The sequence below is a fragment of the Corylus avellana genome, chromosome 8, assembly GCF_965113065.1.
Source record: "Corylus avellana chromosome 8, dhCorAvel1.hap1.2, whole genome shotgun sequence".
In the NCBI taxonomy this organism is placed as follows: Eukaryota; Viridiplantae; Streptophyta; class Magnoliopsida; order Fagales; family Betulaceae; genus Corylus; species Corylus avellana.
The window spans coordinates 22315991-22376938 of NC_142497.1; the positions used below are offsets into that span (position 1 = coordinate 22315991).

The 60948-nt window shown below is 35.3% G+C and overlaps 6 protein-coding genes and 3 non-coding genes across 13 annotated transcripts in view; 8 read left to right on the forward strand and 1 right to left on the reverse strand.

Moving 5' to 3' along the window:
• The window catches only part of LOC132163159 (PHD finger transcription factor), a 9569-nt gene extending 5574 nt beyond the window's left edge, over positions 1 to 3995 (forward strand). The window contains exons 5-11 of one of the 4 annotated variants that reach the window (XM_088519091.1): positions 1 to 17; positions 424 to 510; positions 582 to 681; positions 1746 to 1953; positions 2031 to 2157; positions 3628 to 3685; positions 3785 to 3995. The exon at positions 1 to 17 is cut by the window's left edge and continues 213 nt beyond it. In XM_088519091.1, the coding sequence (XP_088375217.1) occupies positions 1 to 17; positions 424 to 510; positions 582 to 681; positions 1746 to 1953; positions 2031 to 2157; positions 3628 to 3685; positions 3785 to 3793 (606 nt within the window). In that variant the 3' untranslated portion in view covers positions 3794 to 3995. The remainder of the gene's footprint in view (positions 18 to 423; positions 511 to 581; positions 682 to 1745; positions 1954 to 2030; positions 2158 to 3627; positions 3686 to 3784) is intronic. The other 3 variants (XM_088519090.1, XM_088519092.1, XM_088519093.1) reach the window with 3 other exon arrangements.
• A 6487-nt stretch (positions 3996 to 10482) lies between these two features.
• On the forward strand, positions 10483 to 14178 carry PMR5 (Pmr5/Cas1p GDSL/SGNH-like acyl-esterase family protein (DUF828)). Its single transcript, XM_059574772.2, has 5 exons — positions 10483 to 10932; positions 11015 to 11186; positions 11549 to 11727; positions 11949 to 12107; positions 13604 to 14178. The coding sequence occupies exons 1-5, from the start codon at positions 10586 to 10588 to the stop codon at positions 13935 to 13937; spliced, it is 1191 nt and encodes a 396-aa protein (XP_059430755.2). The 5' UTR covers positions 10483 to 10585; the 3' UTR covers positions 13938 to 14178.
• Positions 14179 to 14599: 421 nt separating this feature from the next.
• On the forward strand, positions 14600 to 14671 carry TRNAH-GUG (transfer RNA histidin (anticodon GUG)). The gene has a single exon. It is a non-coding gene; the product is annotated as a tRNA-His (tRNA).
• Positions 14672 to 15004: 333 nt separating this feature from the next.
• LOC132163714 (asparagine synthetase [glutamine-hydrolyzing] 1) lies at positions 15005 to 19344 on the reverse strand. Its single transcript, XM_059574085.2, has 13 exons — positions 19057 to 19344; positions 18288 to 18426; positions 17990 to 18085; positions 17762 to 17903; positions 17467 to 17657; positions 17219 to 17380; positions 16997 to 17077; positions 16676 to 16897; positions 16435 to 16569; positions 16268 to 16348; positions 16085 to 16171; positions 15889 to 15996; positions 15005 to 15442 (listed from the first exon to the last, which is right to left on the reverse strand). Exons 1-13 carry the CDS (start codon positions 19134 to 19136, stop codon positions 15203 to 15205), a joined length of 1764 nt encoding a protein of 587 aa, XP_059430068.1. The 5' UTR covers positions 19137 to 19344; the 3' UTR covers positions 15005 to 15202.
• A 16030-nt stretch (positions 19345 to 35374) lies between these two features.
• On the forward strand, positions 35375 to 37336 carry LOC148584288 (uncharacterized). 2 transcript variants are annotated; one of them, XM_088519263.1, is made up of 4 exons: positions 35375 to 35436; positions 35969 to 36064; positions 36336 to 36408; positions 37141 to 37336. In XM_088519263.1, the coding sequence occupies exons 1-4, from the start codon at positions 35430 to 35432 to the stop codon at positions 37151 to 37153; spliced, it is 189 nt and encodes a 62-aa protein (XP_088375389.1). In that variant the 5' UTR covers positions 35375 to 35429; the 3' UTR covers positions 37154 to 37336. The 2 variants fall into 2 exon arrangements, with proteins under 2 accessions (XP_088375389.1, XP_088375390.1); XM_088519264.1 differs by lacking the exon at positions 37141 to 37336 and having other exon boundaries at positions 36336 to 36412.
• Positions 37337 to 40386: 3050 nt separating this feature from the next.
• LOC132164846 (small nucleolar RNA SNORD25) lies at positions 40387 to 40478 on the forward strand. Its single transcript, XR_009438446.1, has one exon. It is a non-coding gene; the product is annotated as a small nucleolar RNA SNORD25 (small nucleolar RNA).
• A 35-nt stretch (positions 40479 to 40513) lies between these two features.
• LOC132164841 (small nucleolar RNA snoR136) lies at positions 40514 to 40656 on the forward strand. Its single transcript, XR_009438443.2, has one exon. It is a non-coding gene; the product is annotated as a small nucleolar RNA snoR136 (small nucleolar RNA).
• A 5470-nt stretch (positions 40657 to 46126) lies between these two features.
• On the forward strand, positions 46127 to 48564 carry LOC132163520 (putative protein phosphatase 2C 25). Its single transcript, XM_059573834.2, has 4 exons — positions 46127 to 46824; positions 47405 to 47743; positions 47857 to 48036; positions 48146 to 48564. The coding sequence occupies exons 1-4, from the start codon at positions 46336 to 46338 to the stop codon at positions 48305 to 48307; spliced, it is 1170 nt and encodes a 389-aa protein (XP_059429817.2). The 5' UTR covers positions 46127 to 46335; the 3' UTR covers positions 48308 to 48564.
• Positions 48565 to 56782: 8218 nt separating this feature from the next.
• Positions 56783 to 58287, forward strand: LOC132164276 (mitogen-activated protein kinase kinase kinase 17). The gene has a single exon (XM_059574759.2). It carries the CDS (start codon positions 56847 to 56849, stop codon positions 58275 to 58277), a length of 1431 nt encoding a protein of 476 aa, XP_059430742.2. The 5' UTR covers positions 56783 to 56846; the 3' UTR covers positions 58278 to 58287.
• Positions 58288 to 60948: the final 2661 nt, after the last annotated feature.

Sequence of the window (60948 nt, forward strand, 5' to 3'; positions counted from 1 at the left end):
GTTATTTTTAATAGAGGGTAAGAAATTATTTAACCTCTGTTTTAGTTATGTTCATTGTTCTTGATGTTAGGACTAGTATGTAATTCTCTTATTTCATTGTACATAATTATTTACTTAATCTACGGCCCTTTCTAGTATCATTTCCATTTACCATTACCTTTGTAAAAAATACAAATGAAAATTTGTGACAGAATACATTTCTTATCACTAACTATGGACTCAAATAATGAACAATGGTAAAAAAACCAATATGTAAAACCTGTTATCTTTGCTGCTTCCACATGTGCCTCCGCCATGTCACTACCAATATGCTCCCCCCCCCCCCCCCCAGCCCCCGCTTCTCCCCAAGATATACCAATTTGCAGAGAGAATTTCTTAATTTCAAGTGCAAAAGCATGACTTTTGTGATTTGAAACGTTGCAGGTCAGAGCTTAACCGTTTGAACTTCCGAGGGTTTTATACAGTGGTTTTGGGGAGAAATGATGAAATGATTGCTGTGGCTACTGTAAGGTGAGTTTTATAGAATCCCTTAGTTTTTGCTTTGTTTTATAGGTCTCTGAATTGTTATTTTCCTGTTCTAGGATCTATGGAGGGAAAGTGGCAGAGATACCTCTTGTTGGTACCAGGTTTCAATATCGTCGACGTGGAATGTGTCGCGTCTTGATGAATATGCTTGAAAAGGTGGCTTACAATGTTTTTTATTTACTTTTACTTTTTTTTGCGTGGGGGGGGGGGGGGGGGGTCTCATAATTTATATTACAAGGAAACAGTAAACAGTAAGTGGAGTGATTCTGCTCCATTCTGCTCCATCCATTAAAATAAGGGCCATAAGGCTGACCAACGAAAACCATGGTTAAAAGTAAATTATTGATTCGTTGTTTCGTTGTAGCAATATCAGTAATTGGTAAATCAACTACTTACATGCCTCTCATATATTGCACTCAGTTTGTGAGATATTATAATGCCACTATAATTATGAATGACTTAAATTTGCGAGTTTGATTTTGCATTCTAATCACTAAGGACTTCTTGTGATGTTCAATGCTGATTAAAACAATATTGGTTCTAACATTGGAATATTAAAAAAAATACTCTAATGCACTTTCTTTTTTTTCGTAAATGTTTAAAACTTAATGGTTAAAACCATCTGAGCATTAGTACTATCTTGTTTGTGGTGGTTTTTCTTTGTTGGTTAGTGGTTTCCTTCGTACAGCTATATTCATCATATGGTGTACTACGGATGTTTGGTTTCTTGTTGTGGAGACAGGATTTGACTCATGAATTCAAGGTTATAAGCCTTACTAGCTACTAATCTTCTCTACCCTGTGACAGAAAAATTTGGAACAAATGGACAAACAACACCCTTCTTATCAGTGCAAATATATCCTATTAATACAGAATGTTAAAGGGGTTCCCAAAATGATTGATGATCATAATGAGCTTTGCTTTTCCCAGTTTATGATTTTTATAAACTGAAAGTATCGATGGTTGGATGGTTGCATCATATAGAATATCCAATTGACGTTTCATAATAATTGATTTTCCATTCAAACCACTTGTAGCCTATGAAAAGTTGTTGTGCTGTGTTTGTTGTGTCCACTTAAGGGAGTGGGTTAATGGGTTAAGATTGACCCCAAGTGAAAGGACAAATAATCCTTCCTCGTTCTCTTTTTGGCTGAATGAATCCAGAAAATTGACTTAATTAGTAGTTTCTCACTGTTGTTTTCCACTTTCTTTTTCTTCAGAAGCTCACCGAATTAGGAGTTGAGAGGCTGATTTTGCCCGCAATTTCTAGTGTACTGAACACGTGGACTACTTCATTTGGGTTTACGAAGATGACAGATTCTGAGAGGTTGCATTTTTTGGATTTTACTTTCCTGAATTTCCCGGATACTGTCATGTGCCAGAAACTCCTAATAAAGAACCCTTCAGAAGAATCAAGTCCAACAAGAGGTATATTTCTTACCCTTCATGCATGTTATACAAAAGGAAGTAATTCATTGAATTACTGAAAATATTCTGTTTTGCAGGAACCCAGCGTGATCTTGCCTATGAAAATGAAGATTGTACTAATTTGGATGTGTTCAGTGCTGTCTCTGAAGTATATCAAACAGAACAAATTGATGAGAGCAGAATTGCAGAACAGGGACTATTAATGTATGTCTAACCTCTTACTTCCTATGCTTATGAAATGAAAAAATAATAGAACAATGTATGAGCTTATGATTATTGTATCTTCAAGAACAATCAAACTCAGTGCCTGTATCTCAAATCTGGAGCCACAACCCCAAGTGGTTGGCCTACGTATACATGGAAATTGGGGATTTTGATCTATGAATTCTAATCGCTTCAAGTTGATGGCTCTATTGTGTAATTAAAGAATTGAATTGCATGTATGAACGTGCAATAATGAATGAGTGTGGCTGAATTGAGTATAATGAGCATATAGGGTCTTAATTTTGGGTGAAATTAAGGGATTTTGTAGATGAATGTTTCCAAGTTGATGTTTTGTATTCGAGATTGAGATTAGTATTCTAATGCATCAAACGAATCTGATGTAAGGGAGATTTAGATTAAATGAGAGAAACGGACTTTTAGAGAATATGTTATAGGGAGAAATTAGGTGTTGTGATCCGCTTAGGTGCATTCTTGAATAGGAACGAGTTAGAATCTTTAAGGAGTACGAAGAAACTTGTGGATATTGGTGCCGTTTGCACACGTGGTAAGTAGAATTTGTTAATTTGGGGTTTTCCAAATTACCTGAAATTGATGTTTTGTAAAAATCATTAGTTGTTGGAAATTATTGTTTATTTTGATATTATGTTTTCTATTGTGACTTTTGTGTATGAGTTAAACAAATGGTGAGCTAAGCTATGTGGTGAAGGCCTTGGACTTTGGTGGCATAACCATCAAGTATAAGGTTCAAATCCCTTTGGGTGCAAACAACTCCTTGGGGCCACACCCTTGGCAAAGCTAAATTTAACCAATATGTATGGTAGGTGTACGTTAGACGAGTCCGAGGTTTATCCTTCAAGGGTAGGTACATGACTAGGGTTTTCCTGTCATAAAAAAGAAAAATAAAAAATAAAAAGATCTGGAGAGGGAGGAAAACTATAATAGTAATAGACTATTATAGTTCCTCCAATCCAGTCCACCCTTTGCTTCATATACAACACACTGGTCTTATTAACTCCAGAGTTGACTATTCAGTACTCCAAAGCAAAAAAAAAAAAAAAGCACCTTTTTCTGGGGCCTTTGAACGTCATTTCCCCGATTGGGTCACAAACAGACTCTCCTTTTCGCCTTGAACCCCAAAGATCATGCCATGTTGCCTAGTGCCTACTTCATTAGTTTGGTGGACATATGAGTTTCTTTTGTATTAGTTTCTAATGGGTGCTAGCTTGATGTGTTGTCGAAAACTATACTCTTTCAAGTCGGAATTTCATTCTCCAAATGTAACTTGTTTAGGTTTGGTTTCTGGTCCTCCAGAAATGAGCAACTTCTCTCCTACCTGATTGATCATGCTTTCCTCGTGCATTAACTGCTTAAACATTTGGCATTACTTCTTGAATCCTGCTCAGTATTTAAATTTGTGGTTGTGTCACTGACTCTGGTGATTTTTGTTAGTACTACAGGCAACAACGGGTATGGTTGCAACAACCCAGTTGATGATACATTTGTCATGGTATTTTCCCATATGAACAAGTCACTTCTTCCATCACTGTCCTTTCCTTTTTCCTTTCTTATCTGGTATTTATTTATTTATTTTTAATTCTTAAACAAGGTATTTTGACTGGCTTCTTGTCCAGAGGAGGGGACCAGCCATATCTTACTGAAACCAATAGAGGGTGCTTGATTGAAGATGGAGGAAGAAAAAGGCAGTAATTCAGATTTCTGTGCTACAGACGGAAGGTATCAAATAGCAGAATCTGATTGATCTAAATCACAGTGAAGTACTTGCATAAAAAAAAAAAAAAATTAAAAAAGATAAAAAAAAAAAAGCGCAGCGAAGTGGAAACTCATTCTAGTGTGCCTCAGTGCCTAGAAGATTGTTGTTTTTGCTTTGTGAGATGCGCGGATTCTTTTTTGTATAGAAAACATGGTAAAATAACTTTTAATGTATACTAAGGAGAATCGGAGATATAGCAATAAAGCTAACCATTAGTTTTTCTTGGTGCACAGTTTTGGAGTAGAAATGTAATGGTTCCTTATTTGTGGAATACAGCTGATAATGTTAATAATAATTATCCCTTTGATCGATCTTCCATTATCTTACAGCTACTGTAATATCTTTTTCCTATTTTTTTTCCTGGTAAATAACTCAACACACTGCAGAATATTCTAGCTCTTGCCGTGCTTTCTCTTGTTTATTCGCGCATGAAATTTCATTCCTTTTCTTTCCACTTGTTGGATATTCTAGCTCTCTTTGCTTTGCATAAGACTAGCACGTGGGATTTGGTGCCTCTTCCTCCTTCGTTGGGTCTACAAAATCAAGACCAAGTCTGATGGCTTTGGTTAAAGATTGCATGCTCGTTTGATTGCAAAGGGGTTCACCCAGAGGTTTGGTTTTGATTACGAGGAGACATTTGCATCCATTGCTAAGATGACATGTGTTTGCACCTTGATTGCAGTAGCTTCTATTAACCCGAGGAACCTCTCACAAATGGATATCAAAAATGCTTTTATAAATGAGGATGTCAATCAAGAAGTTTATATTTCTCTACCCCCTGGTGTTTTCCATAATCTTTGGGAGGTATTTAGACTACATAAGGCTTTGTATGATCTCAAACATGCTCCTCAGGCCTGATTTGAGAAGTTCTCTAATGTTTTTTGTTCACTTGGTTTTGTTATAGTGATCATGATTCTGCATTGTTTGGTCGTTCCACCTTAGCTGGCCACATTCTTCTCCTTTATGTTGATGACATAATCCTGTTTGGAGATGACACAGATGGGATTGCATTATTGAAATTAGAGCTGCACCACTAGTTTGAAATGAAGGATTTGGGACTCTTGCGGTATTTTCTTGGCATCGAGGTAACTTCTTCTCCCAAAGGCTATCTTCTCTCTCAGTCCAAATATGTAGCAGTGGTCATCCAGAGAGCTCATCTCAGTTAACTCTTGAAGTGTTGAGACTTCTGTTGAGCTCAATGTCCACTATACTCCTTCAGATGGAGTTCCATTCGTGGATCCAACTCTATACCGCATCATTGTTGGCTGTTTGGTTTATCTCACCATTACTCAACCTGTAACCTGTTATTGCTATGCTGTTCACATTGTTAGTCAGTTTGGTTTCTCACTATTGTGCATCTTATGTTAGTCAGTTTGGTTGTTGTTCTCCGCATCTTATGCTAGCTTTGGGAAACTCTACATCAGAGTATATCACTTCCTTCTACATTAGCTTTGGTACTTCGTGCTTGCTCTAATCCTGATTGGGCTAGAGATCCTACGAACTACAAGTTCACGACTAGTTTATGTGTTTTTCTAGGCTAATCTCTCATTCTCTGGAAAAGATAGTAGTAATCTATTGTTGCTCGCTCCTCTGCTGAGGTTGAGTATCGTGCCCTGGCCTCTACCACTATTAAGATAGTTTGGTTGCATTGGTTACTTGTTAACATGGGTGTCTCTTTATCTGACCCCATTCATATGTATTGTGACAACAAGAGTGCTACTCAGATTGCTCACAATTAGTCTTTTGTGAACACACTAAGCATATTAAGATAGATTGTCATCTTATGCATCATCACCTTTGACATGGCGACATCTCTCTACCCATCGTCTCCTTGGCAGATTTCTTCACGAAGTTCCATTTTCCATTTTCTTCTTGGCAAACTCTCGCTGCTTCTCATTGTAAAATACATGTATATACTAACAGCATTTTAAGTCTTTGTGTTGCTTTTAAGGCTACAATATTGTTTTGTTAGTTTCTGCATAGAACACAAGTTGGCTGAATGCAAAATAGGGCAACCGCTGGTTGCTCCCATTTCTCTCTGTGTTCTTTGCTTGGTTTTGGCTTTGTGCAAAGTTATGATTTACAAAGTTGAAATCAATGGAATTTACGGTCTGTTTTCACTCTACCATCTGTTGCAACTTTGTGCTTGAAATGCAGAAAAACCTTTAGGCTTCTCTGCAAGTTAAAAGGAGCTTTTGCTCTTTACTTGAGATGAGGGATTAAGGTACGCTTCCTATGTCTTCGAAGTTGATTGGTATGCTTGATGTCAACTGTCTTCAAAGACACCAATGTGTGCTTTATTATTGTGTTATGTTGTCTTCAAAGATATGGAATATATACGTAAAAAAAAGTGGAATTTTTCCAGCTCTCACGAATTTTTGAAGCAAATAGAAGATTTGGGTAGCATGTATTTTTACGATCTATTGTCAAGACCCTCTTTCAACCAATCATGCACGAAAAAAATCAAATTTGTAAGAGGTATATGATTAATAATGGAAGATAGATTTGAGGGTATCAACAAAGGGAAAATTTCTAGAAAGGTTTGACATTTGTCTTTCTTGGGTGAAGGCTAATATGATGGTAATAAAAAGTTTTAGGCTTTTTTTGAAGTCACATGTCTAGGTGCCTTCCTGTCTCTTATGCTACCTTGGATGGGGGATGTTATTTGACTCACAAAGTTCCTCTTCAATTGTTGCCAAAATTACTGTGTTTGAGGATGCTATCTTTGAGGCGATATGCTCAACTAATTACAAGCGGACAAAAATTTTCTTCAAATTGAGTTAGAAGAAATTCTTCCAACTCAGGATATAAAATAGTCATGTGCCTTTTAAACATGTAAGAATCACGTACTTTTTCTTTTATAGCATTAGAAGAGTTGAGGAAAATTCTATTAAAAAAAGTGTGTTTTTCATAAGTTAAATGACACAATAACTTTGTTCATTAAGTGATTATACTGTATTAACACACGAATAAACATGAGTACTTGAACTGTCGTTCACCCAAACACTAGGTTAATTAGGAGAATGTAAAATGCATATCCACTCACCAATTGACACAATTTTAAGAGCATTCTCGTCCGGCTACCTATTGAGTAAAACCCCACTCACCAAAATGCATTTTTGTTTTCCTTTTCCCCATTTCTTCTTTCCTCTTCTTCTCTTTCTGTCTTTCATTCTCTCACGCATGAAAGCCCCAAACCCACAAAATTTTTCATTCTTTCTTATTAAAGACAAATTTTAAAAAATGACCGTATACAAATTTTCAAATATTTAGATGTCGGAGAAAGAATAAAGAAATTCATAAATAAAATAAATAAATAAATAGAAACATTTTTAAATGAAAGAATGAAAGTGGAACCTTAGTTTGGAAAAATATGATATTTTTTCCTCAAAGTAAGAAGTAATTTTAGGGAGCCAGAAAAAATAAGAAAAATGCCATTGATTTGTTTTAAATCATCTCTCAACCATCTCCATACATATTTGTTTTAAATCTACCATTGAATATGTAGGATTCACATGTAAACCTAAAAAAATGGTTAAAAAATAGTGAGGAGAATGAAGTGTAGCGTTTCTCTAAAAAGTCTAAGATGTTATCAACATGGAAAACCATTTTCACATATTTAGAATGCGACAATCTAAGAAGGCTGCCAGCATTTCAAATATGATTGGTTAGAATATTTTGTTTATGAGTATAATAAAGATTAAAGCATACGGCCAACTTGCCAAGCTCCAAATCTTGTGAAATGTTATGTGAATTCCAAAAGATTTCTCATCCGACACACGTAAAGCTATCCGTCACACGTCTCGGCTTGAAAGTTGAAAGTCCTGCTACTGAAAAGCAGCAGCTGAAATCCCACTTCCCCACACCCCCACCATACATAAATGAGGCCATTTATTGGTGCTTTGCTTATTTATTTTCTCCTTTGGGTGCTAAATGAGGCACACTTTTGTCATGCCATGTTACATGTCTACCACTCAGGTCCCACTTTACCACTTCCACAGCCTTAAATGCCACAATGCTTTCGTTTGATAATGTATAATACTTTTCCTTCTTGGAACAGTTTTACCCCAATGAGAAGTATCCAAAAAAAAAAAAAAAAAAAAAAAAAGGTCGGTGTCACGGTGTATAACAAAATATACATGTCACAGTTTTGAGACGAGACCAAAAGTTTTTTTTTTTTTTTTTTTTTTTATTTATTTGGGTATAGGCTATCTTTTATAATAACCTTCCCTCAATCGTTCCGTCGATTCGGTATTTCGATTATGTGTGCTTGTTGAAGTTGTCTTCTATATAATGACCACCATCATTGGTTTTATGTAGGGGAGTGCTTTGTTTGAATTTTAGTCCATAAAGTCACAGACACCCCCTCATTCATTCATAGCTCTGTATTTGACAGCCCATATGGGGTTTTGAATTCTACTTTATGGAGTACTTTACAATCCAACATGATTTACATAGATCCAACTAGGGATTAGAGAAGGAGCACCTCATATTTATGTAATAGGAGGCTAATGATGATTATCATGATGATGCCAATAGATATCAGTTCATGATACTTCCACAAGATCTTTACTAAAATAGTAACTAAGAATTACACTTTTATTTCATTGTTATCTTACTTTATTAACGTGGTAATATTAATAATTGTTTAGTCTTTTCTTCTTTTTTTCCTAACAGGAGGAGCCGGCCCTATCAACAAATTAGATAGTGATTTCTAACATTTTTCTTGCTTAAAAAGAGGGAAAAATGTAAAATCAGTCCCTATAGTTTACCTTATTTGCAATTAACTTTTTGTGATATCAAAATAAACTCAAATGTTCTTAAGGTATACCAAAAAAATAATTTAGTCCCTACAGTCAAATTTCGTTCAATGACTTAACCGATTCTAATAGAGTGAAACGTTAGAGCCATTCAAATTGTGATCCTTATCATATTTAAGTTAATGTCACACTAACGAAATCTATTAAATAAGTTGATGGAATTTGACTGTATGGACTAAATTGTTTTTTTTGACGTACTTCAAGAATCTTTGAGTTCATTTTGATACCACATAGAGCTAATTATAAATCAACTAAACCACAAGAATTAATTTTACATTTTTCCCTTAAAAAAAAGAAAAAAAAGAGCAGAAGAGAATGATGTTCTGTGGTTGTGGGTGAAGGAAAGCAAAGAACATTTGCTTTGAACGATTGCCTACATTGATAAAAAGGAGGAAAACCTGCCTTTCTTACATGCTGCAAGCATTCTTCATTCTTCTTTTTTTAAATGATAAGAGTTGGGAATCAAACTTTGGGGCGCCAAACAAATGGCCACTGCTCCAAGTGGGATGACTTCATCAAATAGTAACACGATGGTCAACATTCATGGCCCCATATCCCAACTGGCTTCCTCTTCATGTATCCATCCCCCACCTTCTTCTTTTTTTTTTTCTCATTTTCTAAACCTGTTTGCTTAACCACTTCAAGAAAATCTCCTCTATCACTCATTCAAAACTGTTGTAAACAAGACCAAAAATTCAACTGGGTTTCCTATTTAAATTGATTTCTAAAATGGTTTGTGATGGGTGACTACAACATAATAGTGTGCACAGTGCACCCTCACATACCAGATTCTCTCCCATGAAATCAACACCCTCAGAAAGACTTACATTAATCTAAGTAATTGTGCATTAAAGGGACCCTATTAGTACTTATTGGTTTCAATTGGTTAATTGGGTAATAAAGTTTAAAGACCCAAAATTGTTTATGATTAAGATTGTGGAAGAGCCTCCTTTAGGAGAGAGAGATTCTTAGGATTGTAAGGCTTCCATAACTTTTGCTAATAAAAAGTTCCTAGAGCCAGATTATCCTCCCATTGTTTATAGAGCAGGCTGATTAATAATGCATGTCGGGAATCATGTTCCGTCCCTGTTAATCTGCTCTGATTTCGAAGCAACTAAAACTTATAAATCGACATAAACAATTACAACCACAATATTTACATAAAACAGGGAGTCAAAGGTCCCGTGATGCATGAATTCATATGACCGGCAATTTTTGTCACAATACTTGAAGTCGACATGAAATTGTTGAGCTAAGATTGATTGATCTTATCCGTTTAATTAAATGAGTTGACTTATATAATTCATATTCATGCTTCAACACAATCTAAATTAGGCTGTTCATAATTTTTGACACATCCTTTAAATTTAATATAAAATTAATGAATTATGGTCTAAAAGTTTCATCTATCTAATTAAATACATCAATAGTTTTAAGAATTAAAAACACTAGAAGACAAATTAACCACTCCCCATTAAGGAAGAACCCTAAGTCTCTTTATACTGTCAAAAGGTCCATATCAAAATCACAAGCCCACCGCCAGCCCCAGGAGTCATAAATCTACTTAACTCACGTGAACCCATCAGCTACCTTCACATGCACACAACAAAACAAAAACCCCATTAGAAAAAAAATAAATAAATAAAACAAAACAAAACAAAAACCCCACAATTTTATTGGACAGCACATAACCAAAACCCCCCACTCTTTTATAATGCATAGTTAATACATAGAGTCCCTCTCCCTCCTTCTCTCTCTCTGTCTCTCTCTTTTTGCTTTTGCTTTTCCTTTCCTTTCCTCCCTATTAGCCTCTGCAATGGTTCTTCTTTCTTGTCAATCTTCTTCTTGTTCTTGTTCCTTTGGGTCATGTTTAACAATTCTATGTCTACTTCTGGTTCAATCCCACATAGCTTCCTCAGCCATCCTAATGAGCTTGAAACACCACCACAACAACCACCAACACACTCGGCCCATGATCCAAGCAAACCAAAGCACCTGTGCATTGTTTGCCGGCAATTGGGTCCGTGATGACACATACCCAGCCTACCAATCTGGTAACTGTCCAACAGTCATAGACTCTGAGTTCAACTGTCAAATGTTTGGTCGGCCGGACTCCGAATACCTTAAATATCGATGGAAGCCCCTCAACTGTGAGCTCCCAAGGTAAAAATTGCTTCTTTTTTCTCATAACAAAGTGATATCCTCGTACATTTTTATGACTTTTATTGTAGCATATTCATGGTAGGTTCAATGGGCTTGAGTTTTTGCTGAGAATGAGAGGGAAGACTGTGATGTTTGTTGGTGATTCGCTTGGCCGGAATCAATGGGAGTCTTTGGTTTGCATGATCTCAGCTGCAGCGCCTACAACCCAAATACAAAGCATCAGGGGTGATCCCCTTTCAACCTTTAAGTTCTTGGTCAGTGTCACTGTCCACTCTCTCTTTTCTCTCAATGATTTTACAGTAGTATCATCTACTTTTACGACTTTACCAAATTTCAACAAAAAAAAAAAAAAGGCAAAAAATATCTTGTGGCTCTCTGCTAGCCACGGCCCACTAGTCATTTTTGCCATGAGTCACTGGGTTTAACCTATAGGGCTACAATTTGGTTCTTTTTTTATAGCACAAAACCAGTCGGGAAATATCTCGAGGGACCCAAAAAAGCTGTCAGCTTTATTTTTGGTTTGTTGGTGGTGACTGCAACACACCATCCTCTGTTTTTTGTTTTTTTTTTTCTTTCCTAAAATCCAAAAGTTGTATCAACTGTTGCAATGTTGCAGGACTATGGCGTGTCCATATCATTTTACAAAGCTCCATATCTGGTTGACATTGATATGGAACAAGGAAGGAGGGTCCTAAGGCTGGAGGAAATATCTGGTAATGCCAGGGCATGGGGGGGCGTTGATGTGCTATCTTTTAACACCGGCCACTGGTGGACCCACAAAGGATCTCTCCAAGGGTTGGCCTTTCTTACTCTTGCTGTTTTGATTTTAGTAATTAGGATAGAAATGTGAGAAAGTTTTTATGGCTCAAATTGCCCGAACAAAGTATACCGCCTAGAATAAATGAACCTTATATAGACTCTCTCACGTTTAACCCAAATTAATAATAATCTCTAAGCAATTTTGTTTGCAGATTATATGCAGTTTGAATAGAGAGGTTTTTGGTGATAATTTGCAGGTGGGATTACATGGAATCAGGAGGGAAATATTACCAAGACATGGATCGTTTGGCTGCCTTGGACAAGGGACTTAGGACATGGGCCAATTGGGTTGACACCAACATTGACACCAGCAAAACCAGAGTCTTCTTTCTGTCCATATCTCCGACACACTACAAGTGGGTGCTCTCTCTCTCTCTCTAATAATTGCGTTGGGTGAAATTCTAGGCTTCATTATTGTCTGTTGGACTGCTAGGCTGCTAGCTCCAAGCACCAAAAAATTCCCTCCAATGTGAGCTGTTTATAGGGTTGCGAGTTGGGCTGATATAAGCTGGGCTCAAATTGAATACTAATATATGCTTGAATTCTGGAAATTCATGTGGTTCAAAATCATCTAGTGAAGGTTCTAACGAAACTAGTGTTAGGAGCCATGTGATTTGGACAAAGTTTCTTTTAACTTAGTGTATTAAATTGATATAAGTTTTTAGAAAATATAGATTTAATAAGAATTACATATTCTAAAGATAAATGTCAATTTAAGAAGCTAAATTGGAGAAATTCCATCCCACTTAATTAAGAGGAAAATTTGTCTTGGGACAGAAAACTTGAAGTCTACACTTCTTAAATGATTAGTTCTGTCATATACAAAACATGAACCATTTTATAATCTAGATTAAATTTTATAATATTTAACTGTGTAGGTTTAAAATTTTTAAATAAGAAATTTTACCGTTCTTTATGGTGTTCCTTATGGTATTCTCCTGATCTTAAGTGGATATTATTTTCTAAAAAAAAAAAAAAAAAAAAAAAAAAACTTATCACTCCAGTTCTTTATATTTTTGTAAAAATTAATATTCTATTATTCATGTACGATTAAGAAAACACTAAAAGAAACTGTAGCATTTTTTTTAAAAAAAATTATGTGCCAAGATAACTTATTTGAAGAATCGTTTTCTTCATTTACTCACACATCTTTTAGAACCCTTTGGATGCCGTAGATGGGAAAGGGAACTGACATTCTTAAAAGAAAATGTAAGTGTCGGTAATTGCATGTGCTTGTTTTGTCCGGGGATAAGAGAAAATAAATAAAGTAAAATAAACAAATTGATAAAAAAAACAACTGTTTTTGTCGGTGGGATGAAACACTCGCCATACTGAATGAAGACAAACTTGCTTTACCATTCAGAAGAAACGTTGGACAAAGTTTTCCACATTTAACTTTGAAATGCATGTCATTTGTTAATTTCATGACGTAAAAATCACGTATTTTGAAGATATTTTATAGTTTAATAGACAATTAAAAGAATTTTTTCTAATTCAATTTGTAAAACAAAAAACTGAAATAGCTAAAAAAGAGTTATTTCATGGTCAAAATGTAACGTTGTCGTATCTAACTGTATAAATGATGTTATATCATTTAATTTTTTTGAATAGCATGTCAACAGATTTGAGAATTAGGATTTTCTCCAGTTCATTTGAACGGAATAATATCCAGTTAGTTATATTGAGAGGTATTTTTGTCAATTCAAAAAGTAAAAAGACAAAAATATCCATCTAATATAACCAGTTCATTTATACTATTAAATATGACGACAGTAAATCTTGATAGAGAATCATGTTCTGGTACTCCTCATCTGAGTTATGCAATTAATATGTGGGTGATTGACCTTGACAGCCCAAATGAATGGAGTGTGGGCGCGACGACAACGACATCAAAGAATTGCTATGGTGAAACGGCACCAATGAGTGGAACAACATACCCAGGAGGATACCCTGACCAAATGAGGGTGGTGGATACAGTGCTAAGGGACATGAGGAGCCCTGCATATTTGTTAGACATAACCATGCTGTCGGAGCTGCGGAAAGACGGCCACCCTTCCATTTATAGTGGCGATTTGAGCCCCGAGCAGCGGGCTAACCCCGCCCGGTCCGCCGATTGTAGCCATTGGTGCCTTCCTGGATTGCCTGATACTTGGAACCAACTATTCTATACGACTTTGTTCTCTTGAGTTTGGATTGTTGGATACTAGCTAGCCCAATAGTTTTAATTTTTGTGATATGTTTGATGAGAGAGTTGCAAAGTTACACCTCTTTCTCATGTAAAGTAATGCATATTGTTGGGAATCAAGAAATAAGGCCACTCATTTCATTGTTGGATATTGTAACTTATATCTCTTTCATTGCTTACCCAAAGGGGTAATTCATGTTCTATGTTAAAATTCGAATGAAATGATTAAATTTGTTATATTTTATCGGTCTAAATTTTTTGAATAAGTGGTGATTTGGCATTTTACTTGTGTCATTCCTACCAAAAACAGGATCGACGTGCAATTGTATTAACAAAAAATGTGTTACAATCTTAGTTGTCCCACATTGAATGAGTGTTATTTTAATTATGTGTACATAAATTCTTAAACATCCTTTCCTCATGAACTGGGTTTTCATGAACTGGGTTTTTTCAAGGTGAATTCTACGTGAAATTTATATCATTTAGTATCATATTGAGACTTTATGGTTGGGTTGCTAAGATGGAAACCTCAGGGGGCTACTAGTTTTATGGAAGACAAAGCTGACGAAGTATCCCAGCTGAGAATGATTGGATGTGAGCTTCACACTCGTCTCATATTGGCAAGATACAACAAAAAGAAAGTAGGGGGTACAGGTATATGAAGTGGCTGTAGTTTAGTGGTAAGAATTCCACGTTGTGGCCGTGGAGACCTGGGCTCGAATCCCAGCAGCCACATTTTATTTCTTGCTTTTTGGTTTTTGCGCAAATAATTAAAAGAATATAGGACTAACCCTGCGGGGCTTCAAGATGGTTCCACTTTTAAGCCCAAAATCCTGATCGAACTGGCCTCTTTCTTAAACAAATAGGCTCATTCTTTTACCTTTTTGTCTACCTTCACTGAGTTCTGCACTATAGCCTATAGGGTAGACTTGATGAAAAGCCCACATGAGAAAAATGATTCATTTGTCTGCTCCTAACCAAAACACTTCATGTTATTCACTTTCAAACTTCAAAGTGATTTCCGGCAATGACTGATATATGGAACCGATGATCTTCACACATGGAAGATGAAAGAAGGAATTGATTTCCCAAATTTTATTAGAAACAGTTCATATTGATAACACACTTCTAAACCATGTACTAGAAAATGTACAACATTTTGATGACACATCCATCTTTAAAACACCATAGGAGTACTTTCTTAATATTATGTACTCCCTTTTACACCAGCAGGGGTTTAAAAGACTGTGTCCTACATCAGGCATGCTAGCTTTGGATTGTAACTCCTGGAGTGCTAACTTCCATCTTCAAAGGCACATTATCAATAATCTGTGGCATCCCAGTGCTGACAGAGGGCACCTGGTCGTCATAAGCTGAAAGATGGACTCCTAAAGCAGCCCTGCCAGAAGGATCAAGATTGTTGGACCATGAAGCATCCCACTCAACAGCTTTGGCTGTGCTGCAGGCTACACTTGCTCCACCTGGGACACTTAGCCTGGCTGAGTTCTGCAAAACCAAATGGTGATGGAAATAGCATAACCAAGTCAGATTCTCAATCTAATCCACACAAATGGGGGGAAATTTTTTGCAAAACCTAAGACCTTGACTTGAGTAAGTACTTCACAAGGCACCTAAGACTTTGTCTCGGGTTACCACTCGACAAGGCGCCCAAGACCTTGTCAAATTGGAATAGAGACCCACTTATCCGAATAGGTAGCCGAACAGTCTAAAATTTATTTGCGCAAATAAGTCCCATATGGGGGTCTCTTGCATTACCTACCCAAATTGCTAACAATTCGGGCTTGGGCGTGTAATATTGCTATAAATCCTTATCGGGCCTTGCCTCGGGTAACCAAGTCAAATTCTGAATGTAATATATCCACACAGATGGGTGAAAATGTCCCTTGTCTGCTGGCTAAAGAATTTTATTTTATTTTTTTTGATTTAATCACCTGGGGGAAAAAACGTTCAAAAATCATCCTGTAGTAGTAGGCTTCCTTTGTGGTGGGAGTGTTTTGGGGGTAAATGTGTTCAGCATTGAGCATCATCTTGTTAGTCACCTGAAAGTATAAATTGAGCACTAATCATCACCCACGGCAATCTTATAATTAAGAAGTAACAGAAAGCAGGCGATATATAGTTAATTACATGCATAGCAGCATGGGCTTTGAGGCCATCAATCCAGCTATAGCCAACTCCATCACTGAATTGTTCTTTCTGCCTGTACAGAATGTGCTGCAGGGCATCGAAATGGACACGTTATCTAGCTATGTACGCATACCACACAGATAATTAAGGTAGAAACTTAATTATTATTATTATATGCAATACCTTTGGCAGATAGGGATGCTCCTCATCATCGAAGGCCTTCCTCAGAACCCATTTCTCCATGTGCCCTTCTTCTGGCTTTATCTGAAATGGATTGAAAAGCATGGTGAGAAACCAGTGTAATCTTGAAAAGCATCCAAACCCAATTTGTTGAATGTCAATTCCAATACCATTTTCCACTCTGGATCAATAGCCATTGCAACATTAATGAATTCTTTGTCCAAAAAGGGGACTCGAGCTTCCAATCCCCATGCAGATGTTGATTTGTTTGCTCTAAGGCAGTCATACTTGTGGAGTGCCTTAATCTGCATACAAGAATAGAACATCATACATATTATCTCTCGTTATACCAGCCTATATATATATATAAATATATCAGAGCAATCTATGCATAGAAAAAGATTATGGCACCTTTCGGCATGTTTCGCGGTGGAACTCTTCCTTATTGGGGGCCTTGTGGAAGTACAAATACCCACCAAAAATCTCATCAGAACCTTCACCAGAAATCACCATCTTCACCCCCAGTGATTTAATTTTACGTGCCATAAGAAACATAGGGGTGCTTGCTCTTATTGTTGTAACATCATATGTTTCAACATGGTATATAACTTCTTCTATGGCATCAATGCCATCCTGTCACAATTCAAAAGACAAAAAAGTCTTACATTTTTTGGATATTTATTAAACAACACCTAAGCTCCTGAGCTTAAAATACTAAATTCTGTATATTACCTGAACGCTGAAGTGAAATTCATGATGAACTGTACCCAAATAATCTGCAACTTCTTTTCCAGCCTTCAGATCAGGTGAACCCTGCTCTCACAAAAGGACAAACTAGTTTTCATATTGCAATTTTTTAAATTCTCACACTAATATATATATTTTCTGCAATTTAGTTTAAAAACGCAGTTTTGGGCCGCAAAATCGCACTTTATGAAAATTTATAAAACTCACCTCTAGCCCCACACAAAAAGAATGGAGCTGTGCTCCCCATTGCTTGGCAGCCTTTGTGCCAGACAAGTAGCGAGCAGTGATAGAGGCAACAAGTGATGAATCAAGGCCGCCGGACAGCAGAACACCGAAAGGCACATCGGTCATCAGCCGTTTGATCACAGCCTGCGCATATTAACTTGATAAGTCAAAGATACAAAAGTTCCCATTGGATCTTTTAGCTTTTTATAACCCAAAATCTTGAACCTTACGTTTTCAAAAGCCCTCCTTAGCACAAGGGGATCATATGGGGTTGATGGAATAGCCTCAGAGAACCAAATAGGATTATACCAACGCTTTAGTCCACCTTCCTTGCTCGAGTACAAGTGACCAGGTGGAAATGACTCGAAATGTTCACAGTCATCATGCAATCCTTTGAGCTCCGATGATATCCAAATCGAGCCTGAGTAATAAACACGACAAGGTTAAGAGTGCGTTTGTCACTACACATAAAAAGTATGACTTTAACTTAAAAGTTAAGAAAAGCAGGATTCTCTGAAACATTACCATCAAGACCCCATCCAATATAAAGGGAAGTGATCCCAATCGCATCACGGGCGACAATGAAGCTGTTGTCACGGGTATCCAGCAGCACAAAAGAAAACATACCGTCCAACATGTCCACAAAATTTTCCCCATACTCCTCGTACTACAAAAAGATTAAAAGAAAGACATGTTATTGGTTGAAGAAGAACTATCAATTAGAAACGAAAGATGTGTGCTAAGATGACCCACCAGGTGGGCAATAACATCACAATCACTCCCGGTTCGAAACTTGTGATGCGGCAAACTCTTCCTCAGCTCTTCATGGTTGTAAATCTCTCCATTCACCTGATGTTCAACACAAATCCAACCAAATAAAAAAATAAAAAATAAATAAAAATAAAAATAAAAACTATTTGAATTCATCCTCCCCTGTTTATCTAATGCAAACAAAACTTAAAGATCCTGAAAACGAGAGTTTAATTAGAAAGGCAAAAGTTGGTGATTGAATATGAGTGTCATATATAAAAGTCATAGAAATATGGCCTACCGTTACAACGATTGCCTTGTCCTCATTGAAGAGAGGTTGATCACCGGAAGCAGGATCGATAATGGCTAGCCGTTGATGAGCCAAGTAACAATCACCATGTTGGTAGATGCCACTCCAGTCAGGACCACGGTGCTTCAATCTATAAACATCAAAACCGACGACGTTTCAAACTGCAGTTTCTCAAGTCAATTGTGCAAGATTGCCATTTTTACCAAGTCATGGACCCACATCCCACATGATTAACATAATTAAATGCTTATCCCAATAAATATTTTAATATTATAGGTGCCCATAATCACGAAAACGTTAATGGAGTACGAGATTTGTTCATTCGATACCAAATCCATCTAATGATACGTTTTTTTTTAAAAAAAAAATCAAAATAAGATAATGATGGGGTCTTTTCTTCTTCATTTTTGTCCCCTTATCTTTCCTTCTTCCCCCATATAATACCAATATTTTATGTTTCCCCATATAATATAAAATGACACAGAAATTCAGAGGAGATTGCCTAAGCAAATGGAACTCTCAATACCAAACAAAGTCTTGCGTCAAAGAAATAAAATACTGAACACTTTAAGATACAGACAACCTTAACATTTTTCTCTGGATATCATTAAATCTCTAAAAATTCGTTGGAAGAACCAACTACTTTTCTGTTATGTTTATCTTAAAAGAACCAATACTGTAGAAATGATAAGACCAACCAACCCAAAAATAAATAAATAAATAAGACACAAAGAGACATAGTTAAGGAATATAAATTTGCCTGCGGGAAAGCTCAAGCACGCGAACCCTTTTGGCCTGAGAGTCATCAGAGCAGCCAAGAACAGCAAGAATTCCACACATTTTGATCCACAGAATCCTAAACCCAGAACACTATTTTTTGCTAATGAACAAAAACAAACAAGATGAACCCCCAAGTTTGGTTCTTTTACCACGATTTTTGGAGAGAACCAAAAAAAAAAAAAAAAATCTTTGAAAAACAAAAGAAGGAAAACACAAAGATTGTGGCGGTGGAGTTTCACGAGGAGGGAACAACACGTATTATGGTTGTAAGGTGTAAGTTCTCCGCATCCCGAGCCACGTATTTATAATGCAGGAGCTCTGAAAAACAGAGCGACACGACACCGTTTTTACTTTTTTTGGTTTAGCAGTTTCCCCCGCGACCCCACTGCCAATTTCGCCCCTGCTTCTACACGTGTTGACACGTGTTTTGTTGTTCATTCATTCGTTCATTCATTTTTATGTTTTTTTTATTGGAAGTTCAAGGGTTTATCCTTTTGAAAAGTCTTAGGGCTGAGTCAGCTTTGCTATCTTAAAAAAAAAACAAAGTCACATTTATTACTTTATTAGAGAGAAATATATGGTCGTACGCACAATTTTCAACCATCCACGTGTCGATTAGTAGGATAGTGGCCTCATACTTCATCGGGTTTCTAACTTGGCTTATTATCGGTGACTTAGACCCGTCAATTGGTGAAAAACTAATGTGCATATACATATATAATAATTTTTTTAAAAAAAAAATTTATACAATACAATGATATATGATTGATGATGGATCAAGCAATGAGCTAACTTGTAAAACTAACATGATAAAGGAGTAATGTTATTATAAATTTCTTATAAATTGACATAATAATACATATGATAATTATTATAGTTGCATAATATTTATTACGTCAATTACTAAAATATTAACAAAAAGTGTGACGTGTGATCCCGATGTAAAAGTGAAAAGAGTCGATTTCGAGAAAGAAAAAAAGGGGAGGGAGGGGTTGTAATTGACTAATGACATAGAAGTCTTTTTGTTGTATTCTAAAAATATCAACTTGATGGATGTGAAAATGTTGCACTTTGCCTTCAAATAAGGTGGATAATGGATATAGTGATTCTTAATTCCTTTATTTTCTCTCTGCCCATACCATGGATGATTAAATATTAGTGGATATGAATGCTCTAAAAACAGATGTTACCAACTCAGTTTAAAAGAAAACGTCATCCATATCAAATTAAATTTTACAAATTTAATGGTACATATATTGCCACCTACTAAGGGACAAAAATATCCTCCAAACCGATATGGATGAAATATCCTCTAACCCATGTAAAATAGTGCCAAGTGTCTATAAATATTTAAAATGCACATTAAATTTAGTCTAAATTAGTAAACTGCTATTAATGAGATTAAGAATTTAATGTGCATTTGAAATGTTTATAGACATTTGACACTATTTTACATGGGTTTGAGGATATTTCCTCTATACCCGTTTGGAGGAAATTTATATCCCCTACTAAATATGTTGTTATGAAATTTAAAATTTCTAATAACGTGGCATCACAACCCTAAAAACAATAAAACAAAATCTAAATCATTAGAAGAAATCACTAAAAGACTACCAATTTATTCCTCTTTTTTTCTTCTTTTTTTTTTTTGGGGTCCAGATACTTTGCCAAGATATAATCTATCCCCATTTACGGTCACATACAATTTTCATTGTATGTGACCTTGTATATGGATAGATTAATTAACTCATGGTCACATACAAGCTTTGAGAGTTCAACTCGAGACAAAGATTTAAGATAACTAGTTATCTCTATAAAACATTCATTCTAGAAAATATCAAATTTAATAAGGTAACTTCTTTATCATCTATACCCAAAAATGGGTAAGAAAATAACTAATAACAGAATTAGGCAAACCTATCATGGGATGCAGTCTACTGTCTAAATCAAATAATGTTGCAATGGTTCATAAATTTTTTTTAAAATGGAGCGGATTGAGTTCAACCAACTAGCTTATCATATCTGCTATTTGTTTTAGAGTAATGTTAAATAGTACATATTTATCTTTTTTTTATTAAATTGATGTGACAGTACCCATTAATCTTTGTTTAAAAAAAAAAATTAAGGGTTAATACTTAGTGTCACACCAACCCAATACAAGTTAAGTATGTAGCATGATTTCAATTGTTCTCTCCTAATCAGCTTTCTTATGTCTTTTTTAAGGTCTAGTTTCGGTCATTATCCAGATAAGTATCATCTTTGTGAAAGATATTGTTTCTAATTTCAACTTCTTCTTTATTTTTTGTTCTTAAAATAAAAGGTACGTAATTCACTGCTTCTCCAGCTAGAAAAAAGAGGTAACTTCTTCAATCGGTCAAAAAGGCCCTCAAGTAGTTTATAAATAAAGGACATAAGATTTCCCCTTTCCCCGTATCGAGGGGGAAAAAAATAGAAAGAAAGGACACAAGAAAGCATATTATTTCCTTCCTACTGTACTGGGGCCAAAAGCAAGGTCAGTCTTTATCATTACATAAGCGACACGTATTAAGTCGTTTTTTGTCCTTTTCAACTAGGAATGGTTATCTTTAAGCTGGTCCGCATTTGAATTTTATTCCATTTTGTCATTTTGTAAAATCCATTGCAATTTCAAATATGATCTAACTGATTTGCATATAATCTCACTACATGCGTCAGCATTTTCATATAAATAATTATATATATTGCATTACTATGTCATTGTACTGATATGACAGTACCCATTAACTTTTTTTTTTTTTTTTTTTTTTTTAACAAATACTTATCCAAAGTTGATGGACATTCCATCATCGTCCTTATGAGATAGGAATGAGATCGAAGTATATTATAACATTACTCTCCTCGTGTTACCTTTCCTCCAATTATTGTCATCCCTATTAGTGTTGTGTATTTGTCATACACCTCTTACTTTAAGTTCAAACCTTATTTCCATCATTCACGTATCATTTTAGAATATTCTAACATGCGTCACATGTATTGACCAAAGTATAAGCATTTCCATATAAGTAATATTATATACTACACCATTATCTCATTGGACTATGTGGCGGTGCCGGTACCCATCAAGCTTTGAATTTTTTTTTTTTTTTTTTAAAAAAAAATTACTTATCTAAAGTTGATAAACACTCCAACATCATCCTAGTGAAATAAGAATGAAATGTAAGTGTACTATAACATTACTCTCCTCCAATTATTGTCATCCCTACTAGCGGTATCAACCCCTTACCAATAATGTACAGGTCTTGTGTATTCTTTAAACTTCAATAAGGCAATAAGTTTCAGAGAGATACTGTTAGAATATTAATTAAATTATTAAATTAACTATTTTTGTGACATTTATAGCTTGTTATGGTATTTATGTGTTTGAGGGGTTTAAAAGTGCATTTAACACTCAAAAAGTCTGTTTGAAAAAAAAATACAATTTGGTAAAAAAAAAAAATTTGAAATCGCTTTTAAGGGTTAAAAAAAAAAAAACTTAAAAATGATCAAAAACGCACTTTTGATAGAAGTTTAAAAATGAAGATTTTACCAAAAAATTGATTTTTGATTTAAAAGTTCTATTTCTCAAATACAGTCCTAAACATGCTCTTAGATGGCAATTAGAGCTTCTTGTACATAGTTGGTGAAAATACATTTGAAATTTGAAAATTTTCTTTTTAACCATTGAGATATTATATATTGCATGAATTTATAAGAAAATTATATTAAAAGTTTGTTATATATCCCAAAGACTTTTCATATTACTTTTCTATTTTGGCTGACCTTTTCTGTCTCCAATATTACAATACATTGTTATATGCGTTGAGATTCTTCCAAGGTTTGTATATTAATTATTGAGAAGGAGTGGTTGCACATGGGTCGAGCATAACGCGTTGTTGGGTGATTAAAATATTAAATCATCTTGTTTGTTGAGTAATTAAAAATAATAAATGTGTTAAACACCATGTTTCATAAGCTTTACTCTTCACTATAAACAACTAAAATGCATTTAATATTAGATAACACATCAAACATGACGATAATGGTGATGCTAATAAAGCTAATAATGCAGTCTGGTAATTGTTACCCTAACTTCCAACTCTGCCAGCAAAGAAAGATATTATGGGCACCCCACATCCATGGCATGCAAATAATTGGGCAATAACCTAATCCAAGTGGCTAGACAGGAATGGTTTTAGACTTTTTAAGTCCATTAGAAAATGACAGAAGTTTCTTTGAAATTGAAATTGGGTTTGTGAAATTTTCTTTAATATAATTTATAAAGAAACATATTTTTTAAAATATTTGATTAGAAAATGACAGAAGTTTCTTCGAAATTGGGTTTGAAAAATTTTCTTCATTATAATTAAAAAAAAAAACATATTTTTTTTAATACTTGATTCATTTGATGTCCGTTTCCGTGTAACTTTTTTGCAAATCGATTATTGGATTTGCAAAAGAGATGGTGTGCACATGGGGACCAAAGAATGCAAGGTAACATATTTCATTTATAAAATTGTATGTGTTCCTTGAGCATATAATAAGTATATGTTTTTTTAATAATTATTTTAAAAAATCCATGAGATTCTCACAGGCTAATTAAAAAAAATAAAAAAATTCACATGTTTCTTTCATGGTAAGGGATGCATGGCAATTTTATAGACTGTGTTAGAGTTCTGAATTAGAATTTGAGATTTGGGGGCTAAAACTAAAAGAAATAAAAATATTGGGGTACAAATTTGATTTTAAAAGAGTTATGGTCTTTCTTTTTTTTTTTAATTAAAAAAAAAAAAAAAAAAGACATGGTGGCTCCCTGCCACTGTGTAGTTACGCCATTTTGTAGATAAATGGTGATTAAGCATAGTATCAACTATGAGTCATAATATGAGTCCACAGTTTATTTCTATTGGGTTTCACGTGTTGATAGGGAGTTTAAACTTACACACATAAAAAACAAAACAAAACAAATTTAAAATATTAAATTGAAATTCATAAACTTTCTTATTTAAATTATAAAGCTTTTTTTAATTAAATTATTATAAAGCTTATGAAATAAGTGATAAATTAATTAAATCGTAATAATCTCCTCCTCATGCAATGTGGATGGTATGCATATCTCTAACAACTGAATCACACACAAAGATCCTGGCCAAAAAAGGAGTACATAAAAGCTAAGCTTAAGAACTAAAAGAAATGAAAAAAAAAAAATGAGATGATTTTGCCTGACGAGATAATTTAACATTCAAAAATTTCGTTTGAAAAAAAAAATACATGTTTGGTAAAAAAATTAAAAACGCTTTTAAGGATTCAAAAAGCTTTAAAATGACTAAAACTATTTTTTAGTAATAACTTAAAAATAAAGCTTTTGCCAAAAAAATACTTTTAACTTAAAATTTTTATTTTTTAAACATAATTCCAAATATGCTCTAAGCATGTTATCAACTATGAATTATAATATGAGTCCACAATTTATCTCTATTGAGTTTCACTTGTTTATAGGGAGGTTGAACTTACACATAAAAAATTAAAATTAAAATATTAAATTTATAATTTTTTTATTTAAGTTATAAATTTTATGAGATAAATGATAAGATTAATTAAATCCTAACAATCTCCTCCCCATGCAACGTGGATGGTGTGTATATCTCACCACAAGTGAATCACACATAAAGATTCCGGCCAAAAAAGAGTACTAAAAGATAAGATTAAAAACTAAAATAAAAAATAAAAAATAAAATAATTTTTGCCTGCTGAGACCATCACCATCAGCTGCTAGGGATTGGTACAAGAATGCCTTGTCTTTTTCCATGGTTGTAGACAAAGTAAAGGTAATCAGTCAGAGATGGCAGAGGTTCATTGGATGGACCACATTGTCAGACATATCAAATGGTTGGATATCCCCTTCCATCGTTGGATATCCCTTCCACTGTAGGGAGAGTCGGAGATTCTCCGGTTTTTAATTTTGGTTATTTATTTTTATTCCATAGCTCTTATGGTGCCACGTGATTCACTTAAATTAAATTAAAAAAATATTAATTAAATTTTTTTAAAATAATAAAAATTAAAATTAAATAAAAAAAATTGGCCTTTGGGGATGGATCATCCAAACCCATTTTATCTTAAATTGGGTTTGGACTTTGAGGGTGGATCTGGGCCATAGAAGCCACCCCCAACCGCCCCATGGGATGATTCGCCCACCCCAAGAGCTAAATAAAAATAAAAAAATTGAAATTCTTTTGGCCCTTCGGGGTGGCCGGACCACCCCTAAGGGTCATAGGGTGGCTTCGGCCACTCCAGACCAGAGTGACTGAAGCCACTCCTAGACTCAACTAGGATGATCGGTCACCTCAATTTTTTTTTATTTGATTTTAATTTTATATTATTTTAATTTTAATTTTAAAAAATAATTAATATTTTATTATTTAATTTAAGTGAGACACGTGACATCGTATGAACTATTGAATAAAAATAAATGACCATGATTAAAAATTAAAAAATCTCCCATCCTTCCCATGATGAGAGGGCCGTGTTGGGCTAAGCATGACAGCATACAAACATATACATCGTGGGTATAAATAATAGTTGTACTTTGTTGAATTGAAAGAACAACAGGTTTGTAAGTCGGCAGTGAAAAAAAAAAAACAATTTGGGAAACATATGGACCGCCATGTATCAATGCTTATCTTTTGATAATGAAAAAACAATTTGAGTATATCAATGCTTATCTTTCGATAATGAAAAATTTGGGAACACATGCATGAACCTTCAACGTCTAGGTTGTAATTAGGTGCCAAGAATCATTGCATATTATATCTTTGTCAAATTCGCGTTAATTAATCACGGCCAAATATCATAGAACAGTTAACCGCGTGTTAATGTAATGATTGAAAGTGTTGTAAGAAGAGAAGAATTTAACAAAAGAGTTTGTCGGAATAGGCCGGCATGAGTTACGTAGCTCTTATCTAGATATGAATCAAAGAAAATGAACTTAAGAAAAGCAATGGAATGGTACCAAAGTCCCGTTTCCCTTGATGTATGTCGCTCTTTATAGAAGATTTTGTTTTAATCGTCTGCCGAGTCTTATGCCTTCATTGAAGATTTTCATGTTGCAAATATTTCTTACATCCCACGACCCTTATCATGCGATAGAAGATTTTGTTTTAATCGTCTACCGAGTCTTATACTTTCATTGAAGATTTTCATGTTGCAAATATTTCTTACATCCCACGACCCTTATCATGCGATAGCCTTATACTGAAAATCATGAGAATGGTTACTAACATGACAAAAGAGATGATTCAGTGTGGTGCGTGAAGCTGCTTTCAAGTTAATTAGTTGATGGATTAGGTATCGGGTCCATGGACCCAACAAATAAGGCAAAACATTTATACATATTGTGATGTTTAGCTGGGGGGATAATCTTGTGGGATTCTCTAAGTTTCACAAGGTGCTAACAACACTCCATCGATCTCCATGCATCTTCCATAATTATATTTTTAATAGCTTTAAAGTTCTTTCTCCTCGATGATTGTATCCTCTTTTGACACGATACTTACTCTTTTAATATCAATAATAAATAAGAAACTGCTCTAAACATGATTATTGCTATAATTTTTTACCTAGAATTTACTTGTTTCACGTAAAATTCCAAATGAGCAGGGTCTCATAAAAAGATAAAAAGCTTGGTCCAAACTGAATGAGAATATCAATGGAGATAATTTATTTTATGATGAAAATTTTATTTTGTTATAATTAATATTGTATATGATATTATGTTATTTTAAATGACGTTATAATATATACTTTTAAATCAGTGAATTCTAATCTAACTGTTAAATAAATTCTCTCAATTATATATATATATATATATATATATATATATTGTGATCAACCTCGGGCATGGCTAAATCTTATGAGATTCTATATCAACCTATAAAATTCGTCCAAAATTATACAAAATAGATCGAATCTCATCCAATAAAAGTATGCTTAGGTGAAGGATGATGTAAGACATATATATAATTAGATTTACATCTTTAATTATGAATATATTTCTGTTTCTTTTTGGCATGATTAGACATGCTTATGTCACATGTGCCACGTGGAGCAAGTTCAGCCGGCAATAGAATATATATTTGGGTGCGTGGAATTTAGAAGGAATCCATTTGTGCTCAAATTATAATTTATAGAACAGAAAAAGAAAAGAAAAAGTTGTAATTTATAAATGTTTTCGAGATTCCTTTCTTATTAAGTTGTCATTCACCATTTTTCTTAAGAGGGAAGTTTAGATATATACCATGCATGTACCTAAAAAGGAGCATAAGTAGCTCTATCCCCGTTAAATTATCATTTATTTTAAAATTTAATTATTAAATTAATATTTTAATAATTTTTCTTACTTGTGGTATTAAACTTTTTTTAATAAATATAGTCTAATACATGAAATATTTATTTGAAAACTTCACAAAACCCCAATAAAACTTTCAAGTTTTTGGAAGTATTTTTCAAATTAAAAAACTTTCAATTAAGGATATCGAACTTTTAGTTTATTTCAATTATCCAATTATGTTAGCCTTTTCCGTTAAATCTTATCAAATTTTTCAAAATACTCATATTTTTTTTATTATTATTATTTTATTTTATAACAAACTTCTACCAATTTTTTTTTTTTTTTTTTTTTTGGTAAAATAAAGGTCATTTGGGCATTTTAACAAAAATTCATAAAAAATCCTAACGGAATGGGGTAATCAAAAGAAATTGAAAGTTTAATACCCTTAATTAAGAGTTTTTAAACTTTAAAAAGTAATGTCAAAGCTAGTGAAAGTTGAGGAAAGTTTTCTAAAGTTTCTCTTGTTTACTTAAATATGAGTAAACTACAAGATCACAATTCGAATGTATAAACTATCTCATACCAAAATAATAAATTTAATCATTTAATTAATACTTTAACTCACGTATTTTACAAGTATTTTGTCCTCAGTTTAGCTTTTTTAATCAAATTATTGGTTGTAGGGAAAAAAACTAACATTGTTGACTTACGTACAATAATACTCTAATAAGTCATTAAAATTGTTTATAAGCAATTTCACGTTGTTCGTACAAACATTATCTTATGATGCTGCTAAAGTAATGGTTAAGTGATTAAATTTACATCTTCCTATCAGCTTAAGTTTTTTGGATGAATGATAATTTAACATGGTATCAGAGCTAAAGGTCTTAAGATCGAACCTTGATTCTATCAATTCACTCCCAATTTAAATTAAATATTCCACGTGTTGGGCCTCACCTATTGAAAGAAAGTTTGAGCCCACACGTAAGGAGGAGTGTTAAAGTAATGGTTAAGTGATTAAATTTACCTCTTTCTATCAGCTTAAGCTTTTGGGATGAATGTTAATTTAAAAAGTCACGTCTCACTCTCACCCATCTCTTTCCTTTCTTAAATATGCACTACAAAAAAATAGAGATTTAGTGATGGCTTTTTGGTGATAGTTTGGGGCTAAAAACCGTCACTACAAAAGTTTTTCAAAGGGTAGGAAAATAGGGAATGCGTCGGTTTAAGCAAAACCAACACTAATTTATTAAATTCCAATATATATTGATTTCTTTTTTCATTTTTTACATTTCATTTTATTTTTATTTTTATTTTCATTTTCATTTTAATGTTGATCAGATCCAGATCTCCTTCTTCTTCTCTTCATTCTTCTTCTTCTTTTCTCCTTCTTCTCCCTCTCTTTTCTCGATCTCTCTTTGTTGACGCTGGCATTGATCTCTCTGTTGGGCTTCTTCTTCGTGTGATTTTGGCTCTTGCGGCTTGCAATCCAAAAATGGCACGCACAAAATCAACCATGGATTCCAAGGAGGTTGCACAAGACTTCACTTCTAGAATGGGCTTAGATTCACAAACATCCAGTGTCCTCTTGATTGCTTTGGCTTGGAAAAAATGTTGAGGAACCACCAAATGAACGGCTGCCTATAAAAAAATGCAGGAAAAAAAAAAGGTGATCAGTAGATCCAGTTAGAAAAATAAAAGAAGACGAAAGAAAAAAAGAAGGAAGAAACGTGAAATGGGATGATAGTGTGTTAAACTTTTAAACCCGAAAAAAGATTCAAATTAAAAATGAGGGTTGAATTTGTGTTCAAAATTTAAAATTTGAAATTGGTGTCGTTTGAACAGTAAACCGACACTATTATTAGTGTCGGTTACTGTTCAACCCACACCATTTTTAATTTGGTGTCGATTGAACAGAAACCGACACAATCCAAACTGTCACGTATATATGTAACACAAATAAATAAGAAATTGATAAAAATTATTCTCCGTCTCATCTTTCACTAATTTCCATACAATAAATAAATGAATTTATCATTAAATTTGTGGAACCCACTTGTAAGTCCATAAATCTAATATTGAATTTGCAAAAAGATGGTTAAGTTTTTTTTTTTTTTTTTTTTTTTTTGGGAAATTGGAAAAGAGATGGTTAAGTTCTACACAAGTAACCCTTTGACGTAGTCAGCAGCTTCTTCTATCACTTATTTAGGTCTCTTTCTCACCGACCCCTGGCCGTGTTATGTGATATCACAGAAAATGGAAGAGTTAAAAAGTGGGACTCTCAAGCTCTAGCAGTCGTCTATTGTATCACAATCTCAGTACAAGATGAGAAAAAATCGTGTAAGAAATTAGAAATGTGTGGCGTGGGGAATGAGGTGGTAGGGTTGACTATAACATATAATATCTTGCTTTTAATGCGGAAACTGACTGAAAATGAGGGATGAGGGATGAGGAATTAAATTATTTTACAAGCATTTTGTCCTCAGTTTAGCTTTTTTAATCAAATTATTTATTTATTTATTTTTTATTTTTTTAAGAGGAACCAACACATACAGAAACAAAACTAATAGAGGGTGGATCTTTTCCACTACAAATGGGAAAAGAGGGGGAATGGGGCAAGTGAATGGGAATGCAGCCGGAATGAACTCTAGCCGCGGCCCAATAAGCCACATGGTGGGTGCAAAAGTTTACACTTCTGTGAACTAGTTGTAGGGAAAAAAACTAACATTGTTGACTTCCCTACAATAATACTCTAATAAGTCGTTAAAATTGTTTATAAGCAATTTCACGTTGTTTGTACAAACATTATCTTATGATACTCTTAAAGTAAAGATTAAGTGATTAAATTTATCTCTTTCTATCGGTTTAAGCTTTTGGGATGAATCATAATTTAATATGGTATCAGAGTCAAAGGTTCTGAGATCGAACCTTGAGTCCGTCAATTCACCCCACATTTCAATTAAATATTACACGTGTTCGGCCTCACCTATTAAAAGGAAGTTTGAGCTCACACTTGAGGGGGAATGTTAAAGTAATGATTAAGTGATTAAATTTACCTCTTCCTATTAGCTTAAGCTTTTGTGATGAATGATAATTTAACAAAAGTCATGTCTCACCCATCTATTTCCTTTCTTAAATATACACTACAAAAAAAATGGAGGTTTAGTGATGGCTTTTTGGTGATGGTTTAGGGCTAAAAACCGTCACTACAAAAGTAATGACGATTTTGTAGTGACGGTTTTAAAGGGTAACTAAACAAGGATAGGGAAATCGAAAAATGTGTCGGTTTAGGCAAAACCAACACCTTTTGAAAGGTGTTGACACCTTTTGAAAGGTGTTGACACCTTTTAATTAGTGATGGTTTTTTAAAAAACCATCGCTAATTTATTCCGATATATATATATATATATTTTCACTTATTTATTGATTTTTTTTTTCTTTCATTTTTTACATCTTATTTTTATTTTTATTTTCATTTTAATGTCGATCAGATCGAGATCTCCTTCTTCTCCTCCTCATTCTTCTTCTTCTTTTCTCCTTCTTCTCCCTCTTTTTTCTTGATCTCTCTCTATTGACGCCGGCATCAATCTCTCTGTTGGGCTTATTCTTCGTTTGATTTTGGCTTTGCAGCTTGCAATCTAAAAATGACACGCACAAAATCAACCATGGATTCCAAGGAGGTAGCACAAAACTTCACTTCTAGAATGAGCTTAGATTTACAAACATCTAGTGTTCTCTTGATTGCTTTGGCTTGAGAAAAATGTTGAAGAACCACCAAATAAATGGCCGCATATAGAAAAAATGTAGGAAAAAAAAGGTGATCAGTAGATTCAGTTAGAAAAATAAAAGAAGACGAAAGAAAAAAAGGAGGAAGAAACGTGAAATGGGATGATAGTGTGTTAAACTTTTAAACTCAAAAAAAAAAATTCAAATTAGAAAAGAGAGTTGAATCTGTGTTCAAAATTCAAAATTACACAATTTTTAATTTAGTGTCGGTTGAGCAGTAAATCGACACTATTATTAGTATCAGTTACTATTCAACTAATACTATTTTGAATTTATATCAGTTGAACAAAAATCGACACAATCTAAATAGTCAGTAAAACGGAATATTTTTGGGAAGTGATACGATGAAAAAAAAAAAAAATAACGTTGTTCGTACAAACATATATTATGATGCAGAAGTCACGTTGTTCGTACAAACATTTTTGGCCGTTGAAAATGGCAGACAGAGAAACCTATAATTGACTTTGTCAATCCCTACCAACCTCACCCATCTCTTTCCTTTCTTAAATATATGAAGAAAAAAAAAAAGCCACGTGCAGTAGATATTTTATACCTTTCTTTTAACACAAAATATTTATTTCTTTTCTCTTTGCCTTTTATTGGAGACGGTTGAGATTTTTGTAAAAAATTGTTAGGAAAAGTATACGACTTGCATTTTGTAAAGAAACAATTTTTAATGATATAGGGCTTTAGAAAAAAAAAATTAGTTTTGTTTCTTAAATTTAAGAAAAATAAAAAAGAAGTGGAAAGTGCTCCAAGGGAAATGTTATATAAAGAAATTTGTGCGTCTAACTTAACTTATAAAACCGGTTTAATAAGAGATGATTACTCATTCTTTATAAACATGTCCAAAATCTTGTCAACGGGCAATGTGAAATTATTCTTCAACACCGCGCATGCAAGTATTTTTCTAGATCCTTGTCACAGGGTATGTAGTGTGGGTTTCATTTGTCCTATGGTAGGCTCTGATACCATGAAGAAATTCGTGGGCCTAACTCATCTCATAAAACCGGTTTAATAAGATAGAGTTGTCCATTCTTTATAAATATGCTCAAAATCTTGTCCACAGACAATGTGAAATTATTCTTCAACACTATATACCACTTTTTTTTTTTTACTTTTTTTTTCTTTTTTTTCATTTTTGTTTTATTTTATTAATGTAGCACTGTAAATCAATCCTTACATCGGTCCATTTTTTTTTCTTTCTTTATCTATATTGATATCCTTATTAAGCATTTACTGCATATATGTCTCTAACTCTAATCTAATCTAATCCAGAGAATTTGATTACCTTTCTTAACTAACTTCACTAATCCCATTTTTATTATAAATAGAGTCGTATATATATGTTCCCTTGTAACCTTTTTTCACATTTGATTAAAAAAAAAAAAAGAATCGTATATATATGTAACACAAATAAATAAGAAATTGATAAAAATTATTCTCCGTTTCATCTTTCACCAATTTCCATACAACAAATAAATAAATTTACCATTAAATTTGTGGAACCCACTTGTGAGTCCACAAATCTAATAGTGAATTTGCAAAAAAGATGGTTAAGGTTTTTTTTTTTTTTTTATGAAATTGGAAAAGAGATGGTTAAGTTATACACAAGTAACTTGAGCTGCCCTTTGATGTAGTCAGCGGCTTGTTCAATCACTTATTTAGGTCTCTTTCTCACCGACCCTTGGCCGTATTATGTGATATCACAGAAAATGGAAGAGTAAAAAAGTGGGACTCTCAAGCTCTAGCAGTCGTCTATTGTATCACAATCTCAGCACAAGATGAGAAAAAATCGTGTAAGAAATTAGAAATGTGTGGCGTGGGGAATGAGCTGGTAGGGTTGACTATAAACATATAATATCTTGCTTTTAATGCGGAAACTGACTGAAAATGAGGGATGAGGGATATTGAGGATAGCTTGAAGATTGAGAGAGAGAGGGAGAGAGGAGAATGGGAGAAAGAAGGGAGAGAGAAAGTAATTAAAAACTTATTCATAGAGTTAGATAAGCATGGCTTACTTACATTTAGGTAAGCACTTTAGATTAATATAAATGAAACACAAAATGAATAGAAGAATCGTCCAACTCCTTCATGCATGCTCCACTTGGATCGGGGGATATAGCTCAATTGGTAGAGCTTTGCTCTTGCAATCGGGTTGTTGCGATTACATGTTGGATGTCTAATTGTCAATGCGATAATGATGATGTTTTAGGGGTCTAGTCAATCACTTTATATAGAAATCCAAAATGCATAAGTCATTATATATGGATGCTCTTCCTCTTAGTCTTAGGTTTCGAATTTAATTTACATAAATTCAAGCGCACAACTTAAAAGAAGAAGGTTACAAAACTCATTTGCCTTGAAAAGTTTAAAGTGTGAGATCCACCTACCCGAATCAAGTGAGCTCTACAACTCTTTCTTTTAGACTCTCTGAATTTTCATTAAATTTAAGCAACCCAATAATTATTAGAGAGGATCTCCTCACAATCAAAAGAATGAGACCATTTTGATCATAATGGCTTGGCAGTGAAAGAAGAGAAAAGGGTTGATAATACAGCAACGATGCCCAGCTTCTAGAGAGTCACTTTAGAAGAATAAATAATACAGTTTTGTTAGGTGGGTAAGCTCCAATCGAATGAATGAGAATAATTGGAGCTCAAGCTTTGCCCGTGGTGGATGATATAGAATAATGCCCATTGCTTTGGAAGCGTGCGGCGACACGATGAAGTTGCGTGTGAAGCAGCCCCTCATTGATCACATCCAACTACCACCGCATTTTTCCAATCTTTTCTAAACCTTTATCGATTTTTTCATCTCTTTTGAAAATGACCTTTTGAGCTGTCTTTCTCTTCCATCCACCGTTGCTGGCCGAGTTGATTAGTATATATATGGACAAAGTTTTCTTTAAAAGCAGGTTGAATTGGATGAGTCTTGAGAGGTTAATTTTTACTATTCTTTAATGCAAGATGAATGGTTACCAACATCTTTGTCTTTAGGAAGAGCAGTGATATATGAACAGTCATACACGCCCGTATGATTTAATTATAAAAATTAAACACGGGTCATGCACGCTCGTGCGATATATATCATCACTCCTTTAGGAATAGGATGGCTCAGGGGACCAACTCAGATGCAACACAGTAGAAAGAACAGGGCAGTTACAAGGAAACAGCTCACTTGGCAACAACATGGGCTTTTTAACGTTTGCTTTCTTTCCCCCAAACCGACAAAGAAGATAGAGCTGAAATGATACATCCCTGATGACAAAAACAATCCCCCAATCTGAATTGTTGATAGATATAATGACAATCCCCCAAAATGAGACGAAAGTTGCCATAAAAAGTCAATAATTAATTTTGATGCATTTAAAAATAACCAGGCCTAAATTGAATTGCAGGCTCACTGAGCTTGAAAACCAGGCCTACTCATCCTGGGTAAACACCGAGGTAGCCCATTACATGTCCTCCGAGGTTCCAAAACCCAGTGAGCACATGTCTTTTCCTCGCTTTTTGGGGCTTGGTAAGAAAATTTGTTCTCTAAAAATATATAATTGTAACGTTTGATCTATAGCTAATAAATAAGGTGCATTGAGTCAAATACCTAAAGAAGCAAGCTCAAACCTTCCGTACATAAGGAGGTAAAAGAGCCCTCTAGAAGAAGTAATGGACACTTGATGAGTATCATAATCAAATGAATCCATCCTTCCACAAAATTGATTTTTTTCTCATTGTTACCTCCAAAAAATCTAATTCCGCCATATCGTAGGCCTTGCTCGGGTCTAAAAATTTCATGGGTAAATGGTAATAATAGTCATTTTCACATTGCATGCGAGTCTTATGATGTGTTATTATCTAACATAATAAAAATTGTTAACGAAATAATAGATTGGTATGATACATTAACTAAATTGAATGATTGGGGGACATTGCATGCAAGGATGGTAGATTGAGGTGGGTAATTGGTAAATATAATTTTCCTAAAATTTTTCTCATGATAGTTTATAATAGATAACTATTTTACGTTTTTTCATTTGCAGATCTAAAATAAAAATTATTACGACGATATTTTCTCGACCTACAAACGTAAATAGCCGCCGGTATAATTACTTTAAGATAAAACGACGACGGTGCCCTTGTATACAATGAGACAAAGTTCAATCTCCAGGTCATATGACGAAAAATTGTCAGTAGATTTGGTGCGTCGAAGAGGAGGAGGAGCTCATGTCAGGTACGAACCGTAACCCTAGTTGCTTATTCACTGTTCACAGATTCGATTATGAATTTATTGTGGTTGGGAATGCTTTGGTTGTGGATCAAATATTAAATTAAGTTAGAGAGACAGAGAGCTACCATTTCACCCAGAGAAATGGTGAAAGTTTTCATGCCATTTTAGTAATTTTTTCATTGAAGGGCTATAACCCATTAACCAATAAGCTTAATCAACAAACCCAATTTGATAAAGATTTTTTTTTTTTTTTCATTTTTTCTGAATTTTTTAGTTTTTTTCTATGTAATGTTATATAATTTGATGTAAAGTAACTGCTATATATACCTGCAATCATTTTGTAGCATTATAGAAAACATGGAGATATTTACGATTGACATGAGTGCTCAATTTACTTCATGGAAGTCTCAGACCGTATCATAAATGTGGTTTTTTTTTTTAAAAAAAAAAAAGAATTTAGGTTCTTCAATTTGTTGACTCAATCTTGTCCATCTATGTCTTATCTTGATTCTAGCCATATGCTGATTGTTTATAGATGCCAGAGCTATGAACTGGGTTCAGCGCAAGATCTATCTATACAATGTCACTTTTGGGCTCTACATGTTGGATTGGTGGGAGCGTTATCTTTTCAGTATCCCCCATTGCACCATCCTTTCCAAAGATCTGATCTGCTTTATATATTTCTGTTCTACTTTATGTAATAATTCGAAGTCGATTTTTACTGGTTTACATACTTTGTGATGTTCGTATTCCAACTATAATCTAAGCAAATTAAATTTCGAAGGTTGATTTATGAAAGAGTTAACAAGTACGGTTGGTTTTATCTGCCATGATTCCATCATTTTCAACCCTTTTTGTGTGTTGGTGTGATGTTGCACTTGTGCTTTCCTAAATTTTGCCAGACACTTTGGTGGTCGTGTTGATGTGGTTCGTTCTTTACAACGGATCTCGATATGTATCTGAGTTCTGCAAGAGGTAACATATGAACCTTTATCTGTCGTTCCTCTCTTGAATTGGTGAAATACAGAGAATTATTGCTTCATAAATAGTTCACTTTATACTTGATCATTGTGGCTTGGAACTTCTCATACACACTTAGTAAAACACTTGTGAGGGAGCAGGGATACCAAACATTTTCCACCATCAGTTAGGGGTGTGAGCAATGCACTTTAAGCTCTAGTTTTGGAGATATTTGAGAGGGTTGGAATTTGGCCCTAAAACAATTCATTTTGGGCCATTGACATATTATAACCTATACATGCATTCATTATGAGCATGCAATATATTTCCCTACCTTCGTTTTCATACTTGCTTGAAAGAGCTGCTTGCAAAACTTGCAGGTTGCCATTTCAAATGTGGAACTGATGTTTGGTAACTATGTATGACTGCTTTGTTACTAGTGGTGTTAGAATGAATAAAAGAAATATGGGAGTAAAAAGTGATATTAAAACAGAGTTTTTGGGCTTGGTTTTCTACCCTCGACCAAGGCAGTATGTTCTGTTATTAGTCGATCCAAAATCAATAATATCATTATTCTACTACATTTAGAGCTGGTTCTATATGCATTCTTGTTTATTGACTGCCTGTTATTGGCCTCCAAAACTGGAATATTCTAAATCTCTCTCTGCCTCTAAAAGTAGTCTAGTTTACTTTCCTTTATAATCTATGTAAAAATAATTGCATTTTTTTTTTAAATTTTTATTTCAGGCATTTATGGTGAGGATCAGAGCAAGAATCAACTTCAAGGATGACAAATTCAGATATGGTACAGACGATTAATGCTGCTGCAATATATCTCACTGTGATTGGAATGGAGTTGAGAGTATCTTAAGTTTGTACAGACAACTATTTGCATAGCCCAGCATGTATTATACTCCTTGTCATGAAGATTTTCAGACCATTTTCTTTGGCTTTCAGGCTCACTTATATTTTGCAGGTTTGAAGAAGTTCAAAATTCTACATTTTTCAAAACGCAAGTCAAACAACACATTTTAAAACTACTAAATCTAACGCAGACAAGTGTTACGGAATGATTTTAAATTATATGGTAAATGCTAAAAATCACACTTATGCTCCACCACTATCCCACCCTGCTGATGTGGCGGTACTAATTAGCTATTAATTTTTTTTATTTTTTATTTTATCAATAGCTAATTCAAAGGTTGACTGACACTGTCATATCAGCAAGTTGAAATAAAAGTATTGTTTCTAACATTACTATTATAAAGTTTACAACTGGTGTAATGTTTTATGGCATGAGAGACATTAGAATCTTTTGATTAGGCTCAGAAATGTATGAAATTTGCCCTCTTAACATCCTTGTTTGCATGGATTCCAGGCTTTCCCTTCTAATAGGTGACTCGTTGTGTTTTGGGTTCTCTTGGAGGATGTCATTAAGCATTAATCCTTTCTGTTCTTTGGCTTGATTGGTCATAGAGAAGTGATACATGTATTTATTAGTGTTTGTTTTTAAGAGCTCAGTTCATAACATGGTAATAAAAATTACCATTTGATGAAATAATAAATGAAGTATAAATAGCATCTGATGGTGATTTTCATTACTAAGTCACAAGGTGAGCACTTGTAAGTACCGTTTCTTTGGTTGTATGCCTTATTTTAGTGAAACTGTCAACATCCCTTGTTTTAGTTTTTAGGGCTTATTCTGCCTTTTTATTAGGGTTTTTTTTTTTTTTTTTTTTCAGTTAATTCATTATTATTTTTAATTTTTTTTAAAAAAAAAACAGAGATGACAATTAGAGTGACTACTTTACTTGGGCACGACTATAGCAGCACATGCTTGTCAGGAACCAATGACTAGAAAGGCTTAGACATTAGGAACCGGTACTCCTTCAAGCCTATTTGAGCCATAACCTAACACAGTTCTATCAATACATTTTATTATTTTAAAGCTTTTGAAGAAAGGTGAAAGTAGGATGAGTTTTTATTTTTTATATTTTTTTTTATTAGGCTTAAAGAGAGAAATAAAATGAAAGCCGTTCCCAATGGATAGTTCAATCGGCTGCGGACCACGCCTCATGAAGCAAAGGTCATTAGTTCAAATTCTCTATTTCCCTTCCCTTACGAGGACATGTCAAAAAAAAAAAAAAAAAGATATAAGATAATTTTAAAGTGGAATTTTCAAAACAAAAATATTCAAAAAAAAAAAAAAAAAAAGTGTTTGAAAGACCATATGTGGATGTTGTTGGCATGAAGAAAAGAGTCACATTTCACTTTCATACGTTTGACTTTTGTTTCTTTTTTTAATAGAGACTGCATTAATAAGACACTTTTATATGAGTTAAGACCTAAGTAATGTTAAGAAATATTTTTTTATCCTCCTAATATTAGTATTGATCAAAATTTAATAATGATAATTTTAAAATTCAATACATTAACTTCTAGATGATAAAGAGATTGTTCCTACCATTATTAGGTAGCAATTTAGGGGTGAGCATATACACGCCCGACCTGTAAAACCACCCCGATCCGTCCCGCAAATTGCGGATTTTAAGTTATTTTTCTCGGGTATGGGTCTTTCCCCAAACCTGGCCGGGGCAGAGCGGGTTATACAAATTTTTTCCCCGGGTACCCGCCCCGCTATGCTAAGGACCAAAAATTAAAAACCCTATCCTAACCCTCTCCTCTTCCTCTCGTAGCCGGCTGCCTGTCTCAACTCTCATCTCATTTTTTTCACTCCAGAAAGTTCTCTCATTTTCTTCCTTCTTTAGTTTCTTCCTTCCTCTTTCTCTCTCTCTCTCGTCTGCCTGCGTCTCTCTCTCGCTCCCCCTCTCTTTGCAGATTTCACAGCCATTGAAGAAGGGAAACAAGAGAACCATGATCTGGGTTTTTCTGCGCCTTCATTTTCTTCTTTCTTCCTTCCTCTTTCTCTCTCTTTAATCTGCCTGCGCCTCTCTCTCTCCCTCTCTCTCTCTTTGAGGATTTCACAACCATGGAAGAAGGAAAACAAGAGAATCAATGAATCATGATCTGGGTTTTCTGCCTGTGCTTGTGGGTAAGTTCTTGCTGTGGGTTTTCATCAAACTGCCTTTGAGTTCGTTGGGTGTTTGTGTAGATTTTTTCTGGGTTTGTTTTCATGTTCTTGGATTTTGGCCGAGGTTGCGATATAAACCCGTTCAACCCGCCCCGCAGTACCCGAAAACCTGGCGGATATTGCAAATTTGAGCGGGTGGCGGGTCTGAACTTTCAAAACCCGCGCCATGCGGGTCAGGTAGCCAAAATGCCCAAAACCCGCCCGATCCGACCCCTTCTCAGCCCTTTATTTACACTTAAGAGAAAGGAAAAAGAAAAAATGGAAGGAAAAAGCTTGAGGATAGTATTGTAATTTCGGTTGGTCGAAATTAGGGAAACACGAGAGCAAGGAACATCAGCCACTCAATCCAAAGAAGCCCACACATCAACCGTCCGATCCCTCTTCTCGTCCCTTTATAAACCCAACCCTCCAAGCACTTTACAACACAGTTCGCCCCCTTCCCTTAGGCAATTAGGGTTTCTCAGATCTTATTTTATATCTCTACAATTTCAAACAACATATCAACCCTCCGATCCCTCCCTCTATAAAACCCACCATCCAAGAGCTTCATCTCCCAGTACGCCCCCTTCACCTATGCAATTAGGGTTTCTCAGATCTCTCTCTGCTCAGTGAGTATTTTCAAAATCCACAACTTTTATCTTTCCCATGTTTTATTAGTTATACTTGTTTTCCGAGCAAGGCTTCATCATCTGGTCATTTAGGATTCGATCAATTCCCATATGACTCGTTCCCTTGAAGCAAAAGTGAGTGTGTTGTTTAATATTCAAAAATCTTCCTTGCATTTTCCTCTTGCTCCGGAAGAACACTTGAACAACTATATTTTCTGTATATAAAAATTCAATTTTTCTTTTCTAAAGTCATTTTTCGTTTGTGGGTAATATATAGATGGGAGTATTATATGTTGCAACGGTGATGAGCCTTTTTACAGACACAGACCTGTAATGATTTGCGGTAATGATCGCAATTTTAAGAACATCTAAGGGACTGAGTTTCATATTAATACTCCCAATGTTTTTTTCTTCTATTTTTAGGGCTTCAAATCCTTTGTTTTCTTAGTCTTGCGCTAAATCTTGTTTGTGCGAGGCTGTGTTGAAGTGAAGCCCAAGATATCTGTTCTCCTCGCTATCCAGTGCTTCCTTTATGTTGCATTAGGACGTCGGGGAACTATATTCGTTCTTTTCATTCCAATTATGTTTGAAAAAAAAAAATCTAATATTGATTTTAGTCACACCATTGTATATTAGTGTGTTCATTTTAGTTGATTAATCCATCAGCAAAACATAGAAAATAACCTTTCAAACATGAAGGATTTGTAGTCTTTTGCATTTCAAAATAAATTATCTCATTATTTATATTAGATCATAACCTTTCAAACATGAAGGATTTGTAGTCTTTTGCATTTCAAAAGAAATTATTTCATTATTTATGTTGGATCATAACCCTAAATGTACTCAGAGTTCAGACAGGCCTGCTTAATAAAGCCCACGGGCTATAAGGATTTCATCAGACTGGCAGTTTGGCCCACCCTTTATTTGTTTAAGAAGCCCAATAGTTTCTTCCCAAAATGAAAATTAAAACAAATCTTGTTAACAATATCACATGTACTTACCTTAAACCATTTTTAAATGATTATTGAGTATTGTCAATTTATACAGAAATATAAAAGGGAACCAAATTGTGTTTTTAAACTAAATTGACCTAGATGAAATTCAGCACAAATTAAACTTTTTAATCCCTAGAAGCCAACTACGTGAACATTCCAATCACAACCCAGATGAGATTTAATCGCCATAAACACTAAAAACCACTTAATCAAGCCAAACATAACAGATTTTTAAGACCCAATTCCATAAATAAAATCATATTCCTCGGTATCCTAATCTTCTAACTAGATTTGTGACGTCAAAAAAAAAAACTGTTAACTTTGACGTTAAGATGGACTCTGACGTGTGCTGTTGAGGAACTAATTTAAAATTTGGGCAAAACCTGAGGAACTTGTTTTTTAGGGTTAAATACTTTATTCACCTTTGTAGTTTAACTTCATTATTTTTTTTGACTCTTAGGATTTACTTTTTATCATAAAAGGTCCCCCTATTTTGCTTAAAGACGGAGATGGTCCTTCCGTCAAAATTCTGACCAAAATTTGACTAAACGCTACATCAACACCAATTATGGTTTGACATGTGTTCATATAATTAATTAATTAATTAAAAAATTAAATTTTTAAAAATAAAATTTGGAGTGGCTACGCTGTCCATTTGGGGGGTGGCCTTTGGCCGTGAGGGTGGTTCAGCTACGCCAAGGGCCAATTGAAAAAAATAATAATAATAAATTGCCAAAAGGCCCTTTGGGGTGGTTCAGCCATTGAACCACCCTATGGCCTTTGAGGTGGTTCAGCTACTCCTAAGGGCCTTCCCGCAAATTAAAAAAAAAAAAAAAAAAAAATCAATTGGCCCTTGCGGGTCGTTCATGGCCAAAGGGGGTGCCCAACCACCCCCAAATTGTTAAAGGGGGTGGCTCCATTTTTTTTAAATTTAATTCAATATAATTTTTAATATTTTACGTGTCAAACAGTAATTGGTGCTGACGTGACGTTCTGTCAACTTTTGGACAGAATTTTGATAGAGGGACCATTTGAGTCTTTAAGCAAAGTAGAGGGACCTCTTATGATAAAAAGTAAACTATATGGATCAAAAAAAATGAAGAAGTCAAACTACATGCGTGAATAAGGTATTTAACCCTTTTTTAAAAAAAAATAATAAAATTGAAAACTCAATAACTAAATCTAAATTAGATAAAAACTTAGGGAAATATGATTTTTTTTTTTTTTTTTCGTGTTCTAAGCGGAAGTGTTTGTTTTTTATTGGATGGTGCAAACCGCAAAGTACCCTATTTACATCAAAGACCAAATTGAAGTTATTCTTTCTATAACATATTTTATGTTTTTGAATGTGTGAAAACATAGATTTTTCCATATTTTTAAATGAGACGGTTTTTGCAATTTTGTTTAAAAACACGCATTTGACTTGCAAGAATTGTGGAGCCAAGTTCACACCTCTATCCAAATTTTTTTGTTTTCAACTTCAAGCTTATTAGTTTGAAAACATAATGACCTTAAACAACTTCTAGTAACAACGCGAATTTTAAAAGTCAAGTTAATTGTTTGTTAAAATTGATGTGCAACTTTTAAAATTACGCGTTTTTTAAAATGTGACAACTTTGTTGCCAGCCGTGACGAAACGTCCATTTTTTTTTCATGCATTTTCAAAAATGACACTTTTGACAATTTTATCTAAAAACACATGCGAAAATTACATAGCAAAATCCAACTCAAAATATGCTTCAATTCCATGTAAAGGTGCTTCCATGAAGGCATAGAAGACCTGGTCCAACACATATGCTCAATTAATGCAGGGAGATATTTTCTTGTCCTTTACAAAACAAACAACAATAAAAACACACACACACACAAACATACAAGTATGTCGGCTGAGTTGCTCTAGACTCGTTCTTTCAACGCATGGACTTTGATCGAGCATGGCCCTAGCTGATTAATAACTTATCCAATTACAACGTGCTCAAAGGGAAATAAAAGACAAGACCTTTCTGCTCAAGTCCTAAAAACTTGACCCATTAACATAACTTGTTTGGATTATTAGTATGGATCCGCAATTCGTGTTTATGTGTCCAATTTTTAATTGTGTCGAAGTATTTGAATAAGACTATATACATATATTATTATGGATACCAAATCTTTTATCATTAAAATAGGTACCAAAATGATGTTGACCTTATTCATTGGCACCGGTAAAATTTGTCTTGATTAATTATTTTGATTATTTCAGATAAATAAGTTCCACATCATTTTAGTACCCATCTTTTGATAAAAAGTTTTATACCATTAGCATTTATTTTTTTATTTAACCAAAATGACCCGTCCGATGAAAAACTTTTTTTTATTTAAACAAAAATTATATTTTTGTTATTAATAAACAATTCAAAACATAAAACATTTTTTAAATGTTAAAGAAAAAAATTACATTTTCGAACCAAAATTAAGAAAAAAGAAAAATCAAAACTATCATAAAAGATACCTTTAAGATTTTTATTTTCTTGACTATATAACCCATGCACGATCGTCCAAACAGAACCAATTTTGTTAAAGGAAAGAGACAGACGCGTGGTGCATACACGTGGTGCTCTGTGATAGGGAACCGCTGACGAAAGAATCTGCTAGGGCGGACGCGTGGTAGAGACACGTGGTGTGGCGTGATAGGGTGATGTTAACGTATGCATCTGCTGGGCGGCACAACGGTCACCGAATGGAACGTGTCTTGGGGCAACGGTAACTTCGGCGAAGCTTGCATTGCGAGTGGATTAATGAGAGGGGGGGCCCACGTGGCAGCTTGCTAGCAACATCTTCGCAACGAAGAAATCGGGGATTACTGACCAGTGAGGAGTCAAAACACTCTTTACACACCGGAGATAACGTGTTTGACCCCTAAATGGAAACGCAATTTTTTTATTTTTTATTTTTTTGGTATTTCTCTTCTCACAATTGCCGCCCATGAAATTCCCTTTCTGCCCTTGCATACCATCACCTTTGTAAAGTGTAATAGCCGACATTAAAAGACAAAGAAGAAGGTATTAAAATATAAAATATGGATAAAGAAATCCTTTTACCAAGTCTATTTGGGGCCGATCATCAACAAACTCGATACGAAATTAGTAAATTATGATTAAGAAGGTTAACCCAATTGAATGGGTTGAGCTATGATTGACCCATATAATTTTATACTCATACCTTGACACAACTCAATTAATTTATGACTCGATCCTGCAAATTTGACACAAACTCAACACGAAATTAGCAGGTTATAGTTGAAGAGTCTAGCTTGTTTAATTAAATGGGTCGAATTATAATTAATCTATATAGTCGCATACTCATGTCTGAATATAACCAAAACTAAACACAAAAACACAAATTGCCACTTCTAATCTACTGAATTGAAGGTTATATTAAATGATTCCTATAAGTATATATAAGAGCCGGCATTAAAAAAAAAAAGGTATTAAATATAAAATATGGATAAAGAAATCTTTTTACTAAGTCTATTTAGGGTCGATGATTTTTGACATGATCAACAAACTCAACACGGAATTAGTTAATTAGGTTTGAGAGGGTTGACTCAATTAAATTGGTCGATTTATGGTGGACCTATATAATTTTATACTCATGCCTCAACACAAACCTAACGCGAAATTAGCAGGTTATAGTTAAAGAGTCTGACTCATTTAATTAAATAAATCAGATTACAGTTAACTTATATAGCGTTATACTTATGTCTGAATACGACCCAAACCGGACACAAAAACACGAATTGTAACTTCTAATCTATTAAATTGATGTTTATATTACATGATTCCTACATGTATTTTTAAAAATACAAGTGAGAATGACATGCTTTATGAATCTTGTTTAAAATGTATGTGTGAATCAAATGCTCCAAATGCATATGTCAATTTAGTATAGTGTAATAGAAAAATGTCCACTAACCTAATTTGTCCTATAAATAATCAATTGTATGACCACTTATTGGAATCAAATGATTATCATATAGAAGTATATGAATGTCACAATATTTTAGTGGAATTTAGAGAAGAGCAAACACGTCAGATATATTATAGACCAAAAATTGTCCAAAAGCATGGTAGCATAGACTAACTATATGTATTAAATATTATGTGTGTTTAAGGTTCTTACTCATATTCTTCTTCTTTTAAATAATCAATCGAATGCTGTTCTAAACATATGAATATTGAATCCTTGACTATTCTGATTATAAGAAGGGGTCTTATTATTTTCTATTGTACTAACAAGCTATGGAAATCTTCAAAGTCTTTTTCATATTTCAAAAATGATTTTGTTAAGCTTAATATTGCTTATGAAGAAAAGTCGATTTTAGGGGATTCTCCAACTGTTTTTACACATTTCAAGCAGGATTATTTGTATTACTATCAAGTTTATGCAATTTAGCTAAGGAAGTTAAAGAACACATATAAAAAATAAGTAAATTTCAGAATATATATATATAAAACAATATTTATGTAGGATCATGAGAACACTACAATGAACCGTATAATTTTTCTTTTTAAAGTGACACAAGAGAAACTTATAGAATTGTTTAACTACAAGACATTAAAAGGGCAAAAAACATATATTTGATTTTTTAGCAATTTTGATGACACAATTGCTAAAGATATCCTATTTGAGGCTTATCTGCCCAATTATATCTCGGGTTGTCCTCTCATCTACTTAGTTATGTGAATTCCACGAGAGTTTTCTCGTATTTACAGCTCTCAGATTACAAGTAATCTAGAAAACAAATTACTGAAAAATCAAATCCAAAAAACAGTTATGGAAAAGAAATCCCAGAAGCACGCAATCATTTGTTTTAGTAAAGCAAACCAAAGAAGGCCCAGACCGAGTCGCATAAGAAAAATATGAACAAAAACCACTTAACGAAACCAGCGATGGGGGGTAAAAATGACTTTCTGCATATTCTAGAACGAGTGCCCCCAAAAAAAAAACACTTAGTCAAATGACGTTAACAATAAACCCTAAGGAGCGCTCTACAAACACGGAAGAATACGACCCCACTCTGACTTTCTTCCAAAACCCCCTCTCCTTTAAATCCGACGAAACAACAATCTTTGAAAGCATATGAAACCGAATCGGAGAAAAGATTTTGGGAGGAAGAAAGAAAAACTGAAAAACATTAGAAAACGGAATCAAAAATCGTAGAACGTTGTTGTGAAAGCGTGTTGGTTTTGGTTTTAGAAAAGGAAGGATGTCTTGCTCTGTTGCGGTATCGAGCTCTCCAGTGTTCTCGCCATCTTCGTCGCTGTTCTACAACAAGGCCTCGATGATCTCACCGTCGCATGAAGCTCTAACGCTTACGCTAACCCACCTAAAGCCCTCACACTCGTCTTCTTCCGCTTCGTCTTCTTCGGCTTCTTTGTCTTCTCCTAAGTCACCGTCTTCGCCTTTTAGGATTCGGCTTGCGAAGCCGCCAACTGGGTTGTCTTCTCCTTCGATTTCGGCTTCTGGGTCGTCGTCAACGTCGCCGAGTACGGTTCTGAAGAGGAAGAGACCGGCGAGGCTCGCTATTCCGGTGGCCTCGTTGGGTTTTGTGGCTCCGTTGACGCCGTCTATGGCGGAGAGGGAGGTGGTAGAGGAAGAGGGAGATGGGTATTCTGTGTACTGCAAGAGAGGGAGGAGAGAGGCTATGGAGGACCGTTATTCTGCTGTCCTTAACGTTCAGGGAGATATCAAACAGGTAATTTTTTCAAAGTTGCTTTTTTTTTTTTTTTTTCCTTCTTTCTTTTTCTCTGCAATTTAAGATTTGCCTGTGAGATTAATTATTTGTGGTGGCTAAAGTTTTTTCTGAAGCGGAAATTAAAATAAAAATAAAAATCTTTTCATGTTTGGGTTCCAAGTTGGATAAAATATCTAATAAGATTTGCATAGTGAAATTAATTGATTAGTTTTGATGCAAGCTGTCCCAGTAGCTAAATTTATGGTGAATTTAGGCTTGTGAAATTGAAATTAATTTATTTTGATTATCGGATTTTCATCAAGAGGTTGAAATTATGGAGTAATAAGAAAATTAATGAATAAATAAAATCCCTTTTGGAGCATGTTCATGGATGAAATTTACTGTGGTTATTTCCTTCTAGAAGTGGAGGTTTGATATCCTAAACTTACAGCTACTAATTCCTGTAATACGGAATAGGGTCTTCAACTTTTAATATTTAGGAACTATTTTCAATTGAACAAAGCTTATGCCATCATATATATGGTTGTAGAGATATTGTAATGGGATTTGAGCCTAATATGTTGTTGCTTCATCTTTGCAGTCTTTATTTGGTGTATTTGATGGACATGGAGGTGCAAAAGCTGCTGAGTTTGCGGCAGAAAACTTGGATAAGAACATAATAGATGAAGTGATGAGAAGAGGCGATGTGGAAATTGAGGAGGCCGTTAAGCAAGGTTACTTGAACACGGACTCTGATTTTTTGAAAGAAGATGTACGCAGTGGCTCGTGCTGTGTGACAGCCTTGATCAGGAAAGGGAACCTTGTTGTGTCTAATGCCGGTGACTGTCGTGCTGTTATTAGCAGAGGTGGTGTTGCTGAGGGCCTGACCTCTGATCATCGCCCTTCAAGGAAAGAAGAAAAAGACAGAATTGAGGCCATGGTGAGTGTTTGTGAATCAAATTTTCATTGCTTTCAATCTTGTGTTAATTGCATGTATCACTTCTCATTGTCTGGCAGTCTGAATAATGGGTTGTTTTGAATTTCATTTTGCAGGGTGGCTATGTTGATTTCTGCCATGGTACTTGGAGAATTCAGGGCTCTCTGGCTGTGTCTAGAGGGATTGGTGATCGGCACCTTAAAGAATGGGTAATAGCAGAGCCGGATACAAAAGTCCTTAGAATCAAACCAGAACATGAATTCTTAATCTTAGCATCGGATGGTTTATGGGATAAGGTATAGTTTCTTATGCTTTTCTCCTTTTCCTTTTCCTTTATTGCTTGAATCCTTTGAAAGATGTAAGTACCAAATTATTGATCAGACTCTTTCCTTTCTTGGTTTGCAGGTTAGTAATCAGGAAGCAGTAGATCTTGCTCGTCCATGGTGCATGGGCATTGATAAACCAGAGCCATTGACTGCCTGTAAAAATCTTGTAGATCTTTCGGTTTCGCGAGGTTCTTGCGACGATATAAGCGTGATGCTAATCCAACTGCGGCACTACATTTGATGTTCTGGTTACCTGCAGAGTAGGAAATCAAACTTGACATATAGGTTGAGGAAACTTGTCTTTGTCCCATGAGCTGAAGGCAAGGTTCTCTTAACTACAATTTTCATTCTTTGTACGACCAGCTCTAATGAGTGGTTTTGATCACAAATATGATGGTGATATAGTGGTGGTGGTGGTGGAAGATGATTCTTTTATTATTTAGAGCAGCCTGATTTATTTACTGTAGATATTTTGACATAATTCTGGAGATTTTACAATCATAGGCTTCATAGCTAGGGATAGGAGATTCAAAACAGTCAGATACTTGTATTATTCTTTATTTATACATATCTTCAATAATCTTCATATTTTTCAGTTTGTTCTAAGATATTTCTACCTTTCTTTTACCTTCTATTGGCTAGTTTCTGCTTTACTAGTGCTGAGAGTAGCCATGGGTCATTTTGTTGTTGACTACCAAGAAGTTAAAAAAGGGCCTGCTCAAATTGGTCCTCTCAAGAGAGGCAGTTCAGGCTGGAGTCTTGCTAATTGAATTTTTTGGGCTCAATTTGGGCTTTGTGCAGAATCTTTTGGGCTCAATTTGCTCGCCTTACTGCCAAGTTTTGTTTTCATTTTTTTGAGATTGCATTAATAACAGAAAAAACAATACAAAAGGAAGGGTGGGGGCACCCCTATATAGACTCCATTACAAACATCACAGTGCAATGAAGGATAAAATCAAACAATATTTGAGAAGAGTAATGCTAGTAATGCTCAACGCGTACCCTCACTTTCTTACATTCACTTCTCTACGCTTATAATTGGTTTTTAAAACCACCAAATATTTATTAGATTTTAGTCCAATGATTTTAAAAATTACTTATAGGTGTAAAGAAGTTGGAGTATGTATAACATTACTCATTTGAAAATGTGTTAAGTCAATGACAATTTAGTGAATGGGCTGTTTGGAAAAAAATAACACCAATAACACCAATAATTGTGGACATGAGTTTGCGGCAGAAAACTTGGATAAGAACTTATGAGCCACTATGAAGAATAACACCAATAATTGTGTTACGTGTTGAATTAGTGTTATTAGTGCAGTAGTGTTATTCTATTGGGTCATTATGTTCTTGGGTTTATTTGTTGGGTTAGAAGTTAATTTTTTTTTTGGTGAGTACAATAGAAAGCAACAAACAGAAAGGGATAAAACAACGAACTAGGAAAGCAATATAAAGTCTGGAGGGTCCTTCCCACTGACAATAGGAATCGAGAGAAAAGGAGAAAGATGACAAGGAATGTAGCCAGAAAAGTTTCTGGCCGCAGCCCAACGTACCACATAATGGGCGCAAAAGTTTACACTTTTGGTGACTTTCCTAACTTCCCAGAAAGAAGATGCTGGGATAGAGTCAAGAGTATCACAGTAGATTAGGTTATTAAGTTGTAAGTCAAATGAAAGTCCTATTTCATGTGAGACTCTATTTTCTCTTGTATTCCGTTTTTTTAAATACTGCATTGTTATTGAATAAAATTAATCAATCAAAGTAAATTATTCAAACTATGTTTGTAAGAGTTGAGAGCATATCTAATTGCTCATAAAACTATAAGAGATCTAAGATTCATCGAAAATCCTACCATAAAAGGTCATGATTCCTCAAAAATCTTATCATGTCCATCTTTCTACCTAGTTCTCTTCTTATCTTCTTATCAAAATCTTAACAAATTGCTTCGAATTTAACATCAATGAGGCAATAAGTGCCCAGCCATCCTTGTTATCTTTACAAGGTTTTCTTCAATTTTGAAACCCAATTCAGGACTTCACAAGAATTTCGGTCTAGATCCTTTTTTTTCTTAAAAAAAATTATTTTATTTTATTTTTTATCAAACCGGCATCCATTAAAACAGAAACAGGTTACAGGACAGGCACAAATCCTTGAGTGGGGTGTTTTAGGTTTCACTAGAGTAAGGAATAGAGCCCTAGGCCGGGTTTTGTTGAATTACCACTTTCTCTTTATATTTATTATTCTTATTTACAGTGAATTTGTGGTCATTCTACCCTACATGAAACAGTAATATTTACTTTTTTTCTTAAAAAAAAAACCCAATTAATTTCTGTGATGGCTACCATTCGAGCTGAAAGTTCACTTCTCAAATCTCAAATTTTGTTACATTTTAAGATTTTTATCCGTAAAATTACTATCAGTTTGATTTAACGGTTTCAAAACATACAATTTGAAAAAAATAGTATGGTAAACTACCTATAAAATAGTATATTTTTAAAAATGTACTATTTTGTCTACCTGTAAAAAAATGATATATTTTTTTTCATAAATACATTTTCAAACAAAATAATTTTTACAATTTTGTTTAAAAATACGCGTTTGGTATGTAAAATTGTGTGACCAAACCCAGTCTAAAAGACATGCAACTCTCTGGAGACAGCCGACCTGTCATTTATCAATCAAAAGAAACAAAAAACAACTAACCATTGAAGACCAATTCTTTATCAATTTATAATGAAGATCGAATATCTTAATTAAATTACAAGAATACCACATACCCGCCGACCACTGCCTGCCCTTTGTATTCAAATACTTGGTACTGTAGGGTTGTATCTTCGACTCAATCATCTTCATGTCACAAAAATCAAAATCTTAATTAAAAATGACAGATAATCTCGAACACTAAAGTTCCACATTAAGAACATAATTAATAGCTTAAATAGAGCGACGTTTTTTTCTGAGCGGTTAAATAATCACAAAAGACAGACCAACATGGTCACCTGTGATTGAAATTGACCCACAAGTTGCACATGAGTAAGGACCAAATGCCTTCATGTCTGCCCACACCGCACGTTGGCAATTTGCGGGGTTTCGCAGAAGCTGCAAGCTCACAGTTGTCTCATTATAATGTTTAACACCATGTTATATGGTTGGCTACTACACAGCTTTCTTGTTTCTGTACCAAACTGGTCCAAACCTTAATTGTAGATCGATGCAATCTTTGTGGTCCATATGTGTTTGTCTTGCATCTCATTATTCAATGACAATGATCCACCGAAATTATTACATTTTTCGGTCTAACAGGTTCCGAGTTTTTGATTGGTGTGATGCACTTTTTTCGAGGTGGATGCCGACGGGTCTCACTCCAATGCTTAAGTTAGTTCATTTAAACTCACTCCAATGCTTAAGTTAGTTCATTTAAAAAAAAAAAAGTGTCTAATACACAATAACTGAATCTATCTTTTATACCTATGTGTTGAGAGTTTGAATTGGACCAGGACCTCTACTCCAATTCAACTTGGAGTCGGACGGTTAGCTTACATTTTTTTAGTAGAGTCATATTCGGGCTTGAATTGTGTCTTCCTGAATCAGTAGCTTTGTAAGCCTATCATTGACCTTGAAACTTAGGATTTGATGGGTTGGTTAGTGAAATAATTTCTAACACGGTCCATTTTACAGTAGACAAGTGTTTAAGAGCCAAACAAATGAACTCAAAAATTTTCCAAACTGAAGTAACACGGGTTTTTAAATTTAAAAAAAATGTAATTCTTTATCCCTTGTTTACCACTCACTGTTTGCCACGTCAATTTAAAAATTTTTCCGAATCCATTTATTTGGCTCCCTAATAATTCCCTTTACGATAAGAGACAGAGAAGCGGAATGATCATTTCTCGGTGTTTTATCATGGATAAAGTTTTTATCAAATGATAAATTGATATTTGTTATTAAAATGCATTTAACAATTATATGATTTAAAAACTTTAATAAATTGAGTTCAATGAATTTACTCTGACCTTATTTGAAGACGGTTTTTATTAAAGGAAAAGATTTATTATAGGAAAAATTACAGTTTACCCCCCCAAAGTTGTCAGCGATTTGCAATTCCGCCTCCAAAGTTTCAATTTTTGCAATCCACCTCCCCTAAAGTTTCAAATTTTTGCAATTCAGGCAATCCGTCAGTCAAAGCTGCTTTGATTGACGGAACAGTAATCATGTGCGCCACACGTGATCACTGTTGGCCTTTTTGTACCCAAAATGCCTTCACCCACACCTTACCCACAGCAAATGGCGTCGTTTGGTGCTGCTCCTTCGCCAGAGTTCGTTGATGGGTCATTGCTCGAAAATTTGCCTTTACCTGCAACAAGATGGAGAGCCCAAATGACGGAATCTCCTGCAATAGATCGGAATCTCCTCCTCTGCCCCCTTTGGCGTTCAAAGACAAAGTCCCCTTTAACACTAAATTAATTCAAACTTTGAATGTCATTTTCTACAAAATTAATTCAAATTTTAATTATTCATTTTGTTGACAGTCTTCCTAAAGGGATCGCACAAGTCAATTTGTTGCTTGTATGTTTTGTTTGTTGGTGGCATACAGATCTTCAGGGAAACCATGTGCTGCATTTGGATTGGTTAGGTCTAAGCTCAAAGAAAGATGTTGGGAGATGAGAGCATCCTAGAAAGCTAACGCGTTGCCCCACGCCTTGTCCTCTTTCATGTGCTTGCCCCACACCTTGTTCTCTTCCCACAGACGAGCCATATCTAAGCAAAGCCAACCAAGTTCGAAGCCAGGTTTTCGGGATTCAACGAACTCCGGCTAAGGAAAAGCACCAAACTGTGATTAATGAAAACCGTGATTCTGTGAAACTTGTAAGAATTAGAAAGCACTGAACCTGAGAATGAGATATTTGAGAGAAACTTGTTAGAAACTTAGACCGTTAATCGTGTTACTTGTTAGAGAGAGAGAGGGAAATAGAGAGACAAACCTGAAAACTGAATGGAAAGCTAGAGCGGTGGTTCGGTGTAGATCAAAGCGGCGTGGGTTAGCCTGGGTTGGGATGGGCGTGGGTCACATGGGTTGGGCGTGCGTGCGTGATGGAAAAGCATAGGGGCATTTTGGGTATGAAAAGGCCAACAGTGATCACGTGTGGTACACATGATCACTGTTCCGTCAGCCAAAGCGCCTTTTACTGACGGATTGCCTGAATTGCAAAAAATTAAAACTTTAAAGGAGTGAATTGCAAAAATTAAAATTTTGGAGGCGAAATTACAAATCGTTAACAACTTTGAGGAAAGTAAAGTGTAATTTTTCCTTCATTATAAAAGTGAAAATAGGGCGTCTCTTGGCTTGCCTTCTAGCCATTCCAACTTCCAACGCAAAGCTGCAAGAAAGTTTCTTTTTTACAGATATCTTTTTGATTCTCTAATAATAACTGGCGGCTGGCGTGTTTTTTTTTTTTTTTTTTTTTTTTTCTGAAATGCATGAATTTCAACGAAAAACGAAGGTAAGGATGTGAGGTTTGCATGTCAGCCGCAAAAGATGGAACATTTTGTTCATGCATGTTGGATTGTCGGCCGTCCGATATGTGTTTGCTGTTTTGTCTCGTCATCCGACGACATATGTCCGCACCACCAGAATGGGGTGTCAGCCTTTTCCGTTTCTTTTAAAAAACCAATAAATCCTCGTATTTGCTAAACCCGCAAACGAAGGAAAATATGTTTTATGTCCATCATACCCTTTTGCCTTCGCTCCAAAGTTTCTCATTTTTTTAATTCCTCTCATCCCTCTTTATCATAATTATATATTATCCATAATCATGAGATTATTTTAATAACAGCAACAATTAAGATTGAATTTTAAAGTTGACTTATTTTTAAAAATTTTTAATAAAAAAAAAAAAATGAAAAGAAATTTTGAAAAATTCAACCTTAATTGTTACTTTTACTACAACATGTAAGTCGAATCCCATGAAAACAAAAAGAGTTCTTAAATAAAATTATAGAAAGTGACCCGTTTTAAACCTATGTTTTGAAACAACAAAATCAAAGGGATGTTAATCAATTAAAAGAAAATTCTAAATTCAAGAATAATTTAGGCAAATATAAACTATCATCTATCTTTGTTCTTTAAAAATATAGAACTTCAATTTCATGTTTGGGCTCTTTTTAGTTGGATGGTCAGTTAAAAATAAGTCAACTTTAAAATTTAATCTTAACTGTTACTTTAACTACAACATACATGCTGTTATGTTAATAATAACTTGTAAACCAGATTTATTTTCGTGTTGTGAAGAAAATACCAAATTTATATTTCTGCATATTTATTTATTATAATAGCGACGTTACTCTCTCATTTTCAAAATACTTTTAAGCAAATGAAAAAAAACGAAAAGCACACCTTTTTCTTTTTCTTTTTCTTTTTAAGGTTTGTTTTTTCTTCTTCTTTTATAGTTTTTTCCATTGAAGTTTACGTGGACAACCCATACTCTCTTTTCCCTTTCTTACGCCGCGTAAGAAAATGTTCCAACTTATCCCTTGATGAAGACACCTTTATACCCACTTTCTTAAATTGTGAATTAGCTTCAACTTGTAATTATCTATCACCATCCACACGAAGACACGTGGACATCCACAGAAAATTAGAGACAGATGGGCCCATGACAAGACACAATAAAGAATCAAGAAACCTCCCCATCGGTTCCCATCTTCATCTTACTTTCATGTAAATTCACAAGTACCACAAGTTCTTGATGTACCAAATTCTCCATATTTAAAATGGAATGTCTTGATTTCGGCCCCTCAATATGAGTGTAATTATAGTAATTAAGAACAGGGAAAAATAGTTGCCACTAATTTAAAGATAATGGATGAAAGTGATTCATTTGACAAAATCAATACGATACGATATCCATTTGATCAACTCAGGTCGATAATGTGAATTGAGAGCACGAGCCCCAATTATACCACAGAAATTAGGGTGTTAGCATAACAGTTGCTTAAAGAATACTAAAAGTACAACACATATAATTGAATAACTATTATTGGTTTCGTCCTAAATACAAGCAAGCATGGAATCTGGCGTAACATCATGTTGCGACCATAACTTGTTAGTAAGTTATAATTAAGCGCTACAATCGAACAGGTTCGTTCCATATTAGTGGGCACCTCCTATTCAAGGATTTGCTTTATTAATAGACACCAGTATAAGAAGAGGACCTACAATCATTTCATGTATTATTACATAAACCATTTTTCCTTTAATCGCTATAGCTATCTTCCTTAAATTAGCAACTCACTCTTTATATTTGTTAACTTAAGTCAATTAAAGATCTTCCCCACCGGCAATCCATAGCAAAATTTCCTCTGCTTTTACTCTTTCTTGTAGGTGTGAATTTGACGGTGCAATCAACTAAATTATCATGCACCCTAAAACAAGTAATTAGGATAATTAAAAACTCAAGATATAAGTATATAATAATTGGAGTGGGTTGGTGGGAAACTATCAACTGCCCCAAATCCTTATTGGTAATTCACTTTAGCCTCAAAGGACACCCTGACCTTTGAGAAGAGATACGGATGGATGACAGGCATGCAATTTCCAAAAAACATGCTAATTAATATTAAAATCAAATACTACAACAACAACAATAACATATTTTATATTATAATATGTAATGGAGGCTGATCGTGCACGTCAACAGGCTTCAACCCTCAAAACTCTTCACTGTAAACGCCACAAACAAGCATCGTGGGAATCCAGACATCTAGCATCCATATCCAATTCCTTTACCAAAATTCTCTCTACTTTCTCTTTCCCGGCAGCGTGGACCTACAGTTTTCTGCCACGTCGTCAACCCACCATTTAGTTCCAACACCGGTCTCAACCGAACCCTGTCCCCCCTTGAACCCATGTGGCGCGCTCTTTTCACTGCTCCTTTCCGCGACCGATTTGTCACCTCTACAATATTTTTTTAATTGATTTTTTAATTATGATTATTTTTCCCTGATCCATTGCACCGCGCGTTAGTTTCAGAGGTGTACACCACATCATCACAGCCGTCCAACGCAGATTGGGCTCATAATCTCTAGAAAGCAACATGTTTGGAGTACTCTAGTTGTCAGCTGTTCAAAGTACATAAAATTGACTTATAATTGCGATAATGCTCTAAAAGAATCAAAATTTAATAGTTATTTTATTAACTAATTTAATCCAAGAGGTTAGGAAAATCCTACATCTTGATAACTATGATTCCGTACGATGAACATAACCAAAAAGTAATTAAATAAAAAAAGAGTAAGTGGATCGAAACAGATCTAAAGGACATTTACTGCAGCTCGCAAGAAGGCCTCCACGTTCCATAAATAGCACTTTCCTCAACGCACACCCACACAACTCCAAACAAAATTGCTTTCTTCCACGAACCATCCACCTGATTCCTAATCCACACTATTTACTTCCACCAAAACAACGTGTCGAAATTTCCGAAACATTTCCCATGATTTCATCCAATAAACGGCCCAGATGAGGCCTTCATTGTGACGGATAAGGATAAAACTCAGTATCCCACCACCCCCCACCACTATCTCTTTTACGTCAACCCAGACCAGTTCCAGCCCCAGAACCTCCCCTGACGTCACCGAACCGTTCTCTCAAATTATCCACTTGTAAATTCCACGTCACACCCAACATTTATTTTTGTTTAATATTCTTGGTCTTTATATATATAGGGTTAAGAGAGAGGCGAGCTTACAAAGACAACGTAAACGAACAGTTTCACTCAGACATGGTTTCCTGGGTTAGAGGGAAGTGCGTAGGGAAGGGCTCCTTCGGTACCGTGACGCTCGGAGTCAACGTACCGGACGGTGCCGTTTTTGCTGTGAAGTCCGTGGATCGGAATTCGGGTCTGCCCGGTCACGTGGAGGCGTTGGAGAACGAGATTCGGATCCTCCGTTCGCTCTCCTCGCCTTATGTGGTGGGCTTTCTCGGCGACGACGTGACGTACGAGTCCCCCACGACGTCGTTCCGGAACCTCCACATGGAGTACTTGCCAGCTGGCACAGTAGCAAAACGGTGCGTCCCTGACGTGGATGAGAGGACTGTGCGGTCCTACACCTGGTGTGTCGTCTCGGCGTTGAAGTACGTGCACTCCAGAAGCATTGTCCACTGCGACGTCAAGGGAAGGAACATTCTGGTGGGGCCGAGTTTGAACTCCGCGAAACTCGCCGATTTCGGATCGGCGATTGAGAGCTCTTGGGAAACGCGTGGTGTTCCGATTGTGCCACGCGGGAGTCCTCTGTGGATGGCACCGGAGGTAATTAGGCGGGAATTTCAGGGGCCAGAGTCCGACGTGTGGTCATTAGGCTGCACGGTCATCGAGATGGTCACCGGAAAGCCGGCCTGGGAAGACCACGGAGCCGATACGCTGAGTCGAATTGGGTTTTCGGACGACTTGCCAGAATTTCCCGCCCGGTTATCCGAACTCGGGCGAGATTTTCTCGAGAAGTGCCTCAGGAGGGACCCGAAGAAGCGGTGGAGCTGCGATCAGCTGCTACAGCACCCATTTCTGTCATCATCGGCGTTTCCCAACTCGGTGGTCATCGACTCATCGCCGCGTTGCGTGCTCGACTGGGTTAACTCGGAGTTCGAGGAATACGGTAGCGAAGAGAATGGGCCGAGTCCGAACTGTGATTCTGATTCTCAAAGTTACGAAACTTCGGCGAGGGACAGGATCGGTAAATTGGCGACAACGGCATGGAAAAATTGGGAATCGGACGGTTGGGTGGAGGTGAGGGCCTTGGCATGTGACACGGTGGCAGCAGGTGGGAGCTGTAGTGGGGACGAAGGGGAGGGGACAAGTACGGAAGATCCGGAAATGATGAGGACAGGGGAGGAAACAGCGGGGACAAGTGCGAGGACAAGTTTGGAATATTCGAATTCTGGTGGCTGGCTTTTACTGGTAATTAGGCTGAAAGATAGTAATAATAATTTCCAGTGCGACTCTGGATTTGGGTGTGCTTGCAGAGCTGGCTCGCCTTGTCGGTGTGGGACGCAAAAGGCAGATTTTGCGGTGGGGAGTGCGATACTCTCATTATTGTTGTTCGAAGTTTATTTGACAGAAATAATTTTTAATAAATTATTATTCATATTCTTCACCTTTTATTCTTGGCCTCAATTTTTGTATGCATGTGACCAACTGTCTATACAGAGTGTGTAGATGCTCATATATATGGTGTTAGGAGAATCACATCTAATTTAAATTATTGCACAATGTTTGGATCATCAATTATTGCTTCCATCCAGTTCCTTCACCCTTCTTGCCGGCGGGAAGCAAGGAAAATGCACACAAATGCCGGTTACCACAAGTTTTGAGTAATATGATTGTGATATACTATTAAGTACATGCTCAAATTACATCTTTCTCATAATTAAAATGTATGATATTAATGTAGACCGGGAAACTAAGGATTCCATAAAGAAGAGCAATGATTAGGGAGAAACTCGCATTTGACGAGTTCTACTAAAAAGAATTACTTGAAGAAGAACCGAGAAGATGCGAGTGTGGAAGCGCCAGAGAAGCTAAAGCCCGTTCGGACGGAGGGAGTATTCGTCCGGACGCCCGTGATCCAGAGCGCTTCGTCTGAAGCTCATTTGCTGCAAGTCCGAATGAGGTTTATCCAGGGAGTCCTCGTTTGGAGCTCGTCCGCAATCTCGTCCGGATGGAGGGCAACCAGGGAACCCTCGTCTGGGGTTCGTCTACAACCCCGTCCGGACGCCTATGTTAATTTCTGCAGTTTCTTGTTTTTTTCCCCTGCCCGTCTGAATGGCCCTATGTCCGTCCGGACGGCCAGCGTAGCTGTAACTTAACCGACTTTAATTATGTTTCCTTCTAGGTTTAGGACTCTTGGGGCTATAAATACATGCTTATAACCCCAATAACGCAACTTTTTATTATTATATGGTTTTCTTCAATAAGAATACTCAAAGTTGAGTTTCTTTTGTGTTTTTTCCTTAAACCTTAGATAACATCTATTGTTTTAAGAAAATTTCTTAAAACTTTGATAGTCTCAAGATCTAGAAGCATGTATCCCATTTCTTATTGTTGTTATTCGCTGTAGCCCACTAAGTCAAGTTGCATCAGTTGGTATCAGAGCCCAAGTACTTTCCATGAATGGGACAACAAGAGTTCTAAAGAGCATGACGGATTGAGACGACAAGTGGAAGAGATACATTTTTCAGAGTGTATTGCAATTTTTCATGAAGAAGAGGAACCATTGGAAGAGGTAAACATTTCGGATAGTTTTGCAATTTTTTATGACAATTCTACACACCATGTGCTTGATAAGAGCCTCGAGGATAAAGTCTTCGATTTTAGTGTTGAGCCAATTAACTATGTTGATTTCATCGGGGTAGATGTTATTTTATCAAATTATTCTAACCAAAATTGTGATGAGATCTATATGACAGAGAAGGACTTTTTTTTATCAAAGAGTGAAGGGGTAGTTGCTAGTTCTTTGGAGATTCTCATGGCATGTGAGAAGGATAAGGTACGAGAAAACCATGGCAAGCCTACATGGCAAGGTGATGTGTGGGGCTTTCAAAACAATCATCAAGATCTTTTGATGATTAGAGGCATCACATTTATAATGGGATGTTGCCTTGTCTTGATCTTTAGGAAGGGGGAATGGAATGAGTTGACAGGCACCCGAAGGACCTTGAAAAGAACAGGCCGAATTTGAGGACGAATTCTCTCAAACAGGGGGAGAATGATGTTGGGTGGAAATTAACCGCCCTACGAGATTCAATAATGAGGATGCGAATTCGAGAGTGAATTATCTCCAACCTGGGGAGGATGATGTAGACGGGAAAGCTAAGGATTCCATAAAGAAGAGCGGTGATTAGGGAGAAACTCGCACCTGATGAGCTCTACTAAAAAGGATTACTTGAAGAAGAACCGAGCAGATGTGAGTGTGGAAGTGGCTCGAAGAATCAAGACTAGGTCACAAACGCGCAAGGAAGCTAAAGCCTGTCCGGACGGAGGGAGTATCCATCCGAACGCCCATGATCCAGAGAGCTTCGTTTGAAGCAAGTCCGAACGAGGTTTATCCAGGGAGTCCTCATGTGGAGCTCGTCTGCAATCTCGTTCGGATGGAGGGCAACCAGGGAGAGCTCGTCTGGAGTTCGTTTGCAACCCCGTCCGAACGCCTATGTTAATTTATGCAGTTTCCTTTTTTTTTCCCTGCCCGTCTAGACGGCCAATGTAGCTGTAACTTAACCGACTTTAATTCTATTTCCTTCTAGGTTTAGGACTCTTGGAGCTATAAATACATGCTTATAACTCCAAAAACGCAACTTTTGATTATTATATGTTTTTCTTCAATAAGAATACTCAGAGTTGAGTTTCTTTTGTGTTTTTTTTCCTTAAACCTTAGATAACATATATTGTTTTAAGAAGATTTCTTAGATCTTTAATAGTCTCAGGGTCTAGAAATATTTATCACATTCCTTATTGTTGTTATTCGATGCAGACCATTAAGTCACGCTGCATCAGATATACTAAAATGTCTAATCGGCCAGCCTAAGTTGAGAATTTAGGGGTTCAGAAGCCAAACCATAAGTTCTGATCGGGCCATAAAAACTAACGTTCCAACTGCTTAGATAATAACTAATTAAGGATGTAATGCATAAGGTAATTCCCTCACGATACCATCCTCATACAACATCGCTAACTTGTCAATAAGCACGCAATCTAGCACAACACTTAGATAATGGTTGTAGCCTGTCAGTAGGGAAGGAGTTCATGCTACATTTTGCCATAGTTGTATCCCATCCGTTATCCAAAATTGACCGTGCAATAAACTGTGTTATTTTTTTGTATAATATATATA

What these genes read in the sequence shown, in the direction of transcription:
- LOC132163520 (XM_059573834.2), top strand. Translation starts at nt 46,336, where the DNA reads ATGTCTTGCTCTGTTGCGGTATCGAGCTCTCCAGTGTTCTCGCCATCT. An exon ending in TTCAGGGAGATATCAAACAG is followed by an intron (nt 46,825 to 47,404) that starts GTAATTTTTTCA and finishes TCATCTTTGCAG; the next exon opens with TCTTTATTTGGTGTATTTGA. An exon ending in CGGATGGTTTATGGGATAAG is followed by an intron (nt 48,037 to 48,145) that starts GTATAGTTTCTT and finishes CTTGGTTTGCAG; the next exon opens with GTTAGTAATCAGGAAGCAGT.
- LOC132164276 (XM_059574759.2), top strand. Translation starts at nt 56,847, where the DNA reads ATGGTTTCCTGGGTTAGAGGGAAGTGCGTAGGGAAGGGCTCCTTCGGT.
- PMR5 (XM_059574772.2), top strand. Translation starts at nt 10,586, where the DNA reads ATGGTTCTTCTTTCTTGTCAATCTTCTTCTTGTTCTTGTTCCTTTGGG. An exon ending in CTCAACTGTGAGCTCCCAAG is followed by an intron (nt 10,933 to 11,014) that starts GTAAAAATTGCT and finishes TATTCATGGTAG; the next exon opens with GTTCAATGGGCTTGAGTTTT. An exon ending in ATATCTCCGACACACTACAA is followed by an intron (nt 12,108 to 13,603) that starts GTGGGTGCTCTC and finishes TGACCTTGACAG; the next exon opens with CCCAAATGAATGGAGTGTGG.
- LOC148584288 (XM_088519263.1), top strand. An exon ending in GTGGGAGCGTTATCTTTTCA is followed by an intron (nt 36,065 to 36,335) that starts GTATCCCCCATT and finishes AAATTTTGCCAG; the next exon opens with ACACTTTGGTGGTCGTGTTG.
- LOC132163714 (XM_059574085.2), bottom strand. Translation starts at nt 19,136, where the DNA reads ATGTGTGGAATTCTTGCTGTTCTTGGCTGCTCTGATGACTCTCAGGCC. An exon ending in CTTTTTGTGTGGGGCTAGAG is followed by an intron (nt 17,078 to 17,218) that starts GTGAGTTTTATA and finishes TTGTGAGAGCAG; the next exon opens with GGTTCACCTGATCTGAAGGC. An exon ending in TTGAACGTTTTTTCCCCCAG is followed by an intron (nt 15,443 to 15,888) that starts GTGATTAAATCA and finishes TTGGTTTTGCAG; the next exon opens with AACTCAGCCAGGCTAAGTGT.